The sequence below is a fragment of the Sorghum bicolor genome, chromosome 1 (genome assembly GCF_000003195.3).
Source record: "Sorghum bicolor cultivar BTx623 chromosome 1, Sorghum_bicolor_NCBIv3, whole genome shotgun sequence".
NCBI classification, from domain to species: Eukaryota; Viridiplantae; Streptophyta; class Magnoliopsida; order Poales; family Poaceae; genus Sorghum; species Sorghum bicolor.
In genome coordinates this window covers 22,772,222-22,844,310 of record NC_012870.2, presented here as the reverse complement: position 1 = coordinate 22,844,310, position 72,089 = coordinate 22,772,222, and the positions used below count along the sequence as shown (strand labels likewise).

The 72,089-nt window shown below is 43.1% G+C and overlaps 2 protein-coding genes, 2 long non-coding RNA genes and 2 other non-coding genes across 8 annotated transcripts; 3 read left to right on the top strand and 3 right to left on the bottom strand.

Annotated features, from left to right (window-relative positions):
• On the top strand, positions 21,477-30,834 carry LOC8071382 (putative transporter arsB). Of its 3 annotated transcripts, none has more exons than XM_021450844.1 (4): positions 21,477-21,878; positions 28,288-29,662; positions 29,768-29,957; positions 30,096-30,834. In XM_021450844.1, the coding sequence occupies exons 2-4, from the start codon at positions 28,427-28,429 to the stop codon at positions 30,362-30,364; spliced, it is 1,695 nt and encodes a 564-aa protein (XP_021306519.1). In that variant the 5' UTR covers positions 21,477-21,878; positions 28,288-28,426; the 3' UTR covers positions 30,365-30,834. The 3 variants fall into 3 exon arrangements, with proteins under 3 accessions (XP_021306519.1, XP_021306520.1, XP_021306521.1); XM_021450845.1 differs by lacking the exon at positions 21,477-21,878 and adding an exon at positions 27,801-27,888; XM_021450846.1 differs by lacking the exon at positions 21,477-21,878 and having other exon boundaries at positions 27,923-29,662.
• TRNAK-CUU lies at positions 31,148-31,220 on the bottom strand. Its single transcript has one exon. It is a non-coding gene; the product is annotated as a tRNA-Lys (tRNA).
• On the bottom strand, positions 31,862-31,934 carry TRNAK-CUU. The gene has a single exon. It is a non-coding gene; the product is annotated as a tRNA-Lys (tRNA).
• LOC110436233 lies at positions 39,651-40,395 on the top strand. Its single transcript, XR_002454041.1, has 2 exons — positions 39,651-39,692; positions 40,226-40,395. It is a non-coding gene; the product is annotated as an uncharacterized LOC110436233 (long non-coding RNA).
• On the top strand, positions 44,261-44,920 carry LOC110431956. Its single transcript, XR_002449419.1, has 2 exons — positions 44,261-44,427; positions 44,739-44,920. It is a non-coding gene; the product is annotated as an uncharacterized LOC110431956 (long non-coding RNA).
• On the bottom strand, positions 46,029-46,962 carry LOC8071380 (glycine-rich cell wall structural protein 2). The gene has a single exon (XM_002464504.2). It carries the CDS (start codon positions 46,894-46,896, stop codon positions 46,228-46,230), a length of 669 nt encoding a protein of 222 aa, XP_002464549.1. The 5' UTR covers positions 46,897-46,962; the 3' UTR covers positions 46,029-46,227.

Sequence of the window (72,089 nt, the reverse complement as noted above, 5' to 3'; positions counted from 1 at the left end):
TTTTATATAAATTGCTGCTAAAATTATATATAAATTACTATTGAAATTTTGCGTAGTGTGTTGTTTTATGAAAATTCGGCTAAATCGGAAATACCCGAATCCGAATCCGATTTATCAGGTATCTGAAATTGTGGGTAGTGTTTTTTCGAAACTAAGATCGGTTAATAATTTTTATTACTCAAATTTTTAATTATCCAAATTATCCGATCCGAAAAAATCTGAACGCCCCGGCTTAATCATCAATACGGGCCAAGGGTGACATCACCGGCCTATGTAGTATGAACCGCTCATGATATAAGTTAGGGCACTCACAATGCAGACTCTATCATAGAGTCTAAAGTTATTTATTACCTCGAACAATGTGGACTTAGAGTCTAAATAAGACTTGGAGTCTTATTTTTTTTCTACCTCTTTCTTCAATAAATTGCTGCCACATCAGCAAAATACCATAAATAATATATAATTAATTGTCTTGGATTCTGTGATAGAGTCTTGCATTGTGAGTGCCCTTATCAATCCAGAGATGATGCTGCCTCCACCATTTGGGCCTCTCGGTTCGCTACCAGATCCAATGCAACCAATGGGGCCAAAACATTTTGGACCTTGGTATTTTCATGCGGAAAAAGTTCATATTACTTTCTCAACTTTCGTGAAGTTCATTTTTTCTCTCTAAACTCCAAAATCAGGTAAAATATCTCCCCCAAATTTTAATACCATTCATCTTACCTCCTTGACTCTGTTATAAGTAGTTTTGAAGGCTATTTATTTTGACTAAATCTTTAAAAAAACATATTAAATCATACAAAAATTATAAAATAGAAAATCTATTTTTTTAGACTTCACATAAGTACATCTATATAATGAATATATAATATGGTATGATTTAGTATAAATTTTTTAGTTGTAGCTTAGATCTATGCTTTTCTGTAGTTAAATAAAATAATTCATAGCTACAGTTCTATGGTCCAATTACGGTGAATTTTTTACTGTATGCTTAAACTGTATTAAAAGTTTTATACTCATAGGATTATATATAACTTAGTTATAGATTTATTTATGTTTATGTTTGTTAAATATAAATAAATCTATAACTAAGTTATACATGATCCAATGAGTATGAAACTTTTACTACAGTTCAATCATACAATAATTGGTCCACCATAAAAATTTCACCATAATTGGATCACAGAAACTACAACTATAAATTATTCCAATTAATTATAAAAAAGCATAGATCTAAAAGTATAGCAAAAAAATTGTAATAAAGCATATTATATAATATGTTCACTGTGTAGATCTACTCATATGGAGTCCAACAAAATTACATTTTCTATTTTATAATTTTTCTATAATTTACTATAATTTTTCAAAAATTTAGCCGAAATAAATAAAAAAAAGATAAAACCGCTTTCAAAACTGCTTATAACAGGCCAAAGATAGATATTTTTCCTGATTTTGAAGTTTAGGGAGAAAATGTGAACTTCGCAAAAGTTGAGGGAGATAATGTGGACTTTGTCCTTTTCATGCCACCTTTTCGAGGGCCTCTTGTTTGGTCTGGATCAGGGGGTGTCAATTTGACTAAGCTGGATCGTTGTATAAACTGATCTGTGTATTGTGTCTGTTTTACTAATTTCTTGATTGCTCTATGATATTATTGTTAATGTTAAAACCTTTGTGCAGAAATTCGATGCATCACATTTCTCCTACTTTCTTATGTTTATTTATAAAATCTGAGCTTTTCGCTTGAGGCATTATGAATGTAATCATAGAAGATTAGAGGCAATCTCGTATGTCTCAGTTTGCAATACCCATTCTACTCTTTTTTTGACAAGTCAGCGAGGGAGTCCCTGTAACACCCAAAAATTTACAACTTTTGAAATAGGAGAAAAATGATTTAATTTTGTATTTTGTGCTCATGAAAATATAGGAAAAATAATATTTTTAGTCAAATTAAAATTAATCATAGAGTGTAGCAACATTTTTGTGCACTCATGCTTATGCATTTTTATTTTGCTGAGTGGTTTTATTAAAGTTCAAAAACAATTCAAAGTGATTTTTAAGATGGTTTTGAAAATGGCTTTTGAAATTAAAAGAAAAAAAAGAAAAGAGAAAGATCCCTCCCACCAACTCGGCCTCGGCCCAAGCCAGCGTCCCGGCCCACCTGACTGTTGGAGCCCAGCTTTCCCCTCCCCTCGGCCCGTTGGCCAACTCCTGCAATCGGCCCAGCAAGTAGCGGCCCAGCTCTTTTCCTCCCCCGTGGACACGCACGCCTCCGTTTCTCCTTTCTCTCTCACTGCAGCCTGGCCCCACATGTCAGCGTCTTCCTCCCTCCTTTCCTTTCTTCTCCAGCGTGTTCGCCCCGGACTCCAACACCGAGCGGAGCTTGAGTCCGCTTCTTCCGGGATATGGTGCAGGAACTCCCAAATCAAGCCCCTATAAAGCTTTGTGGTCTCCCCGCGCACTCCCTTCCCCATCCGTAATGTTTGCGAAGCCCTAGCCATCTCTAACGCCGCCCTTCGGATCTCATCGGAGAAAAAGGAGCCGCCGTCGTGGCTCTCGCCTCCTGCTGCATCAAGGTCTTCGACAACGGTGTGCCGAGCTTCGTATTGCTTCTACGAAGGTGCCGAGCCCCTCCCCATACGCTCTACCGACCTCTACTTTTCCCTAACTGCCGCCGAACGTTGCAGAGCCCCACTCGTCCGCCGTTCCGCGTGGTCGGACCTCCCCAAGCCCTTCTCGTTTGCGATTCTGCCCTAGGTGAGCTCGCGTTAACCTCCTCTTGCTCCCTGTGCATTTAGTTCTTCAAAACGTGCCCTAAATCGCTTTAATCACCAACTCCGGTGAGTTTTTCCCTTTTCCGACCATGGCGCCACCGCGGCTGCCACTGTTCCAGCCAGCAGCTGCCCTTTCTCTCTCTCAGCTCTAATCTGGTCCGTCCAGGGAAGATCCAAGGGCTACAGTTAAAACATACCCTTTCGGGGTAAATCTTTCTAAAGAGACCCTATCCTTTTCCATATTAAAACCCGCGGTCCAAAACAGATTCCAAGAGTACGTTTTTCCCTGTTGAAAACGTAAAAGGTCTCAGGTTGGTTCAAAATACGTTTTCAGGAAATTACAAGTTTGCCACCGAATTTGTTTTGCTCATAAAATATTCGTTTTAACTCCGATTTGACCCATTCAAATTGCGTTGGATTCTTCTTTGAAAGATCTACCTATTAGTAAAATTGTTTACTCAGTTTGAAACTTTTTAATTTCGTGATCCTATTTCATTAATTACTTTTCTATATAAAATCTTAGAAAATTCATAACTTTTCCGTTTTAACTCCGATTTTCGTGATCTTTACGTTCATGTGATCGTAGCGATGCGTAGAATCTTTTTATAAACTTTTCATACTGTTTTTATATGATTGGTTCACTGTTCTAATTGTAGCCTTGTTTGCTTCGTGTATGTTTGTTGCCGTATGTTTGTGATCGATGATCGGAATTAGTCGGTGAGCAATTTGTGGTGATCAAGAGTGCTTCAGTGATCAAGATCAGAACCTTGTCAACTAGAAAGACCAGCAGGATCAACAAGAGCATTTGGATTACGGCAAGTATAGCATTCGGATTAGGGTTTAGGGTCTAGATTAATGTTATGTAATAAACGATAAAAATGACCTTTTAGCAAGTTGATGATTTATCTGTACGTGATCACCCGGGACAACAGTGCAACCATGAGGGCTATAATGGCTCTGGCTTTAGTTAAGTATGAGTAACTTTTCTAGCTCGTTAGCGGTTAACCGTTGTGGTGCAATTGGGAAATAGCAGACCGTGGATTCCTGCGGGTGAATCACACGGACTGACTAATGAAACCAAGCGGTCCTAACTTGTTAGACGAACCTTTGAAAGACTTCATAGTGATCCCTGCTTATCTCCCTAGGAAGGGGGTTAAGAGATTAGCTACCTCGGGCGAAAGGGTAAATCATGACTCATGGGTAAAGATGTGCAACCTCTGCAGAGGGTTAAAAACTAGTATACTAGCCGAGCTCATGGTCAGGAGCGGTCTTGGGTACATCTACATTAAGAGTGATGATTTTTTTTGTGTTAAATATGCTCATTGCTTATTGTTTAATGCTTTACATTATTTATGTCACATTGATCATGAGATTGTGGGATATATACAACCTAGTTGCTATACTTGTGGAGTTCGACATGGACTCACTCTTGCTATTCCCCACACCCCTCAGGAGAAGTTTTGGGCTTGTCATCAACCAGTCAGTTGGATCCTGTAGAGTGAAGTTAATATCCGAAGTTGGAGTTATTTATCCGCTGTTTGCTAAAAAGGTTATCTCTTTTATACTAGGTACGTTATATATTTATGCATTGTCTTTTGATATTACACCTTATTTGTAGCTATATGTGAGATTTGGCTTTTAAAACTCGCATATGGTGTATATCTGATTTTGTCCTTAAAATCGGATATTACAGTCCCCTACCTTATTTTTGTATTTTAGTATATAATGGAAAAGAGTGTACAATACGAGAAAATACATTAGGGGAAATTCTCACACCATCTAATGAGAGCATCAGTGATTCTTTGCTCGGCCTTGATGCAAAGCAATACATAGCTCCTCTTTGGAGATAATTTTCCAAATGAGTAGATTGCAGCTCTTCCCATCGAAAATAATACTATTTCTAGATTTCCATATCACCCAGCAGGCAGTGATAACCAATTCTCCGAAAATGCTATTCCCAAAGTCAGTTCTAGCTTGTAGCATCATATCTAGAGGTTCCAAATCACAGTTCTATGAGATGGAAAGAAGATTCCAACATGCAGTGCTGAAAGGGCATTCAAAAAACAAATGGAAACTACTTTCTTCAGAGCCGGTATTGCAAAGAACACACATGCAGTCTTCCAATTACATATTTTTCTTTGTCAATAGATTCCTTGTATTGAGTCTGTCCCTGAGAAGAAGCCAAAAGAAAAAAAAATGTGCTTACCAAGGTTTGGCGGCGAGGACCTTGATATTTTTAGTTTTGGTTGTACAGGTTCAATAAAAAGCCTGAAGACAAGTATATAGGATGATTGGGTATTTTGTTGTTGGAAGGAGACGTTTTGAACTCTTTAGCGAGAACCGTAATATTAGTCCAGGCACTACTACAGAATTGATTTGTAGCAACAAGGTTTTTTAACACAGGCGGCTCCTACAATGGCCCCCGAACGAACCCGCCTCTCCTGGTGCTCCTCATCTTGTGGTGACAAGTCCACAAATGGAGAGCCTCCGTCCAAAGTCCCCACAGAAAGAACCAACAGCAAAAGTTTTTTTTTTTTTAAGTGAAACTGGAGGGGTTTGCACCCTACAGCGCTTTATTGAAAATAAGGTCAAATGCAGAAGAAAAAAACATAGCAGAGCAGGGCAGGGCAGCAAAAAAACAACAACAGCAACATACAGTTGCAGCAAGCTAAGCTAAATTTGTAAGCCATTGATCCATCCTTGGTGCATAGCTTCTTTTTGCTTTCAGTAGCAAAAGCTGAAACTCGTTCCTGAATTGCTCTTTTGAAGACTGAAAGTTTGGGTTGATTTGAAGGAAAATCAAGTCAGAAGGGAACCTGCAACTGGATCTTAAACCTTGGAGGTTCTGAAAGGGATCCAGACTACTATCAATCTGAGCACTGAGCCAAGCCCAGCATTGGACTGCAAAAGGACACTCTAAGAACAGGTGCACTAAAGATTCTTCAGTCGCACCATTACACAGAATGCAGACCAACAGCAAAAGTTGATACCTGTGGTAGGATCTAGCAATTCCACAAACAGGCGAGCCCTCCGCAAACATTCCATGCAACGTTGTGACTGTCATTGGTTCTGAAACCATGATGCCGGCACCAAGGGCTTCCACTCCAATGGCAGGTTTGGAAAACTGGAGGGATGTGTTGGCACTGACACCGATCATTTTGGTGGTTATGGCTTAGGTGTGCCTTACAGCGTAGATCATAGGGATTTTGACACCCCCAGAGTGCACAGTTAGTGGTAACATTATTTGAGTGCAGAATTTTTGTTTGAAGAAAACCATTCAGTGCTGCCTACTACCATCGTTATTGGTGTATGTATCAATTCGCATTCATTTTGGTAGCTTTTCAAATTGTGGGAGCTGCAGCATATCCCTAGACAGACAATTCATCAGATACCTTGGTTTGCTGATAATAAGGAAAAGTACAGAGATGGCACTGTTGCCATGTCTCCAATTAGATACAACAGTTTTACAAAAAACAATTGGAGAACTGTTGTATGTACTTTGGATTTCAAAAACTGCTGGGTGTTTGGCTACATGCTCTATTTTCAATAAAAATTATTCACATTCCTCGCATTACTCGTCAGACGTATTCTCCCAAAATTTACGCCAATAATATGTATATATTCTTCAGGTTTAATTAAAGGTTGGGGCAGAATTTTGGCCCATGCTGAGTCCTTCCTTATCAGATGTGCTACAGAGCTAGCTGTAGCTGTGGTTGTTTTTGTTAGTTTCATCCCCATCACATGAGGGACACCTGACGATAGTTGGCTAGTTGCGGTTGCTGAGCCATTTCAATTTCAAACAGTTGAGAGCTATGGAAAGACCAAATACAGGCGTTGATCTTGTGGGTTATGCTAAGACCTACTACTAAACGGATCATGATGTCAAATCATGGGGTGAGCAGAATGGTCGCTGCACGAGGTGCCAGGTCCATTTCCTGCGTCTCATCTCATCTAGCGCCATCAGTTCAGAATTCAGACCAGGCACGCACGTGATGTCTCGTCAGGACATCGGGTACAGTATTTCCATCTTGGTTCCATTTCGGTGTTCTTGTCGTCCCATGCTTACATCAATTCCCAAGTTAGGCAAGGTATGCACACCACACTGCTTGTCAGAGGTCCTACTAATATTATTAGTCACTGTGTAATAGTAATTCCTCTAATAATTCTGTTCTTCCTCGCAGTCTAGGTTCTTCATGTGGCCGTAGTCAGTAGCGTCGAACTGAAGCTGCATTCACAGAAAAGAAACAGACAGCGCAGGCTGAAGAGATTCCACGCCGATCTTCCTCTGCGACCGGTTGCACTGCAAGCATCACGTTCCGAAAGCGCCCAAAGTGTTTCACTTTCACCAACTCCGGCAACACTCAGCCAGCGTCGCTGAGTGGCCGTAATTTTCTGCTCCGCGCGCGGTCAGCAGGCAGCAGCGTCGCATCAACGACCGCCACGCCACCGCGCTATAGTCTGAGCAGGCAGGGCGCCAACCCCTGTCCTTGTTAAGAAAACGGGGGTCGCCAGCGACGGTACATACCTGGGTGTGTGAGGTCCTCCCATCCGACATCGACGACGACCGTGCTGTACTGGTCGCCGCCCGCTCTCCACCGCCCTCGCCGTCGAAGAAAAAGAAAAATGTGCATGCTTTTGTTTCTGATGAAATGCTCGAGGCTGTCTGGCTGTGAATCTGTGATGAGTGAGAGCGATACGTTCCCTGGTTAATTTTCTACCGTCAATTAAATGCTGGCTGACGGTGATGCCAAAGGGTTTGCATGCTCTAGGTTTCTAGTTTCTTCTGACCAGGAGCAGTTGATCGATCTGCCGACCAAAACCATGTTTGATTTTAACTACGTTTGATGTGCAAGCTAGATAGTCGTATAAACAACAGTTATCTTTACTGACGTTGCACCAAGGATATTGAGCTACCATCTAACCGGCACCGCATTCAAAATTCCAACTCTTGTATTGTGCAGAACTGCAGGGTATAAAAAGGGAGACTACATACTATGACCTTTTGGTGCACGTACTGTCCTGACTCCAGATAAATTGTTTGTTTCTCTCGATGGAGTGTTTATATATATTGCTACGATCCTTGTGAGAATATATATACCACGTTAAACGTGCATTTTTCTTCTTCTATAAACAACTGCTGAGAGGGATATCATCCCAATAACATCAGATTATTTTCAATTTATTATAGGCCAACAGATTGGATAGTTCCACGCGTCAATCATGCGCTCTTTATAACAAACCCCCCAACGCCTTTTGAAAGAAATCTAACAGAACACCCAACTTTAGACTGTAGTGTGGTGTAGCCTACGTACCTGGCCAGTGGCCACGGACTATGAGAAATAGAAAGCTTAGATTTACGTCAACCACTGGATGAATTTAACGGTCTTGTTCCCCGCAAAAAAAAAAGAATTTAACGGTCTTGTACTGTTGTGTTAGGCCGGATGGTGCACTTTGCATGCTGTCTTGCTTCAGAAACACTCTCTCCAGTCTCCACCTCAGAGGACGATTGACTTGCACCAATTTTTGCCATAAATGATATTATAGCTATGACTTATGTTTGAAATATGTTAGAAAATCAACGAAACTCCATAATATAGCTATGACTTATGTTCAAATATATTAAAACCTAGTAGATCCCTTATATAGAGACTATTATGGAATGTGATAGAAAATACATCAAGGGAGAGGATATGAAACCCATGTGACTTGTACCATGCTGGTAACCAAGCCTTTTTAGCAGAGATCCCATGAATCAAGATCTAAGGGAAACGAGTTATTGGTTAATGGAGTAGAGTAAAATCTATAGCCCCCCTCTAAGTGAAATACAATACTGGGTGTAAAGTTTTGGGGTGTCACATCAATTGTAATATTAGGTTGTCACATGTGAGTGTTCGGATAGTAATAATAAAAAAATTTACAAGTCCAGTTCTCCGCGAGACGAATTTATTGAATTAATCCATCATTAGCACATGTTTATGACAGTTTTACTATAGCACCACATTATCAAACCATGTGTTAATTAGGCTTAAAAGATTCGTCTCGTAAAATAGTCGCAATGTGTGCAATTTGTTACTTTTTAGTCTATATTTAATACTATATGCATGTATCCAAACATCTGATGAGATAGAAAGTAAATTTTAAGAGCCGAAACTAAACAAGACCGTACAAAGCATCCTTGAAAGAACTTATATTAGTCCGACTATTAAACGTATTATAGTCTATGAAACTTTGGTGATCCCAGGTAAACTCACGAAGAGACTAGGGAGCATGACATATTACTCTACATGGGGGGAAATGCTACTAGCAGCTACGTACTAGCTAGCTAGCTACGAGTTTAAATACATGCGCAAAACTTACTATTCAAAGACATGTAACTTGAAGCTCTAGACGGAAGATCAAGCTAACATTATCCGTTGAAATCAATGTTTCCCTAAATACTAAATAATAACAGTTGGTCACCTACCTTCTAGCCATTATTTGAGCTCAATTGCCATTAAACAGGCTAAAGAGCATGTTCATCTGAGTTTATGTGTCGAATCTACTAGCCATTCAGCGATGTTTTTTATCTCACAACAAACAACGAATAGTACTTTTAGCCTTGGCTTTTCAGACAAGCGAACATGCTCTAAACATGGTCAATTAAACAAGATTGTCCAATTACATAGAAATAGGGTACAATAATCATCTAGTGTTTACATAGTGTTTAAATAGACTAAATGATCATTTAGGTGAATAATGGTTGAAACACTAGTATATAAATCATAGTGTGTGAAGAAAATTATATAATACTACTAAATTGGACATTTGAGATCGTGAGAGATTATTGTTAGAATTTATATGGGCTCGATCCCTAAGTCCATATACACAATCTAAAGGCCCATTACAAATTTCTTTAATGTTTAACACACATTAGCATCATGTTGCTAGGTGATATGAAGATAGAGGTTCTTTTCCCTATATATAAGTACCAGCTTGTAAAAAGACTCATCACCAAAAACTACTATACATGTAAGAAGTCTCATGCGTTAAAAATACTAAGGGTCTTTTTGATACATCTCAGCTTCATTAGTGAAGCAATTTTTTTTGCTTCAGTTCCGTAAACTAAGCTTTAATAGCAAAGTTAATTCTATTTTCAAAAAACGTTTGGTAAAATAGATTTTAAAGAATAAAGCAAAGAGAAAGTTGGGAGAAGCTAGCATTTTTAGCATCACCCCGATTCTTGTGCTATGAGAGGAGCTGAAAACAACTTTTAGGGAGAAGCGTTTTTATTTAGATATGATAAGAGAAGCTAAGAGTCTGTTCGTTTGTCTAAAAAATCATAACTGAAAGTACTGTTGATGATTTATTATGAGAGAAAAATAATACTAAATGGTTGGTAGATTCAGCGGATAAGCTTAAGCTAGGACAAAAGCCCTAGCAAGCAAGATCCAACTCCTCAAATAGATGGGTAGGACGGGCCCTCTGACTCTTAGGCTAGTCTTAATAGCGGTTTATTTCCTAGTTTCTACTCCAAGTTTCTCATGCATTGGAAACATTACTATAGACAAGTTTTGTCTTCATAGAACTCATTTATGTTATGAAATTTTCATTATCTTTTTTTTTTATCTATGCTATATCATGTTAGCTTATTTAATATCTATTAGACTCTAGCTAAACCTTCGTTGAGATTTTGAGACTGGCCTTAGCCCTTACGGATGGCCGTGCCGTCGATGTCAGTAGAAGATGAAGGGATTTCCTCACGGCCCCAACGGTCCACACTCCACCGTACCCTCCAACCACTTTTCGTTACGACACTTCCCTGTCCTAAGTACAAGTCAAGGAAAAGAAAACAAGGCCATCATCATCATCATCACATCACATAAGCTTTCTCATTCTTGAGCTGCTTTTAGGCCTTGTTTACTTCCCAGAAAATTTTGCAAAATTTTTCACATTCCCCGTCACATCGAATCTTTAGACGCATGCATAGAGTATTAAATATAGACGAAAATAAAAACTAATTGCACAGTTTGGTCGAAATTGACGAGACGAATCTTTTGAGTCTAGTTATTCCATGATTAGACAATATTTGTTAAATACAAACGAAAGTGCTACGGTGTCCATTTTCTAAAATTTTTTGGAACTAAACAAGACCTTATTTATCACGAGCTCTCGTCTCTCGCCATCGACCAAGCTAGCACCTAGCAGTACTGTATCTCAGTCCGGCGCCTGGAAAACAGGAACGGCCCCCCCGCGCGCACGGTCGCCCGCATCAGGCTCACGCAGGGGCGCGGCGCCTTTCCCCCGCGGAATTTCCCGGCGGTCACCTCCAAACGCGCGGGTTTGGACAAGGACAAAAACCCCCAGACCACGACGGCACAACGCGCGTCTCTCCGTCCCGTCCCGGCCCGTCGGCTGGCAACAAGCCGCTCGATCGATCGGAGCGTTGCAGCCTCACAGTGTCAGGTCGCGTGGGACGGCAACGGCCTCCTTTGTCACGTGTGTTTGTCCGTCGATCGGCACCCGGGACGCTCGTCCGTCCGGTCCACTGATGCCTGGGGCCACGGCCGTCGGCGCCGCGCCGGCGCATGCGTGCGACCGGCCGGGACGCCCGGAAAAACACCCGGACGGGACGGGGCGCTCTCTCTCGCTGGGCGGTTTGTTTGCTAGTAGCTACGGTACGCCCCGTTGAATCTGGATGGACAACCGCGCGGGTTTGGACAAGGACAAAAAAAAAACCCAGACCATATGTGTGAACATGCAACAACTCCAAAAGGTACATATATATGGAGGAACACAAGTACTGCTCACTGAAAAATTGTCTTTCCAGAGGACAGCTCGCATCAGCCTGTAAGTGTAATTGAACTGTGGAGATAATTGAGAAAACATCAGCCTGTCTAACCCGGGGATTTGCTTGGATGCTCAGAATTGAGCTCAATCAAATTTGAACTACGGCATAAAGCATGGTCCAAAAGTATATATATATATATATATATATATATATATATATATATATATATATATATATATATATATATATATATATATATATAGCCAGAACTGCAATGTGCATCCACTAAATTGAACATATCACCCTAATGTTTCAGTTCAGAAATCATGGTGCACTTCACTTTTGCGGCCGTAAGAGCATGGGACTGAGGACCACAGCTCGCCATCCCAGCATTTGATGACCACAGTCACGCGTCACTTGCCTTTCCGGCCCCCTGCACAGTCGTCCGTGTCCATTGCCGCCCGGCCGCGCGCGCGCGTCAGCAGTCAGCAGATGGAAATTCCATGCGCCCATCTCCGGACGCCGGGGCTTGGACAAACCCATGACCCCGACGACACATGCCTGCCGATGTGCACCGCGCGCGTGGCAGCACCTCCGATCCCGCCGTGTCCGGTGTCCCGTAACCTCCCGCGCGCGCGCACGACGGCGACGCGCGCGGCCTGATGCTGACAGGTAACCCTGGCCGTGGCCGCGCGCGCGACAGGCGGGCGGAGGACGGACGAGGACGACGAGGGAGGTGCACGGGGCAGACAAGAGCACACGGCCGCGCGTGTAAGGCGCCTTTCGCCGAAGAGAACAAGGGGAAGATCGCCTAGTTTTGCTTGGGGGTAGCCAACCGCGATTCGCGACGGCGACCGGGGCCTGGACTGGCCTTCTCGTCGAGTCCGAGAAATGGACGGGACGGAAGCAAGAAGCTGGTGTGCGCACTGCTCATCACTGCGCAGGCCCTGCCGAGCGAGCTACTGCGCGTACCTGGAGTCCAGCTGCCCGGAGGAGGAGACTTTTGGCTGGGGTGACCAAATAAACATGCGAGTCCAAAGGGGTGTGTCGTGCCAGCATCCGGGGCCGGCGGGAGCCACGTTCACACGGCTGAGAGGGTTTGGTAACGCCCTGGAGTGCAACGGATACGTACGACGATGCCAGAGACGGAGGCTGAAGTCATGCATGAACCAATACGCATTCTCATCAGACTCAATGTCATCACTGCACATAAATTGTTTTATCTAATATGAACATGAGCCATGGATCCAGATCACATGCATGATTTAAAGGGCACAATGCAAGGACGTTACAAAATAAAAATGCGAGATAAAAAAAACAATTTAGAAAGTTAGACCATGTTTGGTTCTCTTTGTTTTTTCTATCACCCATCACATAATTATCCTCTAGATGTTGTTCTTAGGTATTACAATAGCATAGGCAAACATTTGAATCACGTACCATTCCATTTTAGATAAGTGATAGAGAGCTTGAAGTGAGATCTCGTATAGCGTGGTAGTAGTGCTAAACTCAAGAAAATTTTAATATAGTTATATAAAGATCGACATTTTACTCTAAAGTAATCTTAAAGGATCAATAAAATATAGCCATTAGTGGTCTCTCATACTTATCATGATGATTGAACTTTCATGTCAAGGAGTTATATGTGCAGTTATGATTATATTGTCAATATAGCCATGGCAACATTTAGTTGAACTACATAAATATATCTAAAGCAACAACCTATATAAATTCTATTCCATGATTACTAATATGGTTTTAAATAATTCATTTGTCTCATTAGATACGGTTTGTTAAAAATATATTTTTTAATGAAACATAACATAACACACACACACACACACACACACACACACACACACACACACATATATATATATATATATATATATATATATATATATATATATATATATATATATATATATATATATATATATATATATATTCATGCATTTTGGCATAACGTGCATGCTTGCTTTGATAAAATCTTCATATATTAATAGAAGTGGGTAATGTATAAATATATACATGTTCTATGTTATTTTTATATTTTTTTAATAAAAGATGTTGGTAATTTTTAGATGTAGGTTTGAGAGGATATTTTTTAAAATAATAAGATAAAAATTGGGTTACATAAATTATCTATCATAACAATAATACATGGGTAATTAGATGCAAATTGAGATACTCCCTCCGTACAGTATTTAGAAGTTGTTTATGACAGCGACATGGTCTCCAAAACATAACTTTAACCTCTTACTTTTATAAAAATATTTAGGAAAAATTATTTTCATATTTGCAAACTCAACAATTTAAAAGTTATTGATGATTTATATTTCCAATGTTTGACCCAAACCTTATCCAAAACGACTTCTAAATCCTATACGAAGGGAGTATACTTTTGATCATTTTCCTTAATAGTGCATATGTGGGTAGTTTGAATATAAGTCATGTGTTATCTTACAATGTTTTATGCAATAGCAGTGGGAAATTATTTATGGAATAGATCCCATAGCTATTATTATCAACGGTGATTAGGTTATACCAAATTGATAGTTAAATATTTCAGATTTTTGTGAAGTTTTAGAATCTATTTTTTTCTATTGTGTCTGATGGGGATTAACATGTCTCATGAGTATTAACCTGGAGTCTCCATTAGAGATCTCTAGTTAGAATTTCTAGTATTTATTTTATCATGACATGTATTTAGTTAAAACATAATATTAAAATATATAAACTCTAGTTGCATCTCTTTTTGTTACTCCATAAATTATAGTTTAGCTTTCAGTTTTCAATCGCATTCTTTTTTCATAAAAATTGGGTTATATAAATTATCTACCATAATAAGGAAACGTGGGTAATTAGGTGCAAGTTTAGGTATACTTTAAATCATATTTCTTAATGGCATAGTGGGTAATTTGAATATAGAGTCATGTGTTTTCCTTATGTTGTTTTATGCAATAGTAGAGGTAGGTAATTATTTATGAATAGATCCAGTATAGCTATTATTACCAATGGTGGTTAGGTTATGCCGAGTTGATACTTAAATGTTTTAGATTTTTGAGAGAATTTAGAGGATCTGACTTTTTCCCCTATTGTGTTTCATGAGGATTAACATGGAGGCTCCATTGGAGATCCTTAGTTACATTTTCTAGTGTTTAGCATGACATTTGTTTAGTCGAAACATAATATTAAAATATATGAAATCTAGTTGCGTCCTTTTTTAAACTTCATAAATTATAGTTTAGCTTTCGACATTCAATGGAGTTATACAAGTTTTTTTATCATTTTTTTTTCAAAAATTAGTGTTTTATTAAAAAAGAGTTTAAGTCCTAGTAGTATTGTTTTTCACATATTAATTAAGTTGAAACTCATATTGTACCCTAGCATTGGACTTGTTGAATTTATTATACCACATGATTATATATGTCTACTATTGTCTTATATATCATATAATGCTTAATATTAAATTACAATTACTGATATGACATAATTTTTCCATTTAAATCTATATAATGTTATTTAAAATAACAACTTATAAAATTGATTATCATCTAGTATTAATATAACTTAAATTGAATTGTCAATGGTATGTTATTTCTATATGTTTGTCAATTAAACATATTTCCATGCTTCATAAGCTATTAAAATAAATATATACCCTAATGTATAAATGTTTACTTAGTATAAATGGTGAAACATAACATTATGGTTATTGAATTTCATGGATTTAGAAAGTTTATTATTTAGAAATATGTATGTCTCGTACTTTAAAGATATCAATGTATTTTTTTTGTAATAGCATATATTAGTATTTACACATAAATTTGAGACATGTTGTTTATTTTTTTATGGTTGAGGTAGATATAAAGGTAACACTTTATTCTTCCATAACAACATATATGGGTAGGTTGAATGTAAATTTAGAAGGTTACTTTTCAGGATCTTTCATAATTACAAAGGTTGATAATCTATAAAATTATTATTGTGTATTTTAAATTATCTTTAATAATGACATATTTGAGTAATCTAGATACAAAATTAGTGGGTTATATTTTAAATTATCTTTCATAATTATAGAGGTAGGTAATCTAGATACAAAGTTAGAGGTTTTTTTTATAATTTTCTTTCATAGTAGCAATGGTGGGTAATTTACATTCAACGTGAGGGGGTTTATTTAAATTATGTTTTATAATGACAAACGTGGGTAATATATATACAAATTCAGTGGGTTATTTTGAATTATCTTTCCTAATGGCAGAGGCGGGTAATTTATATGCAACATTTAGGGGGTACTTTATGTATTTTTTATATTGGCGGAGGTGGATATTTTTTTATAAATTACAATAGATCTAATGGCTATTATCGGCGGTGATGATTGGAGTCTACCAAATTAAAGGCTAGATATTTCTAATTATTGTAAGAATTTTTAGGATTTATTTTTTTTCTAGTGCGTCTAATGAAAATTAATGTGGTGTTTTCGTTGGGCCTTCTAATTAGTAATAGTAAGATAAAATGTTTATATACCACATATTTCTTTTTTTAAAAAATAATAAAAGCATCTTGTTTGCGTTTGATGGCCACGCCATATACTGCGTCATATGGCGTACCTAATTACTGTACAGTGATTTTTTTTCCATTCTTATTTTGTAAGAAAGGAACGACTTAGTTATTATGGTCAAGAATACCTCTGCTCTCGAAAGACAAGTGTATAGCAAGTTTACCAAACATTTTTTGATGGAACAAGGGGGGCCAAGCACCTACTGTTTATCTTAGAAAATAAGAATGGAACAAGTAAAAAGGTCAGCAAAAACGTACGTTATCAGACATGAACGCATGCCACAAAAGATGACACGGCCGAAGCATCGTTTTGTCTCTCTGTAGAACATGTAGTGACCAAAATCTCCTACGTACTGACCTTATATTGTTGTTATTTCCGCTCAAACAGCTCCTACAAAGAATGCCAGTGAATACGTTAATAATGTCATTGCGTAACTACTCGCACTCGGACACGAGTGAAGTAGGACTTGTGGGTGTCCGTGTCGTCCCAACAAGCAAAAGGGGATTAGCCATCCCAAATTGACTGCTGAATCTCTTGGCTACAAATTGATCAGAGAAGGTTGCTTGGGGCCATGGAACAGAGCTTTTGAAAGCTAGTTTAGAACGACTAACACCTAATCCAAGCACCATTATCATCCTCGTCATGGCCATCATCATCTTTTGATTCTTTTTTTAATAAGAAAAAAGAAGCAAAAGAAGGAGCTTTGCTATGATACACCCAAATGACTATGAGCTGTTTATTTAGTTTGATCTGACGGCTATGGTCACATATTACCTCTAAGAAGGTAATAGGTGAAATATATGTTTATTTAATTTTTTATTTTGTAAAGTAGGATAAATTAGGAAAGATTTTGATATAAAAAAAATCTTCTTCCTAGATTTGACATGCATGCGTGATCTGGTGGATATGATAAATCTTTTTGGTTTTGGAACTTTGGATATATTTTGATTATAGCATGTAATTTTACATAGACTGAATACATCTCAATTCGCATGAATGTGATTTGCATATGTGCCAACGTGAAGTGTACTTCATTTGCATGTGACGTGACATAGTATATTCATAATATGACTTCTTTAATAGTTTTTATTAGTTAGCACTACCTTGTTTTTTTTTATTTTCTTTTTGCGACGAAGTTAGACTGACTTGTTTCTCGACTTTTGTATACTATTTAAGCACTTTAATACAATCGTTCATTGAGATTTAAAGTAATTGTGTGGATAGATATTTAAAATATGTGTCTTGTTAATTTAATATATCCCAGGTGTTGCGCACGACTGCATGTTTTTGTTCTCGCAAATTATTCATGGACCACGGAAAAGGAAGGGGCACCCACGACTTCTTTCCTCATGGTTTAAGGAGTCAACAATAATTTATCTTTTTCTTTATTAATTAATTAATTGACTAAATAATTTAAAAACTCATAAAATTCAAAAGAATTAATGCCTTAGATTTATTTGAGATTTTACCTCTTAAGAAGTAAAGGGTGTATCTTAGTATTAAAAAAAAAGATAAGATTTGGGAGACACCATTTGCCTCATGGTCTCATAGACATGCCTTTAATATCAAATAACCATGAGTCGTTTCTTTCATATGCTGGGGCACAACCAGTACATTTGTCGAGTCAACAACGGGCTCTGCAGCTATTTTCGTTTTCGATTCCGGCTGCTTGTCTGTGTTTTCTTTGAGATGCAGGGGAATATATATTGCATGTGGACCAAGGAGAACATGTGCAAGAAGAAAACACCAAGAAAACACGATGGCTTCAACGGGGACAACGACTGGACATTGCTCGTTTCCCTTTAATGAGAACAACTTCTCAATCAAGAGAACACATTTTTTGGTAACGACATGATGCTACAACAAGATATATATCGTTAAATTAGAAGTTAATTGTTCAAAAGATCGATGAGAAATCAGGTTCTATGCGAAATCCCAGTCATCATGTCCGCTTCATATAGTTGAAGATCATGTTGAGGTGGACAATTTGCACAGGGAAAGCCACATATACTTTTGTTGTGTGGTCACAGTGTCATTTTCACTTATTAATGCGGTTGTCTTAACCTTCTTGTTTTAGAATGTACTAGCAACAGAGGTTTGAAAACATGAGTCGCCAGGTTTGAAAACATGAGTCACCGCTATTTCTTACCTAGCGACAGTTACATGACAAATAGGACATTTTTTGTGTACGACTACCAAGGTCTTGTGTTGAACTATGGATGTTTGATACCTATTGCATTGACCAGTTCATGTCTTGTTCTCGCGCGTCGCCTCAACACTAGAGTGACTGGCCCTGAGGGCACTCACAATGCAAGACTCTATCATAAAGTCCAAGATAATTAATTATATATTATTTATGATATTTTGCTGATGTGGCAGCATATTTATCAAGAAATAGGTAGAAAAAATAAGATTCCAAAACTTATTTAGACTTTAAGTCCATATTGTTCGAGATAATAAATAACTTTAGACTCTAAGATAGAGTCTGCATTGTGAGTGCCTGAGTGGAACATGTAATCATATTACTATATTTATGAGACAAAGAGGAAGAGGAGAGGACAAGTATTGTAATAACTTTGAACTACGAATTTTGAATCAAGCTGTCCTCGTCTATCTCCTCTATTGTTCCCCTTCCCAACGTCTTCTCTGCTTCTTCGATCCTGGAACCTGAACCTCCCCATGACCACTCACCCATCTCTAGCGAGCTTGCGACACCATAGACGCTAATCTCAAGCTGGTTGAGACAACGAAGGCTTCGGGAGATCATCACCAAGACCGAGCCTTCAGAAGACATAGAAAAAGAGCTCTGCGTGTGTGGCAAAAGGGACCCTTTGGGATGTGACCCTCAATGTTCTTAGCAAAGAAGGAGGCCCACCAAGGAGCAATGTGGTCCAACACTGGCCCAAAAAGGACCCATTTGATAAGGTGGTTTTAGAGGTGTAATGCCCCATCAGGTCGTCCGCAATGGTGTTTAAATTGCTAGCTATTTGATCTCTAGGAAGAATATTATTAGCTCTCAATGGCAATTTGCAAATAGCTAGCTTAGAAAGTCGATAGCTATTAGGAAGTCACTAGCTATTGTTGAGAGTAATGTGAGAGAGTTATTTCTAGAAGATCATGCTAAATTAGTTATTTATGAGTCGCTAGCTATTAGGAAGTCGCTAGCTATTTGATCTCTCTCCTCGATAGCCAATGAGAGTGCTACTTTTTTTATTATTTTTATACGTCATCTCGCTAGCTATTTGTAAAGTGCTATTGAGAGCCAATAGAATTCCTCCTCGCTAGCTATTTGATAACCATTGCGGATGGCCTTAGTCCTTGTGACTATAACCTTATTGAAGACTGGACTATTCTGACCTATTTTGTAGTAGGTAGAGGGGCATTATTGTAGCAAAAAAATTATGTAATTGTACCCAATAAAAGGAGGGTTTAGGTCATCCTCAATGGAAGAAGTTTCATGACACAGCTTCTAACACATCCATATTTTTGAAACAGTGCACAAGATTTTCATGCAGATGAAACTCTCTCTACTCCCATAAAACTCTTATCATCTCTCTTCATTAATATAGCGCTATATCAGCATATTTAATGTGCATGAAACTCTAATAAAACTCCATAGATACCGAGAAATGATATAGTTAATCGAGCCACCATTGTTTTCTTATTGCCTCGGTATTCATAGCCATTACCCTGAAGGTCCAAGCCTTCGGAACTATACCTCCGAGCCAACATCACTACACGTTCTAGACCCGGTAATGATAAGTGATATGCTGGATTAGCAGTGATGTAGGATTGCTCTCTACCGAATCAAAATCTGGCCTTGGATTTGGACCCGATAGTGGCAGTAGTCTGTTATTTCTATTTTTTATTACATAATCGATCACTGGTGGGTCTAGAACTGGCAAGCCCATTACTTCTGATTACTCTCTGTTGGATCTGAATTGAGTAATGATGCTAGATTAGACCCAACAGTGATAGAGTAATATGGCTTAGTGATAGTAATAGTAAGATAATTGTGTCAGTGTCTCTTATTACGGTGACGACAGTATTATCATTCACAAGGTTCGATCATGAACCTTCTTAAGCTAGTATAATTTAGTATATATGATCATAAATTTTGGATATCACTGACGGCTTAAAAAACATATATTAATCACCTTCTAATTAACTGCCAACGTTATGATGATCCTCAATGTTGTAGATTCTGCCGTGAATTCTCTATTTATAGGGATGGCTAGAATAGAAGTCCCATAGTAGAAATCGATTTGTAGAGACAGTTGTATTTTAAGCTGCTTCTACAAATCGTTGTCCAGAAATCAACAATCTGTGACTAAAAAATCGCAAAAAAAAAAATGATCAAGGCAAATCCCACCAAGCAAACACGTGCCGTCAAAAGCACAAGGCATACGATTTTTCGCGCGTGTATCTCCTCTAACCACTCCACCATAAGTTACTTGTGTCCATATGAACATCCCCCCTCATATTATCTTTTATCTGATTTTGAAATGATATTTGGGACCTTGAACCAATTCAAATAAAAAAGTTCTCAACTACAAAGTTGTAGATATCGTTGAGATCTATAACTTTGGTTTCAGTTGCTTCTCCATCCTAGATCGTTTGAAAACTTTGAATTTTAAATGTGAGAAATTTAAATATAACTTTTGTTGGATAGATGATTTGAAATAAAAAAAAGTTATCAACTATAAATTGTATAACTCTTTGAGATGTACAACTTAGATTTTGGTTGTTCCTCAATTCAAGGTCGTTTGAAAAAAAATCAAATTTTACTATGCTACATATTGTTTTAGAGACGGCTGTAGACCCAATCGTCTCTATAAATTGATCTATATACACAAGCAACCTCTAAAGACAGGGGTATTAATAGAGGTGACTGAAAATAGCAGTCATCTGAATTTCTAAAATTGTCTCGTTTTGGGACCGATTTGTAAAGGTGGTTGTAGATTCAAAAAATGAAGACCGTCTCTATTCAAGAATCCAGACGTTGCTAAAACTCAAATTTGTAGTAGCGCGGCAAAACTCTGTGAAACAGTCGACCGGAGTAATAACTAATCAACAATAAGGTCGTCACGCCCCCAAATTGGGCTGCAGGCGGGGCAACCGAATGAGTAGCTTCTGGATCTAGCTGAGACCGATTTTCTCTCTCGCAACAAATGTTTCGTTGTCAGACAACGAACTGCTGGGCCGCTAGCACCAAGTGTCAAAAGCAGAGCTTAATCACAGGCATGGAAAAGTACAAGCGCAAATCAAGAGGGAGCCTCCAAGCCGCGCGCACCCACCATCTCTCACGCGCACGCGCGGCGCCTCCCGGCCGCTTATTTATACGCCGCCCGCTCGCTGCCCATATCCCAGCGCGCGGAAGCAGAGAGTGAGAGGCGGCCTCCAGTGATAACCTGCTGGCTGCTGCTGCCACGTCAAGCTACTAGTAGCTCCATACAGTCAATAACGCAGCCGACGACCGATTAGCATGCAGCAGCAGCAGCAGCAGTAGACTTCTCCGGATCTCCACACAGAAATCCATATAAAATTAATCCCCATCCAGATTACCCAAGATATACGTACGTAGTAGTTGTGCAGGCTCTCTGTAGTGCACTGCTTCTTCTGCTGACCATGGATGCTGCTGACCTGCCATGATATGATCTTCGGTCTCGACACGTACGGTACGACGCCGGCAAAGCGAGCGAGAGGCGTGGTTGCGTGGCGTCCATGGATACATGCTAGCTGCTGCCGCTCATCGTGTTGATCTGAGACAAATGTAAGTTTTTCTACCGGATCCCATACTCTAATAATTTATGCATGATAACATGTCCGGGCGCATCTCGATTGACGATAACATGTGTTGCGTAGTACGGCGTAGATACATGTATGTATATATTGCACATGTGCATGCATGCAGCACGTACGTGTATTTGGTTTTAGTATAGTACTGGTCCTTTTGGACCAAATCAATTCTTGGCGGTTTTTTCGGATATCAAGTGGTAAACGTACACCTGCATCATAATTTTGCTGTCGACTAACCGTACACGCGTATCATGTGTATGATCCCGTGAAGATTTGTCGAGCCGAGCGAGACTATTGATATCACCGTTAGCTGTACAACGTCCGGAGTTTCTCAGAGCGATGATTGAACAGCTAATATAACCATGCAGAATTTCTTTGGAAATTTAAAACAATGAGATTGGTGTGTATGGCAACGTACGTACGTCGTAGAAGGGTTTAGCTGATCGAGCTGGTGCGGGCGTTTATATGATTACTTGGTGGGCTTTAGTTTAGAAAATAAAAGGAAAGAAGTGTAAACATAATTTTAACGAGAGGAGCGCAGTATTTCAATGTTACAAAAACATGTATTAAGGGAGTGTTTGGGTTGGGACTGCTCCACAAACTCCACCATGGAGCAGGTCCACAAAAAACTGAAGTTTGTGGAGTACCTCTTTAGATGCTCTCACAACTCCACCCTTTTTCCTCGAACTGAGTGCGTGGAGCTGAAACCGTTTGGCTAAAAAACATGGAGTGGAGCTGAAAAACGTAGAACAGAGCAGTCCCAAACACCCCCTAAAATATACAATTTCAAACAGAAACAATTATCTATTGCAAAAAGTATATTTTCATAGTAATATCTAGCTAGTAACATCAATTTATGTTATGAATGTAGTAATATGGTCAAAAGCTAGCAAGAGCAAATCCAAGAGTCTTTGCCCAGTACAATTTTTTTGTTGGCCATGATTTCATGACCAAATTATTAAAACCAAGGGCGAATCCAGTACGTTCGTTATTCGAACTGCACCAGCAGCACGGCAACCGTCTGGCTGCGGTGTGTTGCCCCCAGTCCGGTGTTAACCGCTACACAACGACGTCCGTTGCCTGCGTCCATCCATCCGTCACCTTCACCCCTCCGATGGGCGATCGCGAGTGCGCAGCCGAAAAAAGGCGGTTCTCATCACAGACACCCGTAGTGTTTTGGTTAAGGCCTTTAGTTTTTTTTAAAAAATTAAGATTATTTCTAGTCATATTAAATCTTTAGACATAAAATATTAAATATAGATAAAAATAATTAATTATATAGTTTATCTATAATTTATTAGATAAATTTTTTAAGCTTAATTTATATTTAGACAGTACTTATTAAATACAAACGAGAAAAGCTATAGTAACCGAATCCGATAATTTTTGCGAACTAAAGTTGCGGTGTGACCGAAGCCGTACGTACGTGAGCGCTCACGAGGCCACTCTTTCACGTTTCGTCGCTTGTTGCCTAGCCGTACCCTACTAGCAGCTAGTAGCTAGGGTCTCTCCTTGTCTGCACCGCACGGGCAACGGCCAAACGCTAGCTAACGACGACCTGTCATCTCCCCCTCCTTGCCTGCCGCCGGAGCCTCGGTGCCGGTCTGCTGCTTTGGTTACGTTCATCGCTCGCCGCAACCGCAACAGTGACGCGCGCGGCCGCCGGCGGCCAGCCGGCCTGATCCGGTGGTCGTCGTCTACGGCTAGCTAGCTAGGTCGCGTACGTGCGACGACGGGGATGGCACGTACGTATGTGCGAACGGATCGGGCCGGGCCGGGGTCGCCATGGCCGTCACAGTCGTCTGTCAGTCACATGCACCGCGCATCGCCATCGGTCGGTCGATCTCATGTACTTGTACGCCCTCGTTTGGACTTTATTTCCGGTAGAATGTGCTGTCAACAATTTTCTTTATTTGCCTCATGCAAAACTGCAAAGCTCTGATCCCAGCCACACGCGATTTATTTCGTATGACGGAGATTAATTGGTAAAACAAGGCCGATCTCGGGAGATAAATTAGTTGTGGCCACAGTGGTGCGCTGGTTTCTGCAGGCTTTGACTTGCGATCGAATTTTTTCCGAGCTAGTAGTACGTACTAGCCGCTTGTGCAGCTGTGCTTGTGGAAGACAGGGGAGTGGTAGAACCGCAGAGGCCAGACAGGCGCGTCGCGTGCGTTCCTGTGGCGTGGCAGCAACGTGCCAGCGACCGTCGTCTCGTCGCTGGGTTGAATGGATTGGACTGGGCGACTGGCGATGCTGAACGGGGACGGTGCCACCGAGCTGCATATGTAGTACGTCCGCGCTCTTGTTCGCTGATTTAAAATCATGAGAGAAAAACGCTGGCTGAAAAAAAAAATAACTTATTAAACAAACAAACGTAGACTTAGTTAATTGGATCGTGAGTCTCACGGTTCTACATAAGCAGGGTCAACAGAGGGAAGTCCTCGTGGTCAACCTAATTTTTTGCTGGTTGGTACCGGGTGTGAAGACAGCTGACAACAAATCATGTACCGTAGTACTGTACTACTTCGAAGTTGGAACCGAAAGCTAGGGCTGATTGGCTGAACCTCAAACGTCGTCCTAGGGTCATGGTACGAAATTTACAAAAAAGTTTCCGACTCAGACATCCGAGGCGGAAAATTCACATTATAATATAATATAAAAATACCTATACATAAGTCTTTTACCCTAATTCTGTTTTTACGGTCATTCATGCGATTCGACCACAGCGAACGAGACCGCGTCTGTGCGGACTCGTAACTTTTCTTTTCTGTCCTGTTCCTTTTCTGATATTTTCCTTTATTTTATTTGGTTTGACTACCACCACCCAATTGTGTGCGCGGAATAAAACGGAAGCATATCAACCGATCACGCGCGTGTAAAAGGAAGCAAATCAACGTAAACAAACCTACAGATTTATGTTCCTTTGCGCGTGTGGGAAAAGGAAAAGACGTAGGAATTCCCTTTTGCTGAAAAAGAAAATAGTTCATATATTGAATTATTGATTGCTGAAAATGAATCGGGTGATCGTTCGCGATTTAGTCTGCTTGCTCTACGACCTATATGGGTGAATTAGAGCGATTAACGACTACGCATGTGCATTACTTGACCCCAAATGGAACCACAATTTTTGCTTTCTTCCAACAACTTGTAATAAGTTGGAACTCGATCACAGCTCGGCATCATCGCTGGCTTGAATAAACCGAACAGATCTCGCTCGAACGTGCTCTTTTTCACCCTACTACTAGTGCGTTGCGTTGGAACCAGAACATCATCACAGGCGATGTGCTGCTGGTTGTACGTACACAGTCAGACCCTTATCCTCTGCTGTTTTGCATGTTATGGTATTGGCGGCCTACGTGGTTGCCACAACACAAACACTCTGTTCTTCATTGTTGGAAGGAGCACTAGCTTCATTCGATCTGCAGAACTGGTGGATCTAGCAGGCGATAATTGGTCCATGGAAAGCTTTTCACTTCCACAGAAGCGACAACTTCCCCTTTTTTTTTTTGGCAGCAAACACCCTATGTTCAGCACGAAATGCATGTCTCTGCAATGAGGAGCAGGATTTTAGCAAGCTGTACAACTGAATCATAGCCCCAGCCACCTCTTTTAGGATGTATTTCTTCATTGTCAACCCCCTCCCACTGATCGATCGAGGATATGTGTAAAGGCACTTGCTTTTTGTCACATGAACCAAAGGGACGACTCCACTCAACCCAAGTCAACACAATGCCATGATATCCGTACCGTGGCCACCTCGTTTGTCGTTTGTCGTCGTATGTATGTGTGTGTACTTGAGGCCACTAAGCACGAGAGAGTTGCTATACACACTTGATACACATGGATGGATGCATGGATGCTTCCTTAACACAACTAATGACATGTACTGAAGACTGGGCAGAGTAGTTGGATCTCTTTTGCCCTTAAGGGCACATGCCCTCACTCTCCCAACCATTAGATTCGCTTTGAGAAGTATGCAAACACACATCTCAAAGCAGTTTCGCATTGAGATGCGTGTTTGCACACTTCTTAAAGCGAATCTAATAGGTGGAAGAGTGAGGGCAGATGCTCTCAAGGACAAAATAAACTTTACCTTGGATCTCTGGTCTCTGGTCCTCTTCTATATATGTACAATTGAGTGAGTAGCATTGTGCACATTAATTCGGAGTACATGATGAATCCATAGAAATAATAAGGTTACATATAAAACCTTAATCAAAACTACTCAGCTTTGTAAATCTAAGCAACACTTTCATAAATCCAAACAAACTTTTCATAAATCTAAGCAACCTTTTGGTAAATCTAAACAAACTTTTCGTACGCGTTCTCGAATAGGCCTCGTTAGTAATATATTAAGATAGGGTTATTACAAGTTTATTATATTTTTCTTGGGTTCCAAGCAAATGACATTTATCTGCAGCTAAAAAAAGTTACTTTTCAGGGAGTGATGTACCAAAATATAAATTTTCATGTACGAAACTCTCTTATCCTCTGATATTATTGAAGTCACATAGTTCGTTTGCACCAGAAGATAATAATCTTCTATAGGAAATACTCTAGATCGAATAATCTCTTTCATCAAACTGCGCATGAAGTGAAGTCCTTAATCTTGAGTTGGAAGTCTAACCAAAACCGACCATATATGTATGGATGCTTCCTTAACAGTTATTATCACACTGATGAAGAGTAAAGATGGGACAAAAGAGCCGGACATATATGGTCCCATTGATAGAAGGTTGAGTGAGTTCAAGTGTGGTAGTTGTTGGATCACAATAACTTGGGTTCATGATGGATTTGTAGAAGCCAATAGGTGACATGTGACATGCGTAACACAAGGTTATTCAGAAGATTATGGTACTCTCTCTAGGGTTGCAAACAAATGACATTTCTCTGATGCTAAAACAAGTTATTTTCAGAGTAGATGTTCACGAAACCTAATATATAAGTCTATACAATCTGATAACAGGTACCACTGTACTGCTGAAGTTTTGAACCAACCAGAGTGATCTTATCTGCAAGAGGGTATATATATGCTTCAGACTGATATTTATTGACTGCGAAAGATGAGTCGCTTAATGTTTAAGTAAGTAAAGAAATCGTAGAAAACAATCTCTTTCAACAAACAAACCCCTTACGTGGTGAAATTATGCTCAGTCTTGAGTTAAAAAAATAAAACCAAACCAAATCAAACCAAACCGTACCATCGGTGCACGGATGCTTCCTTAGCAGCCAATACACTGATAAAAAGTGAGGATGAGACAAATTAGAGGAGCTGGATACACATATCATAGAAGGTTGAGTGAGTGTAATTGTGATAGTTGTTGGGTCACAGTAACTTTTTTACTAATTCGTGATGGAATTGGTACAAGCAAATAGGTAACGTACATATGGCATGAGTGACATAGGTTATTCACAAGGTTACGGTACTCTCTAGTCTCTCTCTCTCTATATATAGCGTCAAAAGGCCTTGTTTAGTTCCAAATTTTTTACCAAAATGAACACTATGACACTTTCGTTTGTATTTGACAAATATTATTCAATCATGGACTAACTAGGTTCAAAAGATTTGTTTTGCAAATTATAGGTAAACTGTGCAATTAGTTATTTCTTTTATCTATATTTAATGTTTTATACATGTGCCACAAGATTCGATGTTTGGTGAAATCTAAAAAATTTTACAATTTTTTTTAACTAAACAAGGCCAAAATATAGTGCCCTTGACTTTTCACCTCGCCACACGAAACCACACGAGCCAATTTTTTTGAGGAAAAAAAACCAGACGGGCCCAATAAGCAACCTCACCAACAAGCCCAGCCGTCCTCCGTTGACGCTGCTGATGTCAGGTCTATGATTTCTCGGCCGGGGACACAGCGCCGGACCAGCAATAAATACCCGTCCCAAGTCCCCCCCAAACCTGGAGGAGACAGGTAGTAATATCGATCCATCAGCGCCAGCAAACACAGCCGCGCGGGGTAAACCGCGAGGTGAGCACTTGCATCCCAAGTGGCCGTGGCCTAGCTATTTCTGGATGATTCATCATCTGCTTCTGCATGCATGCCTGCATCGTCGCTGCGTACACGCTGCACTGCTCACGGCGAGGTAGCAGCACTGCACAGCAGTGCATATCTAATCTAGCCGGAGGTGACAGTTACTAGCTACTGGTGGCCATTGGTTCTCGCGGCTAGATAGGTTGCAGTACGTCCCAGCCGCCAGTCGCTAATAAGCTTGTGGCCCGCGCAAGGACGCATATTCCCCGGCTCGGTTGCGCTGCGCCAAATATCAGTCACTTCATTCCCGTCCCTGCCGTGGTTCGATTACCATTTTAACACCTAGTTGTTGTTGTTGTTGACGACGATGCTTCTCTGTGTGCTCCGGTTTTGCAGGATCTAGCTAGGCGCAGCAGCCAGGAGAAAGCTAGGCCCCTCGTCCCGGATCACGCGGATCGGCATTAGCCAAGTCGTCTTCATCGCCGCGCGCCGCCGTACGTCTTGCCGCCGGCTGGCCGGTTCGACCTCGACCATCATGGCGCTTGCGAGCACGGACAAGGTTGTGCTGGGATGCATCGCCTTCACCATCTTCTGGGTGCTGGCCGTCTTCCCGTCGGTGCCCTTCATGCCCGTGGGCCGCACCGCGGGCTCCCTCCTGGGCGCCATGCTCATGGTGCTCTTCCGCGTCATGACCCCCGAGGAGGCCTACAAGGCCATCGACCTCCCGATCCTCGGCCTCCTCTTCGGCACCATGGTCGTCAGCATCTTCCTCGAGCGCGCCGACATGTTCAAGTACCTCGGCAGCGCGCTGGCGTGGCGGAGCCGGGGAAGCAAGGACCTGCTCTTCCGCGTCTGCCTCGTGTCCGCCGTCGCCAGCGCGCTCTTCACCAACGACACCTGCTGCGTCGTGCTCACCGAGTTCATCCTCAAGCTGGCCAGGCAGAACAACCTGCCCCCGCAGCCGTTCCTGCTGGCCCTGGCGTCCAGCTCCAACATCGGCTCCTCCGCCACGCCCATCGGCAACCCGCAGAACCTCGTCATCGCCGTGCAGAGCGGCATCACCTTCGGACAGTTCCTCGTCGGCGTCTTCCCGGCCATGATCGTCGGCGTCGTCACAAACACCTGCATCCTGCTCTGCTACTTCTGGAGGTACCTCTCCGTGCCGGAGAAGGACCAGGAGGGCGGCGCCGCCGAGAGGGGGCCTGAGGTCGTGGCCGACGAAGAGGTCACCTCGCACAGGTTCACGCCGGCAAGGATGTCGCACGCCTCCTCCGTCAACGGCGGCGTGGACGTCGACTGCATCAGCGAGCCCATTCGCCGGACCGACAGCCTCAACAGGGCCGACACGATGAGCATGAGGAGCCGGAGCTACAACTCCGAGGGCGACATCCAGGTGGCCATCAGGTCCATGCGCGCCTCCAGCATGTCGCAGGAGATGGTGGAGGTGTCCACCGTCTGCGACAGGCGCGACGACGGCGGCGGCGGCGGCGTCGGGCCCAGGAAGATCACCAGGACCACCAGCCACCAGCGCAGCGTCATCATCGAGGACGCGCCCGAGGCTGACGCCGACGATGGCCAGAAGGGCAAGGACGGCGACGACGTCAAGGAGAAGAGATGGAAGGTGCTCGTGTGGAAGAGTGCCGTGTATCTCACCACACTTGGGATGCTCGTCGCGCTTCTCATGGGACTCAACATGTCCTGGTCTGCCATCACTGCTGCTCTCGTCCTCCTCGCACTTGATTTCACTGACGCACAGGCTTGCCTGGAGAAGGTACTGTCACTGTGCTGCCTACTAGATCATCATATATATATATTGCCAATTTTCTTTTAGCCATGCATCATGATAGACTGATGATGATGATTTGCGGCGCTGCAGGTGTCATACTCTTTGTTGATCTTCTTCTGTGGGATGTTCATAACGGTCGACGGCTTCAACAGGACTGGCATACCCAATGCGCTCTGGGAGCTGGTCGAACCGCACTCGAGAATCGACAGTGCCAAAGGCACGGCGCTTCTCGCGGTTGTGATTCTTGTTCTTTCAAATGTCGCCTCAAATGTTCCAACTGGTATTACTCCTGACACGATGGTTACCTTTAATCTGTTTTCAAATGTTACTGCTGAATATCTCGTGGTTCTTTTTACTTGTTGCGACACTTTAGTCTTAGAGTTTATTTATCCTAACATGTCTGAAACTTTCGTTTCAGTTCTGCTGCTGGGTTCAAGAGTGGCAGCATCAGCAGCTGCAATCTCACCAGAATCACAGAAGAAAGCCTGGCTCATTCTAGCATGGGTCAGCACGGTGGCCGGCAACCTGACACTCTTGGGCTCAGCCGCGAACCTGATCGTCTGCGAGCAGGCGCGGCGGGCACAGTTCTTCGGGTACAATCTCACCTTCTGGAGCCACCTCCGCTTCGGCTTGCCGTCAACCATCATCGTCACCGCCATCGGCCTGCTCATCGTCGTCAGTTACTGAACCCACGCAAGGATGTGTAGCTGGTAGCAGCCAGGCAGAACGCTGCAGGAAACAAGTAAACCAGAAGGAATGGAAACAGCTAGCAGTGCAAATGGTAATGTACCTGAGAAGGAGATGTTGTACCGTACCGATAGGTCTTTTGTTGTACGTTGTAACAGTTTTTATGTTTGTGTAAGTTTGGTTAATTTCGCGCAACCGATGCCTAAAGGCGTCGGGTTGCCCATCTGCTAAGGCAAAATAATGGGCAAGACAAGATTATAGATGGCATGAAGTAGAGGCCGGCACCCCTGTTCTAGTTAAAAAGGCGAAAACTTGGTCTAGCTAGTTCAGGTAGGAGGGCTGGCGAAATTTGTATGGTGAGTTTCTTAATTTGGTGGTGAATGGTGATGTCAAAGGGACTTGTGTCCTTGTGTTTGGAACTTCTCTCGGTAAAGAAACAAGGTTGTGCCAAGCTGTGGACTTTGTAACTTCGCACTCAGAAAATTTGCTAATAAAAAATTACGCTGAAGGTCTGAATAGTGAACTGTTCAAAAAATTTTGATGCGCTGAAGGCCTGAATGGCAAACAGTTCAGAAAAATTGCTGATAAAAAACACGCTGAAGGCCTGAATAGCGAAATGGCAAACAGTTCAGAAAAATTGCTGATAAAAAAATACACTGAAGGCCTGAATAGCGAACTGTTCAAAAAATTTGAAGGCCTGAATAGCGAAATGGCAAACAGTTCAGAAAAATTGCTGATAAAAGATACGCTGAAGGCCTGAATAGCGAAAGTTCAGAAAAAAAACGCCCACCGTGGGGCTCGAACCCACGACCACAAGGTTAAGAGCCTTGCGCTCTACCGACTGAGCTAGACGGGCCAAGTTGGTTATTTTCAATTACAATCAGCTGATATTCGCATGTATGAATCATCTTCCTACTGTCAGCGAACTGAAACATACCTTCTCAATGTCATTTCCCCGTCACATAGTGCCTTTATGGAGGGAGGACACTCTACGACTCATAGCAGAGTAACTCTCTGATAGTATATGAATTGGCATGTTTCATGAGCCAAAGAGAAGACTTGGTATGGAACCACAAAGGTGTTAGTTGATCCAAGGCTCGATCAAAAGACCGAGTCATAACAACATAATATGGCCTCAGTTGCCATGATGCGGGGCAATCATTTAATGGCGAAGAGAAAAAGTTCTTGCATGTTGCTGTGTGATTGGAGAGAACTTAAAATTTGACTAAAAGAAGAAAAACTGTAACCGTTATTTTGTAACTGTTTTTTTCTTTTTTAATAATAATTCCTGGAGGGATGCAAATCCCTACAGTTTATTTTGTAACTGCATTTGCTAAAAGAAAAATGTCACAATTTGACTCAGCCCTCAGGCTATACGCTGAAGGCCTGAATGGCAAACAGTTCAGAAAATTTGCTGATAAAAAATATACGCTGAAGGCCTGAATGGCGAACTACTGTTCAAAAATTTGATGATAATGATAAAAAACTTAGCAACAACGCCCACCGTGGGGCTCGAACCCACGACCACAAGGTTAAGAGCCTTGCGCTCTACCGACTGAGCTAGACGGGCCAAGTTGATTATTTTTTTTATTACAATCGACAGATAGTTTAACCGCACGTACAAGTTGGACATGCATTGGTGGCTATATGTATGTACTTCAAAGCTACTCTTCGGTGGAGTGAAACATACCTTCTCAATGTCATTTCTCCGACACATAGTGCCTTTGTGAAGGGAGGACGCTCTATGACTCATAACAGAGTAACTCACTGACAGTATATGAATTGGCATATTTTATGAGACAAAGAGAAGACTTGGTATGGAACCACAAAGGTGTTAGATTTGATCGAAGGCTTGATCAAAGGACCGAGTCATAAATACATAACGCCCTCAGTTGACATGATGGGTGGGGTGGGGGGCAACCATTTAACTAACTAGGTGAATTTCTTGCGTGTTGTAATGTTGTGTGATTGGAGAAAAAAAAATTAGAAAAAGGAATATATTGATATCTTAACTTATGCATCAATCGATGCATATGACTATTCATTAGAAAACTTAAACTTTGGCTCAGAAGAAAAAAAGATTAGAGAAAAGATTAAAGAGAGAATACAATGGCACATAGAGCACTCGTCAATATGACAAAAACATGATAATAGAAGCCTATTTTGGGGCTAATCTATACCTAAGACTATCTCTATGTAAGTTCTAAATCTAAAATGGGTATCCAACAGCCTAAAGCCTCCAACAGAGTACCTACATAGGAGATCTATTTTCTGTGGCATGAGAGGGATGACCTAAATATGAGTATTCTCTCTTCTGGAAACCATTTTATAGAAATGATTCTTTTTTGGGTCCTGTTGTTGGAGAAGACTAAAAATAAGTATTGAAGCACTATCTAAATCACAACTCAGTCTTGTATTTTTTGTGTTGTTATTGAAGACGATGTAATAATAAAGAGGCAAAATTTCCATCGTATTTTTTCTTCCGCCTCTTCCTTTCTTCTACCTCTTGCTCTCCCAATCTGGCCCGACTCGTTATGGGTCTCGTTGCCAACATAATAGGAGTAGATAAGAGAACATAAAGAACTATGGGATTCCAGATGTAAAGATACTAGAGAGAAAAAAGGTGGAAGGGCCTTAATACTTTTTGAAATATATCAGGTTTCTAATGTAAAATGTCTATATCTGAGCGGTCCTCTCATGCTGGGCTTCTTTTTCGACCTGAGTTGAATCCTTGCAGTTGGGCCGACTTTATTGTGGGTCGGACCAAGCCCATGCAAGTGTTTCTTTTCTTTTCTTTCATTTTCCTCTTTTTTCTATAAAAATAGAGATATTGCAAAATTCACCAAAATCATAGAAAATCATAAAAATATCAATCCAGTTTTACGGCACAACTAAATATTTCATAAATCGAAAACTTAGATGTAAAGATACTAGAGACAAAAAAGGTGAAAAGGCCTTAATAGTTTTTAAAATATATTAGGGTTCCTAGTGCAAAATGTCTCGATCTAAGTGAGCCTCTCCTGGTGGGCTTCTTTTTCGACTTGGGTTGAATGCTTGCAGTTGGGCCAGCTTTGTTATTGGTTGGACCAAGCCCATGCAAGCCTTTATTTTTTTTTTCTTTTATTTTTCTCTTTTTCTATAAAAACCTAGATATTGCGAAATTTGCCAAAATTATAGAAAAATCATAAAAATGCCAAACCAGTTTTGTGGCACAAGTAATATTTCATAAACTGAAAACTTCACAGATTATTATCTAATGAAATCTATACAAATGTATTTATGTAATTTCTAACGAGGATTGCCATTTAAAAATTTAAGAGAGTTCTCAATCACTCATGGACAGACAAATCCTTGACACATTGAAAAAAATTATAGAGGTTGATATGATGCATCAAAAAAGCTACAAGGGTTGATATTGAGTTATAGAAACACATGGGTATTATGGAAAATTAAAGTTATGATATACTTATATCTATATTTATGTGCCTGCAACGAAACAAAAAATTATACCAAGGTGTATTTCATTTTTTTTTGACGTGACAGGTTTAGTAAGACATTGTTATTTATTGTTAGTATTAATTTATACTATGGATATCTTGGTCATCACGGGTTATAGTGCTCTCTGTGCGGCAAAATGTACGTTGTCGTCCTCGTACCAGGCACTCTCAACGGGACAGAACACAACAGACACCAGCAGCGACGTCCGCCGCATCGATCGGCTACCAGCGACGTGGCGTCGTCCGAGGGTATTGCGGTAGTGCACACACAGAAGGAGCGACTTGGCTGCGGAATAGCGCACGAGCGACACGTACATTAGAGAGTGCGCGATGGAGGGCCGGGGGCGGTGCGGCAGCAGCGTTGCAGCTCAAACGGTGGGTGGCGGCGCGGAGATGCGTGAATGCATGCGCAGGGGGAACCGTCGACGACGGCGCGGCTGTGAGTGGCACGGTGGAGAATGGGCGGCTGGAACGACTTGTTCCTCACCTGGGCGTCGGGATCGTTCTTCCACAGCAGAAAGGCGGAGGCCACACCGGCACGCCGGCGGAACTCCGGCTGGACGCGCGCGGGCCGGGCAGCTTTACGGCACCGGCCGGAATTCGACGACGACGAGACTGCCGGTGCGGTTGTTTGCGGCAGAAACAAGGTGACGGTGGCGGTCCTCGCGGATTCACACAGAGAGGCGGCGGCGGATTCCTCGCTCAAATCAATCGGGCGCTGGTTGCCTGGTCGGCTTCGGTTCGTTCCGGCGGTCCCGCTGCTACTTGCCTGCTTGTGGGCCCCATCAGGCAGCGGCACTGGCGCGGGTGCGGGGCTGCTCCGCGCTGCTTGCTGATGGGCCGAGGTCATGGGCGGGTGATGGGCCCGAGGAGCCGTGCGGGCTGGCGCTCACGGTGCCTGCTGGGCTGGCGCTTGCGCAGCATGTGGGCGAAACGGAAAAGGGCCGCAGGCTGTTCGGCCGGTCGAACGGCCCGAAAGTAAGAATAAAACGGGGAGGAAGTAGAATTGTTTTTTCTTTTATTTATGTCTTCACCACTTTTCCAAATCATTTTGAAACTATTTAAATTCAGGACTCACAAACTTTTACAACATGATTTTGAAAACACACTTTTATAAAAAAATTTAAAAACAAACTTTTGAAAGCCAAATCAAAGAATTTGTGAAACTTTCTTAAGCTAAAATTTGAATATATTTTGAGATTTTTTGAATATGTTTTAAAACTATTTTGAAAATTCAAAACCCCTTTTGTAAACATATTTGTAAAACACATTTTGAAATACATTTTAAATATTTTTAAAGTCAAACTTGAGCGAAGTTTTTAAACTAGTTTTCTAACATAATTTTGAAACCTTTTATTTTCCTGTAAAAGCAAACCTGGCTTAATCGATTTTTAGAAATTTATTTTTCACACAACATAACTAATGCATGGGTGTGGATGCATGCAAGCAGACATATCATATTAACTTGTAAAATTTATAAGCCACCTTTTTTCAGGCCTTGTTCAGTTCGCGAAAATTTTCGGTTTTGGCTACTGTAGCACTTTCGTTTGTATGTGACAATTATTGTTTAATTATGGAGTAACTAGGCTCAAAAGATTCATCTCACAAATTACAGATAAACTATGCAATTAGTTTTTATTTTCGTCTATATTTAATGCTTTATGCATGCGTATAAAGATTTGATTTGACGGGGAATCTTGAAAATTTTTGGGAACTAGGCCTTGTTTAGTCCCGAGTTTTTTTTAGATTTTGACACTGTAGCATTTTATTTTTATTTGACAAACATTGTTCAATCATGGAGTAATTAGGCCTAAAAGATTCATCTCGTGATTTACAGATAAACTGTGCAATTAGTTTTTGTTTTCATCTATATTTAATGCTCCATGCATGTACCGCAAGATTCGATGTGACGGAAAATCTTGAAAAGTTTTTTTGTTTTCAGGGTGAACAAAAAATTAAGTAAATCTTTGAATTGAAAAAAATTAAGTAAATCTTAATTTTTTATGAAATTGGTTAAATCATTTATTTTAGTAATCACATCCAAAAATGGAAAAATTAGGTTGTGACAATAGTCTAGGGAAAATATGAGTTGAATCGCTCATCAAAGGACAACATGATAAGGAAGTTCCCAAAGAGGCAATGGATCGTTTCCTGACAATCTGTTGCACATATAGGGAATCCATATATAACCTGGGAAGTACAAGTACATGGAGAATTAGAAGCAAAGTCCAATTTTTTACAAGAGAATAACTTGATAGTGGAAGATCATTTGAAATTAATATTGTGAAATAAACATGACAACCAGCTCATGATACGAACACTGCCCCAACTTTGTAAACAAACCATTTGTGATAAAGTCATTATCACAAACCGTTTGTGTACTGATCCGTTTATGATAATAATGGTTCTATCACAAATGGTTTGTGTACTGAACCGTCTATAATAAGAAAACTATCACAAAAGATTTTGTGTATGGAACCATTATATTTATGGTAAGACAGTTATCACAAAGAATTCCTATAAGGATTACATTAACACAAATGATTTCTGTGCTAAACCATTGGTGGTAACGGGATTATCACAAATAATGGTTTATGTAAATGAACCGTTGATGATCTAATATTATCATCATTTATAGTCATTTGTTGTTACCTTGATTATCACCATGAACTTTCACCAACCAGGCCATTTTTGTTTCAGTTTCTCGGGAGCTTTTGAAACTAAGTTTCAAGACCTTCTAAAAGCTAAAAAGCTTCCACGAGCCAAAAGTCCAAAAGCTCACTTTGAGGAGCTTGTGATTTTTGGCTTCTAGGAGCTTTTTGGATTTTAGAAGGTTTCAAAGCTAAGATCTAAAATATCTCAGGAAGCCCAACCAAACAGGTTTTAAGACTAAAACTATTAATAATGAGGGATTTTAGATTTATTGGTGAAAAGTAAATCTAGAGCAGTGTCGACCCATTTTTAGATGTGATGTGATGGGTGTCGACCCATTATTGGTGAACAGTGATTTTATATTTATACCAACGGACAAGTCGAGGTCATGAGAGGGCGTCAACAATGTCGACCCATTATTATCTCAGAAAATTGTTAGCACCACATGTATACCACCCCATCCAGCTACCGATGAGAAGAGAAGGCCCAACATCAGCCTTGCGAGGATGAGATGCGAACAAGCAGGGCCGTCTCAACAAATTTTAGGGCCCTTGTGCAAGCAAGACACTAAGGGCCTGACAATCTAACGTTTTAATATAATGACTGAAATATATAATACTATTAATAAGACAAAACTTTCAGCATATATTTAGTTCATAAGAAAATATCATTACATCGAAGAAGCTAAAAGAATGGTAAAATAATTATTATGGTTACCTCAAATATAGTGCTTCAGTGCTTTTTAAAAAACCGCCTTCGGGCATTTCTTGATGCAAAATCTTCAATAACAATATCAAGATCAATTTTATCCAAAATATCCTTCTCAATGCTGCACATAGCCAAGCCATTTAATCTTTCTTGTAGCATAGTTGACCTCAAACAATTTTTCAATAGCTTCAATTTAGAGAAGCTTCTTTCAGCTGATGCTACTGTCACAGGAATCGTTAAGAGAATCCGATATGCAATAGAGACATTCGGATAGCAATCTGCTGCTTTAACAAATTTAAGAATCTCAAATGCTGACATCAAATTGTCTGGCAAAGATACTTGCAACATCTTCAGTTCAGAGAACAAATCATCTAACTGAACATCAGACTTACTGTTATGAGAAAATTTTTTTACAAAAGTTGTGCAGCACTTTTGTAGCTCACTATCATCCAAGGACTTCAGATTTTCTGAGTTGAATAAGAAACCAAATACTTCTTCAAATTTCTTTAGCTGATCAAATCGACTAGTCAATGAAGTAATTGCATGATCAACAATAACTAGGAAGTACTCATCTTTGAAGGAATATATAGCTGAACGTTGTAATTCTTCAGTTTCGTCATTTTGTTCATCAAAATGCTTCTTTCTTTTACCTTGACGTTTTGTAGGAAATGTTGGCTCTACATCCATACTAGATGCAATAGATTTTGCAGTCTCAATGCTAGCACTGAAGCCTGTCTCTCTATAGTTCTGAAAATATGATATGACCCCTTGAATCTGTTTTAGAGTAGCATCCAAGCACACAATCGGAGATTGTAACTTTTTGCTCACCATATTGATAGTTGATAAAATATCAAGACAAAGAGAGGTAGGATTCAATTGAGGCCAAAGGGCAGGGCAGGATCATGGATCAAAAGAAAACTAGAAGATCAATGGAAATAAAGTCACGACGCAAACCTGAACCTGCTGAGTGCTTGTTGTGTTGACCGCCGGGCTGCAGCACGCTGATGAGGCGAGCCGACGAGGTTGCACCAACCGTGATTCTTCGAGCGATGCCGCCGACGCCCGGACGCCAGCCGAGCACGCCGTCACCGCAAAGCCATAAAGGAAAGAAGATCAGGAATTGGAAGGGTCAAGGGTCACGCGGGAATCAGGAATTGGAAGGCCGGAACCGGAAGGGTCAGGTACAGGTACTCGCATCATGCCAGGAAGCAAGCGCTGTAGTATACATGGGTATATTCATGGGCCCCCATGGTCATGGGCCCCTGGCCTGTGCACTGCCTGCACACCCCCATCCGACGGGCCTGCGAACAAGCTAGCTGCATGGACGGACGCCGTCAACCAAGACGCCAAGCACTGCCGTGACCCAAGCACGACATCCCGAATGGACCTCATCACCGGTCACCGCTCCCAACTAGCTAGCACGAAAACCGCCAGATTTGACACCATGGCGCCGGAGGAACACCATTTCCCGAAGCAAAACACCGACAGATATCTAGTTGCTATATATGACCACCACAGTCGCACTGCCGAGCCGCAAGAACTAGGAATATCTCGGCACAACATGTGACCATCGTACATGCCGCCACACCGTACCATAACCTTATATGCTCGCTGGCTGCCAGCTCTCTTGCCAAAGGCTGCTTGGCAACACCATCGTGCTGTGGGCGCCCGCGGAGGTCGGGGGAGGAGATCCACCTGCCACAACAAGGCGATGCCGGAAAATGGCCAATGACGACCTAAAACCAAGCTACCATACAAAGCAAGTAGGGATATTAAGACCTTGTTTGGTTTTTTTTGTTTTTTTATCACCCATCACATCGAATGTTTAGACAAATACATGAAGTACTAAATAAATATATACTATTTACAAAACTAAAACAACATTTAGAGGATAATTTGTGAGATAAATTTTTTGAGTCTAATTAGTTTATAATTAGACACTATTGTCAAATAAATGAAAAATGCTACAGTGTGCCTGTTAATTTTTATCATCCTAAACTAAACTCCTCCTAAAAAAGATCACGATGAAGGATCTCGCCATGGCCATCCATCCTAGCCGTTGAACGGGGATTCGGCAGCCAGCTGAGGTGGCGACGAGGCTAGGAAGCACTACGTGAAAAACTTGCTAAGAGAGCGCCCCCCCACACTGTAGGGGCGGCTAACATTTGAACCGCCCTTACAGTGGGTGGGCAGCCAACCAGGGAGTGAGCCGCCCTTGCAGTGTTCTCTGTAGGGGCGGTTGGTGTTACCAGCCGCCCTTATAGTGGGGGAGGCACTGTAGGGGCGGCTGGTAACACCAGCCGCCCCTACAGTGGTCTGTAGCATAAGTGGTCAGCCCACTCTTCTTCCTCCTCGAGCCACCCACTTCCACTCGCAAAAAAAGGTTTGGGGGGCCTTGGGCACCTCCCTAAAATCACTCTAGGAAGGGAGAGGTTTTGAACTTAAATCCTTTGGTGGGGAGCTTGTTTAAGGTAACAAAATACTATTCCCACCCTCTAATCCATGTTTTATTGGTTGGTTAGTGAGCAATTTACATTTTGGTTTTCTCTCTCTTCCATGGAGCTTGAGCTTTGTGTTGACCAAATTAGAGCTTATCTACGATGCTATTAGTGTAGAATAGGTAGAGACACCACCTTGCACCATCAATTAGGTGATATAGCTTGATTTTATTGGAGATTAATTGTAGTTTCATGTATGGAGAGAAAAGGCATTCTAGATCTAGGGTTTCCTTTTTTGTTTTTGTTTCATGAATTTGGAATGTGATTGGCATGAATAGTTATTGGTAAACTATTAGTTGTTGTTAATATTAATTGTTTCTAATAATGGTACATAATAATTGGTAATATTAATTATGTCTAATAATCATTTCTAACACAATTATTGCTAATAATGATAGCTACTAATTGTTGCTAATAATGGTAGATAATAATTGTTACTTATTAATTATTGCTAATAATTATTCTCAACTAATTAATTTTTTTATTTATGTAAAGATGGAGAATAGGGCTACTTGGATGTATGGTTTGCCAAGGTACTCACAAGCCTATGCTGATGAGGTGGACAAATTTATTACAATCGCGGTGAATCATGCAAAGATGTTGAAGCCTACAATAAGTGCGATCAGATGCCGCTATTCACAGACTTTATTAACAAGATCGGTGTTGTGGAAAAAAACCTACCCAAAGACGTATTGCCATGGAAACGAAACGGTGTGAAGTGGAAAACTGTTACGGCGGCGGATACTAATAAATAGTCATTTGTATGTGTGTGAGACTTTATTTATGTATCCATGTGAGACTACATTTATGTATGTGTGTGAGACTACATTTATGTATGTGTGTGAGACTACATTTCTTAACGCTTTGTCAAATGCAAAAATGTCCTATATATCAAATGTAGATCTTGACGAGTGGAACAAAATTGCTATTCATGACTTTCGGAGTTGGGGCCGTCTAGGGTCCCGAAAACGTGTGTGTAGCAGTGAAAAATTTGAAAATTCAAAATTTTAGTGGTCGAAACCATCTCAGATGAAAAGTTGACCATTACAACAAATGTGTATCTTGATAAGGGGAACAAACTTTGTATTAATGACTTTTGCATCTGAGACCATCTCGGGTCCAGTCAAAGTGTATTTTCTAAAAAATCCAATGTTTGACTTGGTCAAACTAGGTCAAACTAGGCAATAAAAGACCTCAAATGAAAAAAATTGAATACAACATAGTTAGATCTCATCAAGGTCTACCTTTGATACACAATACATTTTTGCATTTGGAAAAGTTACAGAAAACTCAATTCACATGTTTTGAAAACCCAAGGCGTGGCTTGGTCAAACCTGGTCAAACGAGTGAGTAAATGACCTCAAATGAAAAACTTTTGAATACAAGGTAGATAGAGCTCATCAAGATACATATTCCATACATAGGACGTTTTTGCATTTGAGAAAGTGTTTGTAAACTCTAGTCACAAAGTCTTGAATCACACATAGACTTTATGAAACTACATGCGGGACTTGTAGATTTAGAACTGCACTTTCTTAACGCTTTGTCAAATGCAAAAATGTCTTATATATCAAATGTAGATCTTGATGAGTGGAACAAAATTTCTATTCATGACTTTCGGAGTTGGGGTCGTCTAGGGTCCCGAAAACGTGCGTGTAGCAGTGAAAATTTGAAAATTCAAAATTTTAGTGGTCCAAACCATCTCAGATGAAAAGTTGACCATTACAACAAATGTGTATCTTGATAAGGGGAACAAACTTTGTATTAATGACTTTTGCATCTGAGACCATCTCGGGTCCGGTCAAAGTGTATTTTCTAAAAAATCCAATATTTGACTTGGTCAAACTAGGTCAAACTAGGCAATAAAAGACCTCAAATGAAAAAAAATTGAATACAACATAGTTAGATCTCATCAAGGTCTACCTTTGATACACAATATATTTTTACATTTGGAAAAGTTACAGAAAACTCAGTTCACATGTTTTGAAAACCCAAGGCGTGGCTTGGTCAAACGTGGTCAAACGAGTGAGTAAATGACCTCAAATGAAAAACTTTTGAATACAAGGTAGATAGAGCTCATCAAGATACACATTCCATACATAGAACATTTTTGCATTTGAGAAAGTTTTTGTAAACTCTAGTCACAAAGTCTTGAATCACACATAGACTTTATGAAACTACATGCGGGACTTGTGGATTTAGAACTGCGCTTTCTTAACGCTTTGTCAAATGCAAAAATGTCCTATATATCAAATGTATATCTTGATGAGTGGAATAAAATTGCTATTCATGACTTTCGGAGTTGGGGCCGTCTAGGGTCCCGAAAACGTGCGTGTAGCGGTGAAAATTTGAAAATTCAAAATTTTAGTGGTCCAAACCATCTCAGATGAAAAGTTGACCATTACAACAAATGTGTATCTTGATAAGGGGAACATACTTTGTATTAATGAATTTTGCATCTGAGACCATCTCGGGTCCGGTCAAAGTGTATTTTGTCAAAAATCCAATATTTGACTTGGTCAAACTAGGTCAAACTAGGCAATAAAAGACCTCATATGAAAAAAAATTGAATACAACATAGTTAGATCTCATCAAGGTCTACCTTTGAATACAACTTTTATGTTCATGACTTATTCAACTAAAATCATTTACTCTTTGAAAATGTTGTTTCAAGTTGAATTTTTTTGAAATTTAAATTTTGAGTTGATAAAACAAAGTCACATGAAAAGATGACCAAAATGACTGTTGTAGATCTAGAAAAGTTATAGAACTTTATAGTTGATAACTTTTTCATTTGAAATCATTTTGTCATGAAAAACTACGTTTAAATTTTTTGTATATTGAAATTTAAATTTTGATTATTCAAACAAAGTCAGAAGGAGAAATGATCAAAACAAAAGTTATAGATTTCAATGATTTCTAAAAGTTTGTAGTTGAAGATTTTTTTATTTGAATCCATTTATAGTTTTAAAATTATGCATTATTTAATTTAGAGTTCATTTTTATTAAAAAAGTATAATTCAGCCCATTCAACGAGTTTTGGAATGGCACTATGCGGCCCGATGTATTCTAGCCGTTAGATGAACCCTTGATGAATTAGAGCCTTTGGATCGAAGGCACGGATATATAAACACCTCCTCATCCCTCCCAAACCCTAACCTCTTTCTCTCTTTTCCTCACGCAACTGGTAGGTGACGGAGGCGGCGCGAGGGCAGGGGTGCGGCCCCTTCGATGGCGTGGCCCCTCCGCGCCCTACGAGCAGGGTGTGACCCCTTCCAGGGCGCGCGAGGGCATGGCCCCTCCAGCGGCGGCGCAGTGGCGCAGAGCCTGGGGGCCCCTCCGGCGGTAGCGTGGTGCTTGAAGCCCGGATGAGCATGGAGTGCGGTCCCTCCTGTGGCGGTATGGCGGTGCGGGGTGCCTCCTGTGGCGGCACGAGTCCTGGAGCCTGGATCGACGCAGGGCGTGGCCCCTCTGGTGGCGGCGCGAGCAGATCTGCCGTCGGCGACATTGGCGGCCAGAGAGCTCCTCCGTACACACAGGTGCATACTCTCTCTATCAATTCCATTGCATTTGTTTCCTTATATTGGATGAATGGATGAAGTGTAATTCATAAATCAGTTCATGGCCTAATTCATTTCTTGCTTTGCTTCTCAACTAGCAGTAAGTCTCTGTTTCGCGTTCACAGCATGACAACATTCGGCCTGCAGGGTACAAGCCGCCCTGAAGCTCCTGCGACGCTGCTCTGTCCACCTGCTATTGTTGCAAGGTCGATGGACATGGAGGCCATGTCATTTCTCCTGTGGTTGCATGCCTCCAGGTAGAAGTAACAAGTGCTATAAACTTATTTTTTATGCAATTTACACTGCATACGTAATTGTAAATTATTTTACTTGAATATTTTTCAATTGTTTTGTAGATGAAGCCAAATCTATTATGAAATTTACACTTATTATGAAATTTACGCTACGTTGTTAAGTGTAAATTATTGTATTTCAAGGTATAAGTTTTGGTAGAAGCCACTGTTTTGATCTTCTTTCAGCATTTTTTTATCTTCTTTTGTTTTCTGCCTACTATAGAAAAAATTCTAGAATATTTTGATTTCTGCATTATGCTTTCATTTCCTTTGTCATTTGGCTACTATAGAAAAATTTTGAAGATTTTGTATATTTGGATATGCATATATGGTTTATTCTTTGTAATTTTGTATATATATTCTGCCAGGGCCGGTTGATTTGGCCCCAAATCTCAACTGGTTGAGACACAGGGCGATTTGCTTTCTTGCAACTGCCCGTTGATTTGTTTTGATGTTTCAACCGGTTGAGACCTCTGCCTCGTTCAACCGGATGTCAGGTAGACAGCCCCAGTTAGGGTAAATTTTGATATCTAGACTACTTTTTAGGTGATGTTGTAGTTCCTTACATTGGCTTTGAACATTCATGTTTGTTTGCCACCTCTCTTCTTTTCATGCGTTTTCCACAGCGGTACCAATCTATCCTTTCCACTTACTCTGACTTATTTTAAAATTTACACTAAACAGTTAGTGTAAATTCTTTGACATGGTAGTGTAAGTAGAGTTTAACCTAGGATTTTGTGATGAATTTTGTTCTAGAGTTTTGCTAAGCCTTGATTGTTTTTGCAGCTCTTCGGATTGGGCATTGCTTACTTCAGTTCATTCTAGTAGTGGACAGTGCAGGTTGACTACTACAAGGTGAGAAAATTTGGCTCAACGAAATGTTCATTAGTAGGTTTGACATATATGACTGATTGTGGTTTCAATTGGTTAGGTCAGTGGTTGAACACTAAATTGAATTTGATGTGTTTAATCCTTGTTTGAATTGTATCTGGATAATTTTTAATTTATTTAAGATTTTAATATCTACCTATTATAGAAAAAATCTGAAATATTTATTTTTTATTTTGTTTAATCTCATTTTGTCCCAATTTGCTAACTGTTTGGGTAAAAATGAATCCAAATCTCTTTATTAGACTTGCTTTTGATCTCTATCTTATATTACTCAGGTTAGAAGTGGTTTATTTTCTAGGGATGATGGAAAGGAAGGACCTGGTATTGCTACTTTGGTTTATGCATAGTTGAATAATGATTTCTCTGTAACCATTAATAACATTCATAGTACGTGTTGTCATTGCAAGCTGTATAAATTGCTTCATTTTGTCAAATGTTATTCATAATATTTTAATCAGAGTGTTATCGCTGCAAACACCATTATATATATATACTATTTGATTATAGTAATTTATATTTTTTTAAGGGCGGCTCTAGATTAAGCCGCCCTTACTAATGCTCACAGTAAGAACGGCTGGAAACACCAGCCGCTCTTACAGCGGACCACTGTAAGGGCGGCTGGAAACACCAGCCGCTCTTACAGCGGACCACTGTAAGGGCGGCTGGTGTTGAACCGCCCTTACGGTGGAATCCACTCTAAGAGCGTTTGCATAAGGACGGTTAGGCCAGCCGCCCTTACAGAGCTTATTTAGCCGTCCTTACAGTGCCTGACTGTAGTAGTGAAGAGAGCAAGAGGTCGAGGAATGAACGATGCAGGGGGTGGAAGCCTAGCACTGGTATCGAAAAGGGTTCTTCGATCAGTTTATTTACCACGCGGTAGGCCTGTAGAAATTGCGGTATCTTGGGAGTTAGGAGTTTCTCAGTAGCGAGCGAGATTCCTGCAGATTCACGATGCATAACAGTTGTGAGATATTGCATGAATGACGATATATAACTCCAGAACCAATCTCGTGGCAAGTTTGTTTTGATTACGTTCAGACAGAAGTTCAGAATTGTAGTAGGAGTAGTACTCAATCCCATGCATAAATGATGTGCCAGGGCCAAGACAGAAAGCTGAAATGCCCGCCCTAGCCCTTGCAAGAACTGAGATGCTTTCTTTGTTCTGTACTTCTGTTAGTCTTTCCCTCGTTGCTCCACGTTCTTGCTCTGCTCACTTTACATTCAGGGCATAGATTAACAAAATATCATACGTCCGGCTGATGTAAAACAAGCAACTTTATGTTGGCTGAAGTTGTGCCCGATGACAGTTTCTACACGTACGGTAACATGATGGTTTCTTTCAGTAGATCATTAGACATTAGTACAGTGCCCGAAATGCTGCGCTACTGAGAACTAATCAAGTTTGTATACACATCTTGTTGTCAATGGAAGCTCTGCTTCAGTTACCATGCATTCGAAAGTCGAATACTACTGCCAGATTGACATGCATGCATGTACGTAAATCATGCATATGCTTCCACATCGCACTTTATAACACAAAAGCCACATCACACAAGCCTTATCTCTCTTAAGTGTTCATACTATAATTCCATAGATGCTTTTTTATTTATCACTTGCCAGTAATGTAAAGCGGCAACAGGTTACAGGTCAAACAAGCCTTGTAGTGTTACACACGATGAACACAGCTCCAGCAGCAAGATAGACTCATGTCTGCTGACATATTTGTAACAATATACTTATATGTAGCTAGCTCTTAAAAAGAGCCTAATTGTGTCCGTTGCCGTAGCCACCTCCATAGCCGGAGCCAGATCCCGATCCATAGCCAGAGCCACCACCTTGACCACCGCCACCTCCACCGCCACCACCGCTTCCATAGCCTCCTCCATGAGCACCACCTCCTTCACCTGACCCATATCCAGAGCCAGAGCCAGATCCGTACCCACCTTGGCCGCCACCACCACCGCCACCATGTCCGCCACCACCACCGCCACCACTAGCAGCACCACCACCATAGCCAGAGCCAGAGCCGTAGCCTTCGCCGCCTCCATGGCCATAGCCTGAACCACCACCTTGGCCACCACCACCTCCACCACCTCCGCCACTTCCATAGCCACCAGCACCACCACTACCAGCTCCGTAGCCAGATCCTTGCCCGGACCCATACCCAGAGCCACCAGCTCCACCGCCCTCGCCGCCACCGCCTCCACCACCATGTCCATACCCACCACCAGCACCTCCACTGCCGCCGCCCTCACCATACCCTGATCCGGACCCATAGCCTGATCCCCCATAGCCACCGCCTCCACCACCACCGCTACCGCCGCCGCCACCTCCTCCGCCGGGGCCATAACCCAGTTTGCGGCTTCCACCAGCGGTGACCATGCCTATGCTAAGGAGGACGAGGATGGCAAGCGCCAGATGCTTGGTCGCCATCTTGGCTGCTAGCTAGTAGTGCAAGTGTAGTTGGTTGTGTGTGGTGGAGTGAACCGAAGCCGGTGTATTTATAGGGTGCAACCGTGCATGGCTTGGCAGCTCAGTGTGTCCCTGCATGGTCTAAAACAGCCAAAGGCTAGCGCACGTAGAGCTTTGGACTCTCTGGACGACGCGCAGGATGCGTGTGAAACGAGGACCAGGGGAGTGAACTAGTGGTTGCCACTTTGTTGACACTTGGGAGAGCGGTGCGTGATGTGTTCACTCGTCGACGAGAAGAGTTCTTTTTCTTTTTCTTGCTTTTTGCGAGATAGAATTATTCGGTTTGCTATTGCATTCTGTCCATACTTCATGGTCATCTGTGGTCATTTTCTTGAGCGCGACTTGGATCTTTGTTAATCCGACTAACGAATCCGTTGGCAACTCTAGTTAGCTATACGCGTGGATAAAATCAGCGTACGTGGGTGCGCTTTATTGCGTGTGATCCATGCAGTTATTCAGTGATTTGGTAGATACATAATGTGCTAATTATGTCTCGAGCTCACGCGTACGTGGATTCATCATATCAATTTAGTTGTAATCTAGTCATCACATGTATCTAGTACACCGTTACCTACTAGTAGAATTTAATTTTACCAAGCCTTGTTTTTTTTTTATAAATAGTTGATCCATCCATATATTATTAGAGAATAGACACGCTTAAATGTATTTTTTTGCCTATACGTAGTGACATGCACATATTTTCACGGATGCACAAGAAAATTGCCTATCTTTATATTATGATATATAGAAGAAGCGGAAGTCCACACGATCACTACTACAAAAGTTTTAGATTTTCATCGTCGGTTATGAGATAACCAACGGTGATATTTATCATCGCTGGATCATAGCCTGAGTGATCCTTTTTCAGCGACCTACTGGCGGTGATAAATGTTTTCACCATGAGCCCAAAGTATGATCCGGTGATGAACACAGTGCCAATCTTTGCCAAACCTATGTTGAACCGATGGTGGCATATTTTGGCACCACTGCTGGCTAATCATCCTATACGCACAATGCACAAAGAAACCGACATAGTAAGAATTTTCGCCATTTGGTTTCAAGATGGAATGACGCACCACCGTTAGAGCCGGCGGTGAAACAAAAGCTAGCACCATCAGTTTGCCTTACGATCCGTCGGAGAAAATTGCAATAATTCGAAACCCCACGTTGTCCATCGTACTAGCGGTGATCAGAAGTTTCATCGCTGATTTGTTCTGACATTGAATTCCATGAGTTTCGATCCAGTGGTACAAACAGACATCCACCGTATTATTATATATGCTAATCCTGTGGTGATGAACAATGCCACCGCCGGCCTTACATGCAACCGGTGGTGATCATCCAAGGCTATCACCAACTACTTTCACCAACAATGGCCAAAACCATCGGTGAAGGGGGTTTAGAGCCGGCGATGATAAACTTTCGGTAATAGTGGATGTGACAACTATTTTTTTTTGACCAACAATGTGACAATTATTGAAAGTTTACACGACGCGGCATGGCCAACCACGTGCTAAACCTGAAACAGACATATGCACACATACACACAATCTTTTGGCTTACCGTATGTACATGATGATTATGCACTACTGAAACAGCAACGCTGCCGAGAGTTTTTTCTTTTGCCGAGGGCCGGATTTCGGGCACTCGGTAAAGGACATCTTTGCCGAGGGCCAACCCTCGGCAACGAGTGACCTTCGCCAAAGGCTTCTTCGCCGAGGGCCGGACCCTCGGCAGAGAAACGCCCTCGGTCAAGGCCCATCTTTGCCGAGGGCCTGGCCCTCGGCAAAGAAGGGGCGCTCGGCGGTGTGGGCCCAGAGTAATGGCGGCTCTGGGCGTTAGGCTTTGCCGAGTGCCCGTAGTTAAGCCCTCGGCAAAGCTCTGCCGGAGGTCAGGCTTTGCCGAGGGCCCTCCTGCCTGTCCTTGGCAAATCACCTCTTTACCGAGGGTCTGGAGTGGGCCCTCGGCAAATTTTTTTTGTTTTTTCGGATCCATGTTTTTTTTTCTTTCTGTGGCACACCTACGGAGCAGATCACGGCCCTCACTGCTCGGCTGGAGGCTGAGCGTCTCGCGCGAGAGGCCCAGGACCAGAGGATGGCTGAGATGATGAGGTCCTGGCCGCTCTGGGGCAGCATACAGGTGTGGACGTCACGATGTCAGCTCCAGCGCCTCAGCTTCCGACGCCGTTTAGTTCTACTGTAAGTGTCAAAGTTAACTTCTTCTTTGTAACTGTAGTGCAGAAATAATTACTGCAATCTCACATAAACATCTAACTGTTTGTGCAGCCTCAGTCGACAGCGGGATCCAATAACCCGCCTCGTACGTCACCGGATCCTAGAGCCTTCGACACACCACCCTCGACGCAGAGGCAAGACGGTTGGGGACGATGGTGACTTCTCGCAGCCCTACGGTGCGTACGTGTCGGCGGTTTGGAACTTTAGTTCGATTTGGTGAACTTGTGGACTACTGGATGGTCGTGATATATATATATGTGATGTTCGTGTATACATGATGTTCGTGATATATATATGTGATGTTCGTGAGATGTATGTGCTCGTTGTGGACTCTGTGTGTGATGGTATATATATGTATCTGTCTATTGTCTGGATGCAAATAAACAAACAAAAAAATTTAAAATTTCTCTGGTCTTTGCCGAGAGCCTTGACCATAGCCCTCGGCAAAGATTTTCTCAGAAAAAATAGAAAACAGGTCTTTTCCGAGGGCTATGGTCAAGGCCCTCGGCAAAGAATTCTCCAGAAAAAATAAAAAAGATACTTTGCCGAGGGCCTGCATGGTAGCCCTCGGCAAAGAAATTACCCAAATAAAAATTTAAAAATTCTTTGCCGAGGGCCTGTATGGGAACCCTCGGCAAAGAATTTACCAAAATAAAAATTTAAAAAATTCTTTGCCGAGGGCCCAACGTTCGGCCCTCGACAAAGACGCCGTCAGTTGCATCTAGTGGCCTAACGGCATCTTTTTTTTCGCCGAAGGCCGGCGTCAGCCCTCGGCAAAATCTTTGCCGAGTGCCCGACAGAAGGCCCTCGGCAAAGACCTCTTTGCCGACGGGAAATTTCCCGACGGCTCTTTGCCGAAGACAGCCCTCAGCAAAGCCTTTGCCGAAGGTCTTATAGCCTTTGGCGAAGGCTGGAAGTCCTCGGCAAAGATCCTCTATGCAGTAGTGATGGATGATAATATAGTCATTTTGTTTCCAAGTTCTACCATATATATATCTCCGATCACTGTTTTAATTTTGATCAATCACACAGTCATCGCGATAAAGGAAGACCAAGCTGATCCCATCATGACTTTGCGAGAGTCGTCGTTTCCCTTCCAAGTAACTTTTTGAATTTTGAAGGCTAAGACAAATCTTGCGTAAAAAGTTACTTTAGGACAGATCAATTGTTTGTCTGTGCCGACTGCGGATGCACTAAATATATCCTTGTTATTTCCTTGTCGCTGCGCAGGACTGCGAGTACAAGAAGGCCGTCTATAGAGACCAACAAAATGGATGCTAGCTGCGCAAGTCTACCGTGCATGTTCTCGAGAGATCGGACTCGGTGAGCGTGGGTACGCTGTGCCAACTGCCAACGGAGTGACTTTATTGCTGGAAGAACAGTGTGCAGTGGTAGCTCGCTCTTGTCTGCATGCGCGCGGTTCCATGATGTCTTTCGTAGAGCCCAAAGCAGCAGGCCAACCTAACAAGCAGGGACTAGGAGCAACGAGAATAACAAGCACATTCCTAACTAGTTTTTGGGTTGTCGTGCGTGTTTCGCCGCCCGTTTATAAAATGCATGGGACAACTTGTATATGCCTACCATACATAGCTAGTCCAGGCAGTTTATTATTTTAATGAACGGTAGCGGAAAGCACGTACATGTCATATATATTAGTAAAATTAACAAAGTTATCTTGGTTATTAGTTGGTTGCCTATATATATTAGTACGTTATTTTACACTACCCAGCGAAGAAGGTAATTATACTGTTAACTAATCAGGTTAATCGTCCTTGGGCATCTTTCATGACACGGTGAACAGCAGATAGAGCGTGATGAGTTGGTGAAAAGTCATGCATTGCATATATGATTTTTTTAAAGGATTCACTTGGCCATCATTGCCTCCGAGGCCAATAACCAATATATGGTGGCACCGCTCATCACACGAGCCCAAGTGCCGGCTAGCTGGCTCCGTGGTCAGTGCTCCCTCCGGCTAGTCTGATACGTACCACACAGCAAGAGACTTTGGTTCCCCAGTTTTGCCTTTTGGCATGTCGCAAGCAAAAAACGTGTCGCGCAGGGAAGGGCGCACAAACGTACGTCCCTCTAGCCGGAACGCACCACCGCCACGCAAGCTCGACCCTGCCCTGAAATTCGTGCTGGGCTGATCCTGATATCAAATTTTTTTTATGATGGGACCGTTAACCTATTTTTCATTAAGAGAAAAAAAAGTCAAAGTAACAAACCTATCCCGACGACGAGGAGCCATCGACATTAGGCCAAAACAAACCAAAGCTCTAGCTACTAGAAAGAAAAGCAGAGGATTACATGTCCAAAAAGTTAGACGACCAAAGCGCTAAATCTACAGCAAGGGACCTAAAGCCCGCTAGCACCCAATTAGTCGCTTCAGAAACCCCCCTTTGGAAGAGCTCCGGGACTCCTACCAATTCCCACACCAACATTCTATTATTACATTCCTTCCAAACCACCTAAGAAACAAGCAGCATCAAGGAGTCGAAGGCTGGACGAAAGGAGACATCGAGACGAAGCCGCTGTCGGAGCCACCAATCCGTTAAGTTTTCCTTGCTGATCGGCGCGAGCGAGACTAGGCCTAGCGGCGTCAACAGTGCGCACCAGAGCTCCTTCGTGACGACACAACGATGAACAAGTGGTTCGCAGATTCAGCCTCTTGTTTACACAACACACAAGCATCGTCATCCTGTAGACCAGGGCGTTTGCGGCGCTCGACCGTCCATAGACGCCGATGGAGTGCTAGCCAGAAGAAGAATTTAACCCGCGCCGGCGCCTTTGTCTTCCATAGCTCCCTAACACTAGGCAGAGAGGCTAAGCCGACAAAGAAAGCTTTGTAGGCCGAGGACGACGAGTACTTGCCATCGGCGGTCCATCTCCATATAAATCGATCCTCCTGCAATGGATGTAGGACAACCTATCGAAGTGGCCGCCACACATGCAGGTATTGAACCAGCACCTGCACGGTGTGCGCATCGGCTATGTCTCGTACCCATCTATACCGGAGGGTGGCCTCCTTGACCGTTCTCCTCTTCCCAGTCCTTGATATTGCCCCAAACAGGTTCGGGGTGAACTAACATAGAGGCCTGACCTCTGACCAGTTGTCTGTCCAAAACCTCGCCTTTTCCATATTTCCCAAGACAACCTTGATACTTGCTGTAGCCATAGCTGCCACCTCGTTCTCGGGGGTGGATGGAAGGGAGGACCAATAGCAGTCGGGTGAAGTCTTGCTCAGCCACTCCCATCGTAGACGAAGTGCTAATCCGAAGAACTGTAGGTCCAAGACCCCCAAGCCACCGATAGTGGTTGGCCTGCACACCGATGGCCAAGCGACCTTACACATGCCTCTGCTGCCTCTGAGGAACCAATCCACAGGAATGCCCTGCGCTTGTCGATCTGACCCAAGGCCCAACTCAACAGGCAGCATGAGATGCATATATGAACCAGTATTGCTAATAGGGTGACCTTCATCAGTAGGATGCAACCAGAGTGTGTGAGGAGGCCAACTTTCCATGTTGGGATCCTTGCTGCAATGGAGTCAACTAGCGGTTGTTCCTCAACCCTGTGTAACCACGACAACGATAGAGAGACTCCAAGGTATCTGGAGGGGAACTGTGCCACCACATAAGGTAAGGCCACCTGGATGTCAGCCACGGTCTGTAGTGAGCAGCATATCAGCGTTGCCGTGCATTTATTAACATTGGTCACCAAGCCTGATGCCCCCGCAAAAAGATATAGGATTTGTCATATGCAGTGTAGGTCCTCGGGGCTTGGAGTGATTAGTAGGAAGAGGTCATCAACATATAGGGATACTCGATGTTTGATCACCTATCTGGGTAGCGAGAACAATGCACGCCGCCGGTCAACCTCAGTGAAGAGAGAATTTAGTGCCTCCATGATGATGATGAATAGCATTAGGGAGATTGGATCTTCCTGTCTTAGTCCACGTGCATGTGCAATTCTTCTACCGGCCATTCCATTAACAAGTACCCTAGTACTAGTCGTCGACAGGAGGATAGAAATCCAGTTTGTCCATCGACGGAGGAACCCAATGTGGTTCAGAACCTCAATCAAGAATGGCCAAATGACCGAGTCAAAGGCTTTGGCGATGTCCACCTTCAGCAGAATAGCCATAACCTTCTTGCAGTGGAGCCAGCAACACGCCAATTGCACAGCTCTGAAGTTATCATGTATTGACTGACCCCTGATGAATGCACTCTGATTTGGCACCACAATCTCCTTAAGCCACGGTGCTAGACATCTGGCCAAGCATTTAGCAAAGAGCTTGCTAAAACTATGCATTAGGCGGATAGGCCCGTAATCCTTTAGCCTAGTCGGACTATCGGTCTTCCTCAGAAGGATCATAAGTGCATCATTTAGTAGATGGAAGCTCTGTGCATCAAACGACCAGAGTGTAGTGAAAGTATTGAGCAAATCTTGCTTGATGATCGACCATGCTGCCTTGTAGAATGCCCCCAAGAACCCATCTAGTCCTGGCGAGCGATCTGAAGGCAGGTCCTTGACGGCCACCTAGATCTCCTCCTCAGAGAAGCAAGCATCAATGCCACTAAGGTTTAGCTAAGGAAGCAGGTCGGCTAGCTGCAATGTGTGTTCTCGTTGGTAGGGAGCACCCAAGATGGCGTTGTAGTAATCAAAGACTAATTTCTGCTTTGCCTTTTCCACCGAGAAAGGGTCCGGGTCCCTTTATGTTGATGAGGACATAACACCTTTGGATATAACTATTGATTATATGGTGAGCTCATTTATATATTTATATAATGATTTTTGGTACAACTCACTTGGTTCCACATGTACATATTATTATTTGATTGTAGATTCAAATATGTCTCAAACTGCAAGTCCATCAAAGTTGAACTTTCTATGATGTAGCATATAGATGAAGTTCTTGCGCCTATTGTGGCATTCCTGTTGTTGGTATAAATTAACTGTACACCACTAAATAAGTTTTAAGTAGAATTATCCGCAAGCTCATAGATATCATACTAGTGTCACATTTTACCCGGAGGTTTTAAATATCGTATCCATAGGGAACAACTATGATGATGAAAAACTATACAAACTTAACTCTACAATTAGACTAGATCATATCAAGAAAAAGGAAATAGCTAATACACTCTGGTTCTGACTCCGGTAAACTTTGTATAATATCGTCTTATCAGGCAAATAACCCGAATACGAGAAGAAACAGAGTAATCTCCTACCAGGCACCTACAAGCCTATCAGTCTTATCAACGGAAAGTGGACTACAGAGGATTCAACATAGCTATAAAGTCACGTACGTGAGCTACCACTGTCCGGCTGATCAGGGGACATCCACAAGTAAACCTAGCCTAGGCACTGTTGACACTTCTAACGTCGTTACCAAAAGTAGATTAACTAATCTTGATAACGGTGCCAAAAATGGCAACCACCTCTGATGCCATTTAAGCCAAGTTGTCATCCCCAGCATGGCAGAGAGATGCGGTATTGAAATATGCAAATGCTCCTCTAATAACTATATGAATGTGTATCTGTAAGAGCACAGATAATACCGATGTAGCATTTTAACCGGGAAGTATTCTAGGTATCATTATTTATATTTTTACCACTGGGAAGGGAACGCTAAGGAATAAATGAGGAATATGTGTATCATTGCATGTGTAATGATAAACTTCCATCTACCTCTCTCAATACAGGGTAAGTGTCACATAAAATATAAATAATGAATGAATAGTGACAAAAGATGAATGAAGAACCTTAGCCAGGATGAACGTCGGCCACAGCGAGAGACCGGTGGGCAGATGATGAATATCGAGCAACCAAGGAATGACAAGTCGGAACATAACCGTCCACCGGCGGAACCGCAAAATTTGGAACGCGGTCCCGATCAAGCCGGGGGAGGAGGTCGGAACACAGGATGGCAAAAGAATCAGAAGCAGCGGCCGCGGAAGCAATATTGTTTCTTTCACGGAGAGAAAAAGGGTCACTCCACTAGGGATTGCCCGGATGCAAAAGAAACTCAGGAGAGGATCAAGAGCAGGTCAGCTCCACAACCTCCGCCATCGGTTGCTCAACCTCGGGAGGCGAATCACACATTCCCACAAACCTTCTACCATTCATATGTCGGAGGATTGAGCCAGCAGCACCCAGCTCCAATTTAGCCCAGCGCGCTAGCCTCCGCTTACTATCCCAGCTTTCTACCAGCTTGGCGCCCAGCTCAGCAACCCGCGGACCACAACCTTCCACCAACCTATGTTCCTCCACGACCTCCACAGATTACATATATCGAAACCCCGCAGCCCCACCAGCAGTCACTACCTCCCCCAAACCAACTACAATTAGTCCAGGCTCCACCTCCACCAAAAATCGAACCCCACCCCGATAATCAGATCGGCCCTCATACACCCCTACCCACGATTGGGATGATCTTACCGATAGCTGGAGGGTCCTCCATAGAGTTCCAGACCAAGAAGCAGAAGAAGGATCACCTTCGACTCGTCAACAATGTCGCGGTTCAGGGGCCGGTCCGCTGCCCCGATTGGTCCAGAACCCCAATAACCTTCACGGAGGAAGATCTAAGGTTGGAAAGCTACCCACATACGGATGCCATGGTCATAACAACGAATGTTGCGGGTTGGGGAGTGAGCAGGATCTTGGTAGACTCAGGGAGTTCCGCAGACATAATATTTGCTGGAACCTTCGACCAAATGAAGCTCAGCAGAAGTCAACTTCAACCTTCGGAATCACCTTTGATCGGATTCGGAGGAAAGCAGATACATGCTCTGGGAAAGGTCACCCTGCCCGTATCCTTTGGCACATCTGAGAATGCGAGAACAGAGTATATTACCTTCGACGTGGTAGATCTGCACTACCCATACAACGCCATATTCGGGCGGGGGTTCTTGATCAAGTTCAATGCGGCTACTCATATGGGATACCTGTGCATGAAAATCCCAGCTCTGCACGGAGTGATCACTGTTCACGGAAGTCAAAAGGAGGTAAGGAACATAGAGAAAGCAATCTACAAATCTTTCCAAAACATAAACTCCGTGGACTCCACGCAACAAGAAGCTTCGCAACAAGAAACTTCCCAGCCACCAGACATGCCAAGGGGGAAGACAGACCTGGCCGATCAGGAGGAAACAAAATGTGTCCCTCTGTAGGAGGCCGTTCCAGATAGGAAGGTCACCATCTCCACCACCCTCAGCAGAGAAGAGGAACTCGAGTTGCTGGACGTGTTGCAAAAGAATCAAGATATCTTTGCCTGGAGTGCCGCTGACCTGCAGGGAGTCAGCAGAGACATCATAGAGCATTCACTGGACATCGACCCGAGAATGAGGCCGAAGAAACAGAGACAGAGGAAAATGTCTGAAGAAGAACCTTAGCCGCAAAGGCAGAGGTACAAAGACTTCTGGACGCAAAAGTCATCAGAGAAATCATGTACCCGGAATGGTTGGCAAATGTGGTCCTGGTCCCCAAGAAGAATGGCAAAATGAGAATGTGCATAGATTTCATAGATCTCAACAAGGCTTGTGTCAAAGACTCCTTCCCCTTGCCAAGGATAGATACCTCTGTCGACAAAGCAGCCGGTTGCCAGAGATTTTCACTGCTGGACTGTTTCTCCGGATACCACCAAATTTGGCTTAAGTAGGAAGACGAGGGGAAGGCAAGCTTCACAACCCCATTTGACACATATTGCTACACCATAATGCTAGAAGGCCTCAAGAACGCGGGAGCAACCTTCTCCAGAATGATGGGGAAGGTTCTGGGAAGTCAGCTACAGAGGAACATCATAGCCTACGTCGACGACGTTGTCGTCATGAGCAAACGCAAAGAGGATCATATCAAGGACCTACAGGAAACCTTTGTCAACCTCAGATCTGCCGGGCTGAAACTTAAGCCGGAAAAATGCGTATTCGGGGTCAGCAAGGGAAAAATGCTGGGATATATCATCAGCTCCGAAGGAATCAGAGCAAACCTAGACAAGACAAAGGCAATTATGTCAATGGCAGAACCTTCAAGCAAGAAAGAAGTGCAAAGGTTGACTGGTCGAATAGCAGCCCTCAACAGATTCATTTCAAGATCTGCAGAACGGGGCCTTCCATTCTTCAAAGTGCTGAGGGGAGGAGGCAAAACAGAATGGGGTCCGGAACAATCAGAGGCCTTCAGGCAGCTCAAGAGCTACATTGCGACCAATCTGGTGGTAACTGTACCCGAGGCGGACACTCCACTACTGCCGTATGTGGCTGCCTCCGAGCACGCCGTCAGTGCTGTTTTGGTGCACGAGACAATCGATAGTAAGGGAACAGTGCAAAGGCCCGTCTACTATGTGTCCGAAGCTCTGTCAGGAGCAAAGTTGAACTACACAGAGATAGAGAAAATCGCGTACGCAGTCTTGTGCGCATCGAGGAAGCTCAAGCATTACTTCCAAAGCCATGAGATCAAAGTACCCACTTCACAGCCCTTGGGTGATATCCTTAGAAACAAGGAGGCCTCCAGACGTATAGGAAAATGGGCGGCTAAACTATCACAGTTTGACATCACCTATGTCCCCAGAACCTCCATCAAATCCCAAGCCCTGGCTGACTTCATGGCAGATTGGACACCTTCGAACAAAGAAGAGGAGAAGGTAGTCGACCAGCCGTGGACACTGTATACGGATGGGGCCTGGGGGCAAGCTGGAGCAGGAGCAGCAGCCGTTCTGATCGCACCATCCGGGCTCAAGCTAAAATATGCTGCAAGACTCAAATTCAAAGCAACAAACAACATAGCTGAGTACGAAGGTCTCATCCTCGGACTGAACAAAGCTAAGGCTTCACGAGCTGTTGGTGCAAAAGCTGGTCTGCAAACACAAAGGGCTAATACCCGATTCAAACGTTAAGGCGTGCCAGCCGATTTGACCTTACTATCGGCAAAGGTGGTAACTCGAATACTTTAGTCCTGACAACAGCGATGCGCCCGGATGTCACGGCTAAGGGGTACTCACACGGAACTTGAGAACGCGCCGAGCTTAAGTCGACGAATTCCTAAGAACTCGTAATGGAAAGAAAAAAAATATGACGAAGTCGTCGAAAAAGTAGATGCTGGAATGTGAGTAAAAACGTGTGTTTGATTGATTGATGGATAGATCATTACAAGGCCCTAGGGTCTATATTTATACCCTGCTCAAAGAGCTTCAACCAGACACGACTAGAATTTGAATTCCAAATTACATAGAATCCGTATACAAAACATTTAAATAACTAAGGAAAACGTAAAGCTATCCTCCCGTGACAAGCTGGAACATCTCCACAAACCGATCGGCAACTCCCAGACTCCCTCCGTATCATCAACAGACTCCCTTGTCATAGTCATCGGTAGACTTCCTTGTTGTAGCCATCGGCACAGACACATCACTACCCATAGACTTAGTCACGTTCAATCTCTCCTTCATCGGCAACCATCCTCATCGGCAATTCATCCTGTAGACAAAACACCGCCGTCCTATCCTGCCGGCCTGTACTCTACCAAACATGGACACGTGCCCAAAAACGGTGTCAACACATGCCCCCCAATTTCGGAGTATGAAATCGTTAATGCTCCGAAATTCTCTGCAGTAATGATGCCTTTTCCCGCAATTAATGCTCTTAACCTGGTAACCGACAACCTCAATCTGAACAACTCTGACCCTGTTCTTTTGTGAATCCCTTAAAATCCTCAACTTCCCAAACGAACATTTCCTTTTTAGTCGCACATCGGCAATATTACCGTTGCCAAGATTTGCCGATGGACTGACCAGGATGCTCGTACCTTATCTTCCCAAACGGCTATCTCCATTTTATTTGCCCATCGGCAATTTGACCGTTACAAGACACCGCCGATGGACCGACCAGGAGATCTCGCACAGTGAAATATCTCTGAATAATGACCGCTTCCTGTCAATCACCTGCACAATCCCTTGATTACCGTGCAAACAGTTACCATATCTACCTGAGCACCCTCGGATTTTTCGGATATGGCAAAGAGATAAGTCAGATTTGCCCCTGCCCGTTTTGCCCTATAAGTAGTTCCTTCTCGGGTACTCCTCCATCACATCATTCCACAACTCCAACCTCACCTTCCCGTTGGCGGCACTGTTCCAAAAGCTCCAAGATCTCCGACGAGGCTCCTTCTTCACCAACTCTAAAACTCTCAAGCTCCTCCTTCGTGGCAAAATGGCCATCAACTTCATCATCCCTGAGGTCAGTCCTTCGCACCATCCCTTGTACTTTTCTCTCACCCTCGTTCATCTGCAATCCGCCGTACTGAATATTTTTCCCACTTCTCCTTTTTTGTTTTCTTCTTTATACCTCCAAAACCATTAGGAATCGGCTAACAAAATTGTCATCCGCACTGATCGACCACATCTCCAATGCCTTGGCCCGTTAGGGGATCCAGATCCAACCGATCTCATAAACGCAGAAACCAACAGGATCCCTTTCAGGGCAGAGAACTTTTCCTTGGATCTGTGGAAGGACACTTTTCATTCCTGGCCCAGCCCTACCGTGGGGTGGACAGATTGGTTTCTGAGAGTCAGCAACTCAAATGAAGTCCAATGGGGTGAAAGAAATCTAGCCCAATGCATTAGGTTGTCTATTGCCGATATGCATAGGAACGAGTCACTGCTGATAGCTGCATCGTACTTCTGGACAGACACGCTCAATGCCTTTGTCTTTGGCCATGGCCCTGTTTCCCCCACTCTTGCCGATGTGGCTATGCTCACCGGGTTAGATATTTCTTCTGCCGATAGCACCCACTTCTTCGATACTAAACCCAGTGCTAAGGTAGAAACCCGCGCCATCGGCGGCTGGTCAGGGTATATCCAGAAATACTGCAAAACAGTGACGCAAAAGAGCAGACCTGCTTCTTGAACATGTGGCTAGACAAATTCGTGTTTTGTGGCCGATCGGCAGGACCAACTTCTGTTCATTTAGCAGCAGCGGAAAATCTGGCCAATGGTGGCCGATTTCCGCTTGGCCGATACCTGCTTGGAGCGGCCTATCACCTCCTCCATCAAGTAACTAAGAAGCTCTTGCTTGGCCAGTCTATCGGCAACTTGGGAGGCCCCTGGTGGTTTATCAATATGTGGCTCAATCTGCATCTGCACAAGCGCCTTGAATTTAACCTGTTCACACAGCGTTTCCCAAGGGACATAACCGAAAATCATGTGTTGGGTGAAGAGGAATCGGCAACACGTGCTCCCTTAAACTTCGGCGAGGCTGTCATAGTTTTGCCTGGTTCAGGGGGTAATCCAGATCAGGTCAGCCAATTCTTCCAAACTCTGTATGAGGGCTTGGCCAGAGATGAGCGAGCATGGCTAGCCTATGATGACCCAGACAGTATGCTTCCCCTGGTTTTCAACCCATTTGATGAAGCTCTTGACCAGGATAATGAAGTGATGATGGCAATAGTGACTCCCAGAGCCATACCAGTGAATTTCTTTGGTAGTGGGAAAACCTCCCCTCAGACTTATGAATTTTACAACCCATCGCCACTAGCCCGTCAGTTAGCTTTCGGCCAGCTGCCGATCGCACTCTGCTACGCCGATGTGATAAAGCCCAGGGAAACCATCAATAGTCTCCTTGAATGGATCCGAGTAGCCCAACTGCCATCGAGTGCCGATACAGACGTGGATTTATCGGAGTGGGTTCCAGCCACCTTCATCACACAGGCATACAAGCAGTGGTGGGCAGAATGGAAGGAGCATCTGTTCTGCAAATCGGCCCTTATGTACCGCGGCATGATTGACCCTGAGTACAAAGTTCCTAATGATACTGTAAGTGTTTTCAAACCGATGTTTCAATTCTTTCAATTCTGTTTCTATCGGCGATTTACTTTTGTACTTTTCTGTAGGTTGATGATACCCCTCCATCGGTCAGCAAAAGTGGCAAGCCGATAGACCTATTTGCACCAGGCCCAATCTCTTCAATCGGCCACAACGCCCCTACCCTGGCTGCCATCGTGCATCGAGGTATACGCCTGAGGAAGGTCACCACCAGGAAGACCCAGACTCCACCATCGGTAGCTGCTTCCACCCTAGCACAGGCTTTTAAGGTAGCTGTTAATCCTCTTCGTTTATACCGATCTTACCTTTACATCGGCTATACTTGTATTCACAAATTTATCTTTGTTGTCACAGCAAACCAGTGCATCGGCAAAAACCAAGACTAGCAGAAGAGAAAGGGTGCCAAGAGTACCAGGGCAGAAACAAAGCGCCAGAAAGTGGCAATTCCTCCTCCTCCTCCGGTATCTCCCATTCCGGTGGAATCTTCCCCTTCTCCTCGAGATGTAGAGACTCAGCAAGCACCATCTCTCCCTCCAACGCAAGAAGCACCACAGGTAGAAGAAACTCAACCGGAAGAACTCCAAGAAGAAGTACCTCAGCCAGAAGACACATCGGCTGATGTTCATGAACCAACCACCGATCCAGCTGGTTCCATTATAGCATCGGTGGTTTCCTCCGTTCAGACAAGTACCGTCCTTCCTCAAGGTAACATATTTACAAAGTTAATACCGATGAACCCATCTTTTCATCTCATAATGACTTTTATTAATCTTCAGCTGACGTCGTTCCATCGGCAACCTTGGCCGATCAATCTGTAGCTCCATCGGCATCTCTGACCGATCAGCCCGCGGCTCCATCAGCACCTTCCAGTCAAAGGCAGGAGATTGCCTTGAAGCAAGTAAGTTGTCCAGCTCCCACCAATATTTTTACCGGCATTTTGATCATGGAATGACTCACTTTATTTTCCTTTTCAGGAGCAGGACTCTCCTGACAGCCTATTCTCCTTTGCTATTGATATCTCCGATGATGAAGGCGAGGAAGCAAGCTCCTCCCGGGCAGTTGGGACCGCATCAACAGAGATCAGAGCCAAGCTAGAAGAACTATCAGCTCTCCTTCATCAGGACACAACACAACTGGTCGATGACTCCGACCCAGCCAAGGTTCTGTTCAAGAATCTCAGAGGCCAGATTCCAGCCGATGTCGAAGAAATCCTCTTCCAAGCTGCACATCTGGAGAGCCGTCAGCTGCAGTACCAGAGGGCTTCTCGGCGCCTTGCCGACAGAGCTGCTCAGACCCAGCTTTCTGAAGAAATGATGAAAGAGAAACTCCTGACCGATGAGAAGCACAAGAACATCGACACCCTGAGATCTTCGGGAGACGCGCTGAAGCAGAAGATTTCTGACCTATCGGCAAAAAGAGAAGCCCTACTGGCAGAACTCAAGCGAGTGGAAGACGCTTTATCTCAAGCCAAACAGGAAGAGAGCCAACTGCCAGAGACCATCAGGCTCCTTGAGCAAGAACGAAACATCCATGGTCGCAAGGCATTGCAGTTGAAAAAGAAGCTGAAGTCGATAGAAGGTTCTGCCGATGATGATATCAAAGAAATAGAAACAGCCAACCAAATCCGGCTGCGCGCCATATCGGCGATCCAGGCGCTACTGAATATATGAAGCTCTCATCGGCGACACGTCTTTACTTCTCTACACTTCTAGATTTCTTGCTGTTTTAATCTAGCCAATAGGATTGTTATCGGCAACTTTTGAAACACTAAGTCCGGCCCCAGATACATTTCAATCCAGCCGATAGGAGTGTTATCGGCACTTAAATCTTTATGCATCGACCAATATGCAGGGGTAGTACCTCTTCAAATATTTGCCATTTAATGCTCTGGGAAATTCAACTCCTTCGAGAGTTTCTAGAATGTAGGCGTTACCAGGAGCCGATCGACTTATCCGATACGGACCCTCCCAATTGGGAGATCATTTTCCAAACTTTGAACTTTTAGTCCCGATCGGTAAGATTAATTTCCACACTAAGTCTCCATCGGCAAATTCCTTAGCCTTTACCTTCTTATCGTACCATCTAGCAACCCTTTTCTTATTTTCTTCTATGTTCATCAAAGCTTTTAGCCGATACCCTGCTAGATCATCCAACTCGTCTGTCATCAGAGTAGCATAATCATCAGCAGCCAACTGATCCTGAAAAGATAGTCGCCTAGACCCAGCCTTAATTTCCCAAGGCAATACCGCATCATGTCCATACACCAATTGATAAGGTGCAACCTTAGTTGATCCATGACAAGCCATCCGATAGGACCACAGGGCTTCATTTAACAACGCGTGCCACCTTCTAGGATTTTCTTCGACCTTTCGTTTAATAAGCTTAATGATTCCTTTGTTAGACGCCTCGGCTTGCCCATTAGCCTGAGCATAATAAGGAGAGGAATTCAACACTTTGATCCCCATACCGATCGCGAATTCATCAAACTCCCCTGATGTGAACATAGTGCCTTGATCGGTAGTAATTGTCTGAGGAATCCCAAATCGGTAAATAATGTGCTCCTTCACAAAATCAATCATATTAGCCGATGTGACTTTCTTCAAAGGAATAGCTTCAACCCATTTAGTGAAGTAATCGGTGGCAACTAGAATGAACTTATGTCCTTTGCTAGATGGTGGATAAATCTGGCCGATCAAATCAATAGCCCATCCCCGGAACGGCCAAGGTTTGATAATAGGATTCATGGCCGATGCGGGTGCTCTTTGAACGTTGCCAAACTTTTGACAGCCTTGACACCCTTTGAAATACTTAAAGCAATCTTCAAGTATAGTCGGCCAGTAATATCCGTTTCTCCTAATCATCCACTTCATTTTGAAAGCTGACTGATGTGCTCCACATACCCCTTCGTGGATTTCTCCCATCAAGCTTCTAGCTTCATCATCACCCAAGCACCGAAGAAGAATTCCATTGATAGTTCGGTAATACAATTCATCTTCGAGGAGCACATACTTAGTGGCTTGAAACCGAACTCGTGTTTCGACTTTCTTAGATGGATCTTTCAAGTAATCAACGATTTCTTTTCTCCAATCATCGGCATCAATTGCCAATATTGCATTAATTATAGGCTGATATCCCGAAGCATGCTGAGCCAACCAATTCGCCTCTTCATTATACAATCGAGGAACATACTCTAATCGGAAATCCTTGAATTCCTTTAACAGTTGCATACTTCTCTCGTAATAGGTTATGAGAACTTCACTTCAGCATTCATAGTTCCCAGCCAATTGATTTATAACTAGCATAGAATCCCCGAAGACTTCAACAACATCAGCATGAACCTCTCTCAACAACTCTAATCTCTTTATTAAAGCTTGATACTCAGCCTGATTATTTGTTGATGTAGCAACAATCGGCAAGGAAAACTCATATTTCCTTCCCCGAGGGGAAACTAGTACTATGCCGATTCCGGCCCCCCGGTCACATGTAGACCCATCAAAGAAAAGCGTCCAAGGCACAATTTCCAAAGCCTCCATTGTACCGCAATGCTGGGTTACAAAATCGGCTATAATCTGTCCCTTAACTGCCTTAGCCGATTCATAACGCAGATCAAACTCCGACAGCGCCAAAATCCACTTACCGATCCTGCCACTCATAATTGGCATGGACAGCATGTACCGGACCACATCATCCTTGCAAATAACAGTGCATTCGGCCGATAGCAAGTAATGCCTCAACTTGATACAAGAGAAATATAAGCACAAGCACAATTTCTCAATAGCCGAATATCTGGTCTCAGCATCAACCAACCTCCTGCTTAAATAATAAATTACACGCTCTTTCCCTTCAAACTCCTGAATTAAAGCCGAACCGATGACCATCCCATCGGTAGACAAATACAATCTGAAAGGCTTCCCTTGCTGAGGTGGAATCAAAACCGGAGGATTCATTAAATACTTCTTGATTTCATCCAGAGCCAACTGTTGTTCCTCCCCCCAAATAAACTCTTGATCGGCCTTTAATTTAAGAAGAGGGCTGAAAGCACGAATTTTACCAGACAAGTTAGAAATGAACCTTCTGATAAAATTTACCTTGCCGATCAAGGATTGGAGCTCGGTTTTGTTGGTAGGGGCTACTATCTTATTGATGGCATCAATAGATCTTCGACTGATTTCAATTCCCCTCTGGTGCACCATGAAACCAAGAAATTGCCCTGCCGATACACCAAATGCACACTTATTGGGATTCATCTTCAATCCATGCTTCCTTGTGCACTCCAACACCTTTCGTAGATCGGCAAGATGCTTTGCAAAGTCCCCAGACTTGACTACCACATCATCAATATAAATCTCTACCAGTTTGCTGATGAACTCATGAAATATAAAATTCATGGCCCTTTGATAAGTAGCACCAGCATTCTTAAGGCCAAAAGTCATGACTATCCACTCAAACAATCCGACATGACCAGGGCACCTGAACGCAGCGTATCCTGCATTGCCATCCATAAAGCTAATAATTCGATGCCCAGCCGCGGCGTCAACCAACAGATCGGCAACTGGCATTGGGTATCCATCCATCGGCGTAGCTTTATTGAGATTCCTGAAATCAATGCAGACCCGAAGCTTCCCGTTCTTCTTATAGACCGTAACAACGTTGGAGATCCATTCGGCATACCGACACTGCTGAATAAACTTAGCTTCAATAAGTTTGGTGATTTCGGCCTTAATATCAGGGAGGATGTTAGGATTACATCAGCGAGCTGGCTGTTGATGTGGCCGAAATCCAGACTTGATAGGCAACCGATGTTCAACAATTGATCGGTCCAAACCAGGCATCTCAGTATAATCCCAAGCAAAGCAATCTTTATATTCCTTTAACAAATCGGTTAACTGTTGCTTACACTTGGAATCTAACTTAGCACTAATAAAAGTGGGTCTAGGTTTATCACCACTACCTATGTCTACCTCTACTAGATCATCGGCTGATGTGAATCCTTGGCCTAATTTTCCATCATCGGCGAACCTATCCATTAAAACCTTCGTCAGAACCGACTGCTTGGATCGGTGGAATCTCGTAATCGGCAACCTTGAGAAAATCCTTCTCCCAAACTTCTCCTGAAATACACCTAGTCCTCTCATAGGTGTCCGCCTCTGCCGACGCAATAACATAAGAATAATCTCCCGGGACAATCTCAATTTTGTCTCCTACCCACTGAACCAAGCATTGGTGCATTGTAGACGGGATGCAACAATTAGCATGAATCCAATCTCTTCCCAATAGCAAGTTGTAAGCACCCTTTCCACTGATCACAAAGAAGGTTGTCGGCAAGGTTTTGCTGCCGATGGTCAACTCTACACATATTGCCCCCTTGACTGGAGATACGTTCCCTTCAAAGTCTTTAAGAATCATGTCGGTCTTGAGATGTTATCTTTCAAATCCTGATCCCCTCTCCCAAGCTTCCGATATACTGCATATGGCATGATGTTGATAGCAGCCCCACCATCAACTAGAATCTTGGTCATCGGCTGCCCATCAACCCTCCGTTTGACGAACAGAGCCTTGAGATGTTATCTTTCATCATCGGCAGGTTTCTCGAAGATAGCTGTCATCGGATCCAGAGCTAATTGAGCTATTTAGTCGGAAAATTCCAATTCATCATCACTGGACGGCGCAAGAAACTCCATCGGCAACATAAAGACCATGTTGACATCTGCCGATGGACCTTCCCCCTTGGGATCTGATTGCTGCTGATCTTCAGACTGACCAGAGTTCTCACCCTTGCTTAGCCCTTCTCGCCTTTCACGCTGCAACCTCCTTTTCTGTGTCTTGGTCAACCCCTCTGGACACCATGGAGGAAGCGGTCTTTGCCTTGCTGCTGGGCGATGATTTTCCCTTGACTCCATCTGATGCGTATTGGCATCCCTGCAAAATATGAATTCGTCGGGAACTCGTGCATTAGCCATCTCCTCAAGTTCTTCCTGGTTCCTGGGAAAATACTGGACACGATCACCAAGCCTGTCGTGTACACTGAGTCTGCCCCCCAGCCGATCATGGATGGATGCTCTCCCTCTAATCGGCCCATCGAAGCGCCGATCATTATCACGATAGTTCCGATCGGACCTGTCGTACCGATCGTAACCGTTGCATTCAGGGCAATCTCTAACAGTAGGAAGCTTAATATTCTCCTCCCAGCAATGGATGAAGAATGGGCAATTCCAGTGATCCCTATGCCGATTCCACTCCTGTCGGCGTCTTTCTTCTTCCCGACGATAATCTTCTTGCTGGCACCGGTACCGATCTTCTCGTTGCTGCCAAGTTTCCCGAGGTCTTCTGTGAGTTATTACAATTCCAGATCGGGGAGGCCTTCCTGAGCTGGTTCCTTCCTGGACCAAGCCTCTTCCCCTCGCATCGGCAGTAGTGACTTGATGCTGAGGATCCACCGATGCACTTCTTTCGGCTGCTTCTGAGGTTAAGACCTTGGCTTTTCCCTTAGCATCCAACATGTTCGTTGGGAAAGGATGTTGGTCAATCTTCATCGGCTTCTGGGTCTTGGAGTTGTCAAATTTGATTATCCTAGATTCTATAGCCGATTGCAGTTGTTGTCTGAACACCTTGCACTCGTTAGTGTCATGAGAAGTTGCATTGTGCCATTTGCAATATTTCATCCTTTTCAATTCTTCAGCCGATGGGATCACGTGATTAGGTGACAGTTTGATCTGACCTTCCTGGAGCAGAAAGTCGAATATCCTATCGGCTTTAGCGATGTCAAACGCAAATTTCTCTGGTTCTTTATGTCCAAAAGGACAAGACATCGGCTTTTTGTTTTTCACCCACTCTGCCAAGCCGATGACTGGTTCCTCATCAGAATCCGAGCATGTTGCTTCATCAACGAACGACACCTTTTTGTTCCATGCTCTCTTGGGCTCAAACGGCTTGATGTCTTGATCAGAGATCCTTTGCACCAGATGACTTAAGCTTTCAAACTCCTGAGATGCATATTTGTCCCTGATGTGCGGCAACAAACCCTGGAAAGCCAAATCGGCTAGCTGCCGATCGTCCAGAACCAGACTATAGCACTTGTTCTTGACTTCCCGTATCCTCTGTACAAAACTTTCAACCGATTCATCATTGCGTTGCCTCAATTTGACCAAATCGGTAATCTTCTTCTCATGGACCCCAGAAAAGAAGTATTTGTGGAACTGTTTCTCCAGATCGGCCCAAGTAATCACTGAGTTGGGAGGTAGTGATATGAACCAAGTAAAAGCCGACCCAGACAATGATGATGAAAATAGACGAACCCCTAACTCGTCCCTGTTACCAGCTTCTCCGCACTGAATAATGAATCTGTTGACGTGCTCCATGGTTGACGTGTCATCCTGCCCAGAAAACTTAGTAAAATCCGGTACCTTGTACCGATGTGGAAGTGGGATCAAGTCGTATGCAGGAGGATACGGTGTCCGATAAGAGTAAGTATTGACTTTGGGTTTTATCCCGAATTGGTCTCTCATTACTTCAGCAATCTTATCGGCCCAGTATGCATCGGCATCTTGCCGATGGGGCAGTTGCGGATCAGGTGCCTGCTGGTAAGCCTCCACGTGTCTGTTTGGTGCACGATCTGCACGGAACATTGGGTTGATGATCTGTCCTCCAATCTGTGGACCACCAAGCTGTTGCCCGCCAATCTGCTGTCCGCTGACCTGCTGCCCGAGATTCATTGACTGGTTAGGGATCCCCTGATTCTGGAATCCGGGATAGATCTGTCCTTGCTGGAACCCTGTAACCTGGTGACTCTGTTGGGGTGTCTGCGGAAAGACTTGCTGCCTAAGCCAACCATTATTAGCGTTCATCGGCATAGGACCTACCGATGACTGGTAATTGGGCATCATAATTGAATTGACATACCCTGATTGAGCCATAGACCTCTGTTGCATCAGCATCGAGTCTGCCGATGCGTTAGGCATCTGGAACATTGGAGCTTGAGAATTCCCAGTGTAAGGTCTTGCAGTAGTAGTTGTAGTGTACTGGAGACTCTGGTTCATCGGTATATTGGGAGGTGCCGATGCCATAGGAGTCTTGCCTCTCATATCAGTCGTCTGCGATGTACCCGACGTTAACTCTGGAGCAGTGCCGGCCCTAAGGGGAGGGCAGGAGGTGCGACGGCCGAGGGCCCTCGCGGGATAGGGGCCGAATTCTAAGTATATAATATCACATATTCTTTAGCTATAGTCCTTATTTATTAGTACATATATATATATATATATATATACGATGCAGCAGGCCTATCACTAAAAAAAAGTCGTGAGCCACGGAGCTGAGCTACCAATGCGAGGAGAGACACAACGACATCAGCGACACGATCACTAGTTCACAACGCGATCACCAGCTGCAGTGGATAATACCGAAACCTTTGCGTTTGAGTTATAGTCTTCCAAAATCCAAACGACAACGGCGATGACCAGCTGGTAGGGCTCGACGAGGGCTATTCCAAAATCCAAACAACAACGGCGATGACCAGCTGGCAAGGCTCGACGAGGGCTATGACATGTGATCTGGTTCTTTCCTTCTACCCTTTTATTTATTGTGATTTGTGAATCATGATTTTGATTCTGAATTAGTTCATGTCCCAAATGTTTAGGAACTAGGTTTTTCTTTCTTATCTAATTTTTGTCTAGTACTTTGTACTCATAAAGTCATATGTTAGAATTTTAGAGTGTTACCTAAGAAACATTTGTTAGGGGCTTTGAAAAAATGAAAAGACAAGAAGTGCAGTTTATATATATGATTCGATTTACTTTCCTCTTATGAACAAAATTAACTTATATTATTATAAGATTTTATAGTTAGAAAGGTCGTCACGATAAATTCGCTAGAGGGCCCTTCAAATTATAAGACCGGCACTGCTCTGGAGGCATGCCATAACCCCACCAATTGGGAGGAGGAGTTAACCCTGTCATTGCCGATGCTAACAGATCTGTGGCAAGTTTAATCTGCCTATCTGAAGTCTGTGGATTAGTTGTCATCGGCATAGACTGTCCATTGGTGACTCCCAACGTACTTGGAGGAACGGTAGTTTGTGAACCCGCAGCGGCCGCAGCAGCCGATGGGGCTGTGACCACCGGTGACCCTGGCTGATGATAAGTAGGGCCCACATAATCTGGTGGCAATTGTCCTTCCTTGAAAGTTCTTGCCACAGCATTGAAGACCGTATTAGACAGTACACCAGCTTGGTTGATCAAAGCACGGTTGATAGCGCTGTCAACCATCTCTTGAAGTTTGCCAGGATTGGACTCAAAAGTAACCTGCCGAGGTGCCGGCAGTGCATCCTTCTGAATCACCTCACCGCTCTTGTTCATGCTGAAGGACCTCAGGCATTGCTGCTTGTAATCCTCCATGGCTTTAGCAATAGCTTGCTTCTGCTCATCCTTGAGATTGGCTTCCGTCACGGGGATGACGTTCTCTTGATCAAACTCAGAAGTCGACATATTGATCTTGATCTTGAATCTGTCCCACCGGGCGTGCCAAAAGATGTGTTGGTGCAAAAGCTGGTCTGCAAACACAAAGGGCTAATACCCGATTTAAACGTTAAGGCGTGCCAGCCGATTTGACCTTACTATCGGCAAAGGTGGTAACTCGAATACTTTAGTCCTGACAACAGCGATGCGTCCGGATGTCACGGCTAAGAGGTACTCACACGGAACTTGAGAACGCGCCGAGCTTAAGTCGACGAATTCCTAAGAACTCGTAATGGAAAAAAAATATGACGAAGTCGTCGAAAAAGTAGATGCTGGAATATGAGTAAAAACGTGTGTTTGATTGATTGATGGATAGATCATTACAAGGCCCTAGGGTCTATATTTATACCCTGCTCAAAGAGCTTCAACCAGACACGACTAGAATTCGAATTCCAAATTACATAGAATCCGTATACAAAACGATTTAAATAACTAAGGAAAACGTAAAGCTATCCTCCCGTGACAAGCTGGAACATCTCCACAAACCGATCGGCAACTCCCAGACTCCCTCCGTATCATCAACAGTCTCCCTTGTCATAGTCATCGGTAGACTTCCTTGTTGTAGCCATCGGCACAGACACATCACTACCCATAGACTTAGTCACGTTCAATCTCTTCTTCATCGGCAACCATCCTTATCGGCAATTCATCCTGTAGACAAAACACCGCCGTCCTATCCTGCCGGCCTGTACTCTACCAAACATGGACACGTGCCCAAAAACGGTGTCAACAGGAGCAAAAACCCTGCTCATCAAAACAGACTCCCAGGTGGTGGCAGGACAAGTGGAGAAGGAATACTTAGCACACAACCCCGAGTTGGCAAGATATCTGGCTGTTGTAAGGGGGCTGGAGAGAAGGTTCAAAGGGTTCACCCTGCAGTACATTCCAAGAGCCGAGAACCACGAGGCAGACAAGCTAGCAAAAGCAGGAGCCAACAACACCCCCTTGCCAGAAGGAACCTTCTACCAAATTGTTGCAGCACCCGCAACTGAATCGTTGCCGAAAGCTTTTCGCTCAGTCCTGCTGACAGAAAGCGAAGATTGGAGGCAGGCAATAACTGACTCCCTCAAAGGCAAAACAACCGCAGATGATGAAGCATTAACCAAGAGAATGGAGGCAAGAGCAAGGAATTACACCATCATTGACGGAATCCTGTACAAGAAAGGTGTAGTCCAACCTTTGCTGAAATGCATATCACAAACCGAGGGCAGAGAGCTCCTCCAAGAGATACACTCTGGGATATGCGGGTCTCACATTGGACCTCACGCATTGTCTGCCAAAGCATTAAGACAAGGCTTCTACTGGCCAACTCACATCAAAGATGCTGAAGAGATAGTGAAGACATGCAAAGCCTGCCAAACCTTCTCACCAATTCAATCAGGACCTTCAGCACCAACTCAGCCCATATTGGCATCATGGTCATTGCAAAGATGGGGAATGGACCTGGTAGGACCGATGCCAACTGCCCAGGGGGGAAACAAGTTCACCGTCGTGGCCATCGAATACTTCACAAGATGGATGGAAGCTAAGCCACTGGCAACCATAACTTCTGAAACGATCAAGAAATTTTTCTGGCAGAACATAATCTGCAGATTCAGA

What these genes read in the sequence shown, in the direction of transcription:
- LOC8071382 (XM_021450844.1), top strand. Translation starts at nt 28,427, where the DNA reads ATGGCGCTTGCGAGCACGGACAAGGTTGTGCTGGGATGCATCGCCTTC. An exon ending in CACAGGCTTGCCTGGAGAAG is followed by an intron (nt 29,663 to 29,767) that starts GTACTGTCACTG and finishes GCGGCGCTGCAG; the next exon opens with GTGTCATACTCTTTGTTGAT. An exon ending in CGCCTCAAATGTTCCAACTG is followed by an intron (nt 29,958 to 30,095) that starts GTATTACTCCTG and finishes CTTTCGTTTCAG; the next exon opens with TTCTGCTGCTGGGTTCAAGA.
- LOC8071380 (XM_002464504.2), bottom strand. Translation starts at nt 46,896, where the DNA reads ATGGCGACCAAGCATCTGGCGCTTGCCATCCTCGTCCTCCTTAGCATA.